Raw genomic sequence first — 72,089 nt, 5'->3', positions numbered from 1 at the left:
GACGGGGTGAGTGTACAGTATGACAGCAGAGAACGCGGCAGTGACGGGGTGAATACTGTATGACAGCAGAGAACGCGGCAGTGACGGGGTGAGTACAGTGTGACAGCAGAGAACGCGGCAGTGACGGGGTGAGTGTACAGTATGACAGCAGAGAACGCGGCAGTGACGGGGTGAATACTGTATGACAGCAGAGAACGCGGCAGTGACGGGGTGAGTGTACAGTATGACAGCAGAGAACGCGGCAGTGACGGGGTGAGTGTACAGTGACAGCAGAGAACGCGGCAGTGACTGGGTGAGTGTACAGTATGACAGCAGAGAACGCGGCAGTGACGGGGTGAGTGTACAGTATGACAGCAGAGAACGCGGCAGTGACGGGGTGAGTGTACAGTATGACAGCAGAGAGCGCGGCAGTGACGGGGCGAGTGCACAGTATGACAGCAGAGAACGCGGCAGTAACGGGGCGAGTACAGTGTGACAGCAGAGAACGCGGCAGTGACGGGGTGAGTGTACAGTATGACAGCAGAGAACGCGGCAGTGACGGGGTGAGTGTACAGTATGACAGCAGAGAACGCGGCAGTGACGGGGTGAGTGTACAGTGTGACAGCAGAGAACGCGGCAGTGACAGGGTGAGTGTACAGTATGACAGCAGAGAGCGCGGCAGTGACGGGGCGAGTGCACAGTATGACAGCAGAGAACGCGGCAGTAACGGGGCGAGTACAGTGTGACAGCAGAGAACGCGGCAGTGACGGGGTGAGTGAACAGTATGACAGCAGAGAGCGCGGCAGTGACGGGGCGAGTGTACAGTATGACAGCAGAGAACGCGGCAGTGACGGGGTGAGTGTACAGTATGACAGCAGAGAACGCGGCAGTGACGGGGTGAGTGTACAGTATGACAGCAGAGAATGCGGCAGTGACGGGGCGAGTGTACAGTATGACAGCAGAGAATGCGGCAGTGACGGGGCGAGTGTACAGTATGACAGCAGAGAACGCGGCAGTGACGCGGTGAGTATAATATGACAGCAGAGAACGCGGCAGTGACGGGGTGAGTGTACAGTATGACAGCAGAGAACGCGGCAGTGACGGGGTGAGTGTACAGTATGACAGCAGAGAACGCGGCAGTGACGGGGTGAGTACAGTATGACAGCAGAGAACGCGGCAGTGACGGGGCGAGTGTACAGTATGACAGCAGAGAACGCGGCAGTGACGGGGCGAGTGTACAGTATGACAGCAGAGAACGCGGCAGTGACAGGGTGAGTACAGTGTGACAGCAGAGAACGCGGCAGTGACGGGTTGAGTGTACAGTGTGACAGCAGAGAACGCGGCAGTGACGGGGTGAGTACAGTATGACAGCAGAGAACGCGGCAGTGACAGGGTGAGTACAGTGTGACAGCAGAGAACGCGGCAGTGACGGGGTGAGTGTACAGTATGACAGCAGAGAACGCGGCAGTGACGGGGTGAATACTGTATGACAGCAGAGAACGCGGCAGTGACGGGGTGAGTGTACAGTATGACAGCAGAGAACGCGGCAGTGACGGGGTGAGTGTACAGTATGACAGCAGAGAACGCGGCAGTGACGGGGTGAGTAACAGTGTGACAGCAGAGAACGCGGCAGTGACTGGGCGAGTGTACAGTATGACAGCAGAGAGCGCGGCAGTGACGGGGCGAGTGCACAGTGTGACAGCAGAGAACGCGGCAGTAACGGGTCGAGTACAGTGTGACAGCAGAGAACGCGGCAGTGACGGGGTGAGTGTACAGTATGACAGCAGAGAACGCGGCAGTGACGGGGTGAGTGTACAGTATGACAGCAGAGAACGCGGCAGTGACGGGGTGAGTGTACAGTGTGACAGCAGAGAACGCGGCAGTGACGGGGCGAGTGTACAGTATGACAGCAGAGAACGCGGCAGTGACGGGGCGAGTGTACAGTATGACAGTAGAGAACGCGGCAGTGACGGGGTGAGTACAGTGTGACAGCAGAGAACGCGGCAGTGACGGGGTGAGTGTACAGTATGACAGCAGAGAACGCGGCAGTGACGGGGTGAGTGTACAGTATGACAGCAGAGAGCGCGGCAGTGACGGGGCGAGTGCACAGTATGACAGCAGAGAACGCGGCAGTGACGGGGCGAGTAAAGTATGACAGCAGAGAGCGCGGCAGTGACGGGGTGAGTGTACAGTATGACAGCAGAGAGCGCGGCAGTGACTGGGTGAGTGTACAGTATGACATCAGAGAACGCGGCAGTGACAGGGTGAGTACAGTGTGACAGCAGAGAACGCGGCAGTGACGGGGTGAGTGTACAGTATGACAGCAGAGAACGCGGCAGTGACGGGGTGAATACTGTATGACAGCAGAGAACGCGGCAGTGACGGGGTGAGTACAGTATGACAGCAGAGAACGCGGCAGTGACGGGGTGAGTGTACAGTATGACAGCAGAGAACGCGGCAGTGACGGGGTGAGTGTACAGTATGACAGCAGAGAGCGCGGCAGTGACGGGGCGAGTGCACAGTATGACAGCAGAGAACGCGGCAGTAACGGGGCGAGTACAGTGTGACAGCAGAGAACGCGGCAGTGACGGGGTGAGTGTACAGTATGACAGCAGAGAACGCGGCAGTGACGGGGTGAGTGTACAGTATGACAGCAGAGAACGCGGCAGTGACGGGGTGAGTGTACAGTGTGACAGCAGAGAACGCGGCAGTGACAGGGTGAGTGTACAGTATGACAGCAGAGAGCGCGGCAGTGACGGGGCGAGTGCACAGTATGACAGCAGAGAACGCGGCAGTAACGGGGCGAGTACAGTGTGACAGCAGAGAACGCGGCAGTGACGGGGTGAGTGAACAGTATGACAGCAGAGAGCGCGGCAGTGACGGGGCGAGTGTACAGTATGACAGCAGAGAACGCGGCAGTGACGGGGTGAGTGTACAGTATGACAGCAGAGAACGCGGCAGTGACGGGGTGAGTGTACAGTATGACAGCAGAGAATGCGGCAGTGACGGGGCGAGTGTACAGTATGACAGCAGAGAATGCGGCAGTGACGGGGCGAGTGTACAGTATGACAGCAGAGAACGCGGCAGTGACGCGGTGAGTATAATATGACAGCAGAGAACGCGGCAGTGACGGGGTGAGTGTACAGTATGACAGCAGAGAACGCGGCAGTGACGGGGTGAGTGTACAGTATGACAGCAGAGAACGCGGCAGTGACGGGGTGAGTACAGTATGACAGCAGAGAACGCGGCAGTGACGGGGCGAGTGTACAGTATGACAGCAGAGAACGCGGCAGTGACGGGGCGAGTGTACAGTATGACAGCAGAGAACGCGGCAGTGACAGGGTGAGTACAGTGTGACAGCAGAGAACGCGGCAGTGACGGGTTGAGTGTACAGTGTGACAGCAGAGAACGCGGCAGTGACGGGGTGAGTACAGTATGACAGCAGAGAACGCAGCAGTGACAGGGTGAGTACAGTGTGACAGCAGAGAACGCGGCAGTGACGGGGTGAGTGTACAGTATGACAGCAGAGAACGCGGCAGTGACGGGGTGAATACTGTATGACAGCAGAGAACGCGGCAGTGACGGGGTGAGTGTACAGTATGACAGCAGAGAACGCGGCAGTGACGGGGTGAGTGTACAGTATGACAGCAGAGAACGCGGCAGTGACGGGGTGAGTACAGTGTGACAGCAGAGAACGCGGCAGTGACTGGGCGAGTGTACAGTATGACAGCAGAGAGCGCGGCAGTGACGGGGCGAGTGCACAGTATGACAGCAGAGAACGCGGCAGTAACGGGTCGAGTACAGTGTGACAGCAGAGAACGCGGCAGTAACGGGTCGAGTACAGTGTGACAGCAGAGAACGCGGCAGTGACGGGGTGAGTGTACAGTATGACAGCAGAGAACGCGGCAGTGACGGGGTGAGTGTACAGTATGACAGCAGAGAACGCGGCAGTGACGGGGTGAGTACAGTGTGACAGCAGAGAACGCGGCAGTGACGGGGTGAGTGTACAGTATGACAGCAGAGAACGCGGCAGTGACGGGGTGAGTGTACAGTATGACAGCAGAGAACGCGGCAGTGACTGGGTGAGTGTACAGTATGACAGCAGAGAACGCTGCAGTGACTGGGTGAGTGTACAGTATGACAGCAGAGAGCGCGGCAGTGACTGGGTGAGTGTACAGTATGACAGCAGAGAACGCGGCAGTGACGGGGTGAGTACAGTGTGACAGCAGAGAACGCGGCAGTGACGGGGAGAGTGTACAGTATGACAGCAGAGAACGCGGCAGTGACGGGGTGAGTGTACAGTATGACAGCAGAGAACGCGGCAGTGACGGGGTGAGTACAGTGTGACAGCAGAGAACGCGGCAGTGACTGGGTGAGTGTACAGTATGACAGCAGAGAACGCGGCAGTAACGGGTCGAGTACAGTGTGACAGCAGAGAACGCGGCAGTGACGGGGTGAGTGTACAGTATGACAGCAGAGAACGCGGCAGTGACGGGGTGAGTACAGTATGACAGCAGAGAACGCGGCAGTGACGGGGTGAGTGTACAGTATGACAGCAGAGAACGCGGCAGTGACGGGGTGAGTGTACAGTATGACAGCAGAGAACGCGGCAGTGACGGGGTGAGTGTACAGTATGACAGCAGAGAACGCGGCAGTGACAGGGTGAGTACAGTGTGACAGCAGAGAACGCGGCAGTGACGGGGTGAGTGTACAGTATGAGAGCAGAGAACGCGGCAGTGACGGGGTGAATACTGTATGACAGCAGAGAACGCGGCAGTGACGGGGTGAGTGTACAGTATGACAGCAGAGAACGCGGCAGTGACGGGGTGAGTGTACAGTATGACAGCAGAGAACGCGGCAGTGACGGGGTGAGTGTACAGTATGACAGCAGAGAGCGCGGCAGTGACGGGGCGAGTGCACAGTATGACAGCAGAGAACGCGGCAGTAACGGGGCGAGTACAGTGTGACAGCAGAGAACGCGGCAGTGACGGGGTGAGTGTACAGTATGACAGCAGAGAACGCGGCAGTGACGGGGTGAGTGTACAGTATGACAGCAGAGAACGCGGCAGTGACGGGGTGAGTACAGTGTGACAGCAGAGAACGCGGCAGTGACTGGGTGAGTGTACAGTATGACAGCAGAGAACGCGGCAGTAACGGGTCGAGTACAGTGTGACAGCAGAGAACGCGGCAGTGACTGGGTGAGTGTACAGTATGACAGCAGAGAACGCGGCAGTGACGGGGTGAGTACAGTGTGACAGCAGAGAACGCGGCAGTGACGGGGTGAGTGTACAGTATGACAGCAGAGAACGCGGCAGTGACGGGGTGAGTGTACAGTATGACAGCAGAGAGCGCGGCAGTGACGGGGCGAGTGCACAGTATGACAGCAGAGAACGCGGCAGTGACGGGGTGAGTACAGTGTGACAGCAGAGAACGCGGCAGTGACGGGGTGAGTGTACAGTATGACAGCAGAGAACGCGGCAGTGACGGGGTGAGTGTACAGTATGACAGCAGAGAACGCGGCAGTGACGGGGTGAGTGTACAGTATGACAGCAGAGAGCGCGGCAGTGACGGGGCGAGTGCACAGTATGACAGCAGAGAACGTGGCAGTAACGGGGCGAGTACAGTGTGACAGCAGAGAACGCGGCAGTGACGGGGTGAGTGTACAGTATGACAGCAGAGAGCGCGGCAGTGACGGGGCGAGTGTACAGTATGACAGCAGAGAACGCGGCAGTGACGGGGTGAGTGTACAGTGACAGCAGAGAACGCGGCAATGACGGGGCGAGTGTACAGTATGACAGCAGAGAACGCGGTAGTGACGGGGTGAGTGTACAGTATGACAGCAGAGAACGCGGCAGTGACGGGGTGAGTGTACAGTATGACAGCAGAGAGCGCGGCAGTGACGGGGCGAGTGCACAGTATGACAGCAGAGAACGTGGCAGTAACGGGGCGAGTACAGTGTGACAGCAGAGAACGCGGCAGTGACGGGGTGAGTGTACAGTATGACAGCAGAGAGCGCGGCAGTGACGGGGCGAGTGTACAGTATGACAGCAGAAAACGCGGCAGTGACGGGGTGAGTGTACAGTGACAGCAGAGAACGCGGCAGTGACGGGGCGAGTGTACAGTATGACAGCAGAGAACGCGGCAGTGACGGGGTGAGTGTACAGTATGACAGCAGAGAACGCGGCAGTGACAGGGTGAGTGTACAGTATGACAGCAGAGAACGCGGCAGTGACGGGGCGAGTGTACAGTATGACAGCAGAGAACGCGGCAGTGACAGGGTGAGTGTACAGTATGACAGCAGAGAGCGCGGCAGTGACGGGGTGAGTGTACAGTATGACAGCAGAGAACGCGGCAGTGACGGGGTGAGTGTACAGTATGACAGCAGAGAATGCGGCAGTGACGGGGCGAGTGTACAGTATGACAGCAGAGAACGCGGCAGTGACAGGGTGAGTGTACAGTATGACAGCAGAGAGCGCGGCAGTGACGGGGCGAGTGTACAGTATGACAGCAGAGAACGCGGCAGTGACTGGGTGAGTGTACAGTATGACAGCAGAGAACGCGGCAGTGACGGGGTGAGTGTACAGTATGACAGCAGAGAACGCGCCAGTGACGGGGTGAGTGTACAGTATGACAGCAGAGAACGCGGCAGTGACGGGGTGAGTGTACAGTATGACAGCAGAGAGCGCGGCAGTGACTGGGTGAGTGTACAGTATGACAGCAGAGAACGCGGCAGTGACGGTGAGTACAGTGTGACAGCAGAAAACGCGGCAGTGACGGGGTGTGTACAGTATGACGGCAGAGAACGCGGCAGTGACGGGGTGAGTGTACAGTATGACAGCAGAGAACGCGGCAGTGACTGGGTGAGTACAGTGTGACAGCAGAGAACGCGGCAGTGACGGGGTGAGTGTACAGTATGACAGCAGAGAACGCGGCAGTGACGGGGTGAGTGTACAGTATGACAGCAGAGAGCGCGGCAGTGACGGGGCGAGTGCACAGTATGACAGCAGAGAACGCGGCAGTAACGGGGCGAGTGTACAGTGTGACAGCAGAGAACGCGGCAGTGACGGGGTGAGTGTACAGTATGACAGCAGAGAACGCGGCAGTGACGGGGTGAGTACAGTATGACAGCAGAGAACGCGGCAGTGACGGGGCGAGTACAGTATGACAGCAGAGAACGCGGCAGTGACAGGGTGAGTACAGTATGACAGCAGAGAACGCGGCAGTGACGGGGTGAGTGTACAGTATGACAGCAGAGAACGCGGCAGTGACGGGGTGAGTGTACAGTATGACAGCAGAGAACGCGACAGTGACAGGGTGAGTACAGTATGACAGCAGAGAACGCGGCAGTGACGGGGCGAGTACAGTATGACAGCAGAGAACGCGGCAGTGACGGGGTGAGTGTACAGTATGACAGCAGAGAACGCGGCAGTGACAGGGTGAGTACAGTGTGACAGCAGAGAACGCGGCAGTGACGGGGTGAGTGTACAGTATGACAGCAGAGAACGCGGCAGTGACGGGGTGAATACTGTATGACAGCAGAGAACGCGGCAGTGACAGGGTGAGTGTACAGTATGACAGCAGAGAACGCGGCAGTGACGGGGTGAGTGTACAGTATGACAGCAGAGAACGCGGCAGTGACGGGGTGAGTACAGTATGACAGCAGAGAACGCGGCAGTGACGGGGTGAGTACAGTGTGACAGCAGAGAACGCGGCAGTGACTGGGTGAGTGTACAGTATGACAGCAGAGAACGCGGCAGTAACGGGTCGAGTACAGTGTGACAGCAGAGAACGCGGCAGTGACGGGGTGAGTGTACAGTATGACAGCAGAGAACGCGGCAGTGACGGGGTGAGTACAGTGTGACAGCAGAGAACGCGGCAGTGACGGGGTGAGTGTACAGTATGACAGCAGAGAACGCGGCAGTGACGGGGTGAGTGTACAGTATGACAGCAGAGAGCGCGGCAGTGACGGGGCGAGTGCACAGTATGACAGCAGAGAACGCGGCAGTGACGGGGTGAGTACAGTGTGACAGCAGAGAACGCGGCAGTGACGGGGTGAGTGTACAGTATGACAGCAGAGAACGCGGCAGTGACGGGGTGAGTGTACAGTATGACAGCAGAGAACGCGGCAGTGACGGGGTGAGTGTACAGTATGACAGCAGAGAGCGCGGCAGTGACGGGGCGAGTGCACAGTATGACAGCAGAGAACGTGGCAGTAACGGGGCGAGTACAGTGTGACAGCAGAGAACGCGGCAGTGACGGGGTGAGTGTACAGTATGACAGCAGAGAGCGCGGCAGTGACGGGGCGAGTGTACAGTATGACAGCAGAGAACGCGGCAGTGACGGGGTGAGTGTACAGTGACAGCAGAAAACGCGGCAGTGACGGGGCGAGTGTACAGTATGACAGCAGAGAACGCGGCAGTGACGGGGTGAGTGTACAGTATGACAGCAGAGAACGCGGCAGTGACGGGGCGAGTACAGTATGACAGCAGAGAACGCGGCAGTGACAGGGTGAGTACAGTATGACAGCAGAGAACGCGGCAGTGACGGGGTGAGTGTACAGTATGACAGCAGAGAACGCGGCAGTGACGGGGTGAGTGTACAGTATGACAGCAGAGAACGCGGCAGTGACGGGGTGAGTGTACAGTATGACAGCAGAGAACGCGGCAGTGACGGGGCGAGTGTACAGTATGACAGCAGAGAACGCGGCAGTGACGGGGTGAGTGTACAGTATGACAGCAGAGAGCGCGGCAGTGACGGGGCGAGTGCACAGTATGACAGCAGAGAACGCGGCAGTGACGGGGCGAGTACAGTATGACAGCAGAGAGCGCGGCAGTGACGGGGTGAGTGTACAGTATGACAGCAGAGAGCGCGGCAGTGACTGGGTGAGTGTACAGTATGACATCAGAGAATGCGGCAGTGACAGGGTGAGTACAGTGTGACAGCAGAGAACGCGGCAGTGACGGGGTGAGTGTACAGTATGACAGCAGAGAACGCGGCAGTAACGGGGCGAGTACAGTGTGACAGCAGAGAACGCGGCAGTGACGGGGTGAGTGTACAGTATGACAGCAGAGAACGCGGCAGTGACGGGGTGAGTGTACAGTGTGACAGCAGAGAACGCGGCAGTGACAGGGTGAGTGTACAGTATGGCGGCAGTGACGGGGCGAGTGCACAGTATGACAGCAGAGAACGCGGCAGTAACGGGGCGAGTACAGTGTGACAGCAGAGAACGCGGCAGTGACGGGGTGAGTGAACAGTATGACAGCAGAGAGCGCGGCAGTGACGGGGCGAGTGTACAGTATGACAGCAGAGAACGCGGCAGTGACGGGGTGAGTGTACAGTATGACAGCAGAGAACGCGGCAGTGACGGGGCGAGTGCACAGTATGACAGCAGAGAACGTGGAAGTAACGGGGCGAGTACAGTGTGACAGCAGAGAACGCGGCAGTGACGGGGTGAGTGTACAGTATGACAGCAGAGAGCGCGGCAGTGACGGGGCGAGTGTACAGTATGACAGCAGAGAACGCGGCAGTGACGGGGTGAGTGTACAGTGACAGCAGAGAACGCGGCAGTGACGGGGCGAGTGTACAGTATGACAGCAGAGAACGCGGCAGTGACGGGGTGAGTGTACAGTGACAGCAGAGAACGCGGCAGTGACGGGGCGAGTGTACAGTATGACAGCAGAGAACGCGGCAGTGACAGGGTGAGTGTACAGTATGACAGCAGAGAACGCGGCAGTGACGGGGTGAGTGTACAGTGTGACAGCAGAGAACGCGGCAGTGACGGGGTGAGTGTACAGTATGACAGCAGAGAACGCGGCAGTGACGGGGCGAGTACAGTATGACAGCAGAGAACGCGGCAGTGACAGGGTGAGTACAGTATGACAGCAGAGAACGCGGCAGTGACGGGGTGAGTGTACAGTATGACAGCAGAGAACGCGGCAGTGACGGGGTGAGTGTACAGTATGACAGCAGAGAACGCGGCAGTGACGGGGTGAGTGTACAGTATGACAGCAGAGAACGCGGCAGTGACGGGGCGAGTGTACAGTATGACAGCAGAGAACGCGGCAGTGACGGGGTGAGTGTACAGTATGACAGCAGAGAGCGCGGCAGTGACGGGGCGAGTGCACAGTATGACAGCAGAGAACGCGGCAGTGACGGGGCGAGTACAGTATGACAGCAGAGAACGCGGCAGTGACGGGGTGAGTGTACAGTATGACAGCAGAGAGCGCGGCAGTGACGGGGCGAGTGCACAGTATGACAGCAGAGAACGCGGCAGTAACGGGGCGAGTGTACAGTGTGACAGCAGAGAACGCGGCAGTGACGGGGTGAGTGTACAGTATGACAGCAGAGAACGCGGCAGTGACGGGGTGAGTACAGTATGACAGCAGAGAACGCGGCAGTGACGGGGCGAGTACAGTATGACAGCAGAGAACGCGGCAGTGACAGGGTGAGTACAGTATGACAGCAGAGAACGCGGCAGTGACGGGGTGAGTGTACAGTATGACAGCAGAGAACGCGGCAGTGACGGGGTGAGTGTACAGTATGACAGCAGAGAACGCGACAGTGACAGGGTGAGTACAGTATGACAGCAGAGAACGCGGCAGTGACGGGGCGAGTACAGTATGACAGCAGAGAACGCGGCAGTGACGGGGTGAGTGTACAGTATGACAGCAGAGAACGCGGCAGTGACAGGGTGAGTACAGTGTGACAGCAGAGAACGCGGCAGTGACGGGGTGAGTGTACAGTATGACAGCAGAGAACGCGGCAGTGACGGGGTGAATACTGTATGACAGCAGAGAACGCGGCAGTGACAGGGTGAGTGTACAGTATGACAGCAGAGAACGCGGCAGTGACGGGGTGAGTGTACAGTATGACAGCAGAGAACGCGGCAGTGACGGGGTGAGTACAGTATGACAGCAGAGAACGCGGCAGTGACAGGGTGAGTACAGTATGACAGCAGAGAGCGCGGCAGTGACGGGGCGAGTGCACAGTATGACAGCAGAGAACGCGGCAGTGACAGGGTGAGTGTACAGTATGACAGCAGAGAACGCGGCAGTGACGGGGTGAGTGTACAGTATGACAGCAGAGAACGCGGCAGTGACGGGGTGAGTACAGTATGACAGCAGAGAACGCGGCAGTGACAGGGTGAGTACAGTATGACAGCAGAGAGCGCGGCAGTGACGGGGCGAGTGCACAGTATGACAGCAGAGAACGCGGCAGTGACAGGGTGAGTACAGTATGACAGCAGAGAGCGCGGCAGTGACGGGGCGAGTGTACAGTATGACAGCAGAGAACGCGGCAGTGACGGGGTGAGTGTACAGTGACAGCAGAGAACGCGGCAGTGACGGGGCGAGTGTACAGTATGACAGCAGAGAACGCGGCAGTGACGGGGTGAGTGTACAGTATGACAGCAGAGAACGCGGCAGTGACGGGGCGAGTACAGTATGACAGCAGAGAACGCGGCAGTGACAGGGTGAGTACAGTATGACAGCAGAGAACGCGGCAGTGACGGGGTGAGTGTACAGTATGACAGCAGAGAACGCGGCAGTGACGGGGTGAGTGTACAGTATGACAGCAGAGAACGCGGCAGTGACGGGGTGAGTGTACAGTATGACAGCAGAGAACGCGGCAGTGACGGGGCGAGTGTACAGTATGACAGCAGAGAACGCGGCAGTGACGGGGTGAGTGTACAGTATGACAGCAGAGAGCGCGGCAGTGACGGGGCGAGTGCACAGTATGACAGCAGAGAACGCGGCAGTGACGGGGCGAGTACAGTATGACAGCAGAGAGCGCGGCAGTGACGGGGTGAGTGTACAGTATGACAGCAGAGAGCGCGGCAGTGACTGGGTGAGTGTACAGTATGACATCAGAGAATGCGGCAGTGACAGGGTGAGTACAGTGTGACAGCAGAGAACGCGGCAGTGACGGGGTGAGTGTACAGTATGACAGCAGAGAACGCGGCAGTAACGGGGCGAGTACAGTGTGACAGCAGAGAACGCGGCAGTGACGGGGTGAGTGTACAGTATGACAGCAGAGAACGCGGCAGTGACGGGGTGAGTGTACAGTGTGACAGCAGAGAACGCGGCAGTGACAGGGTGAGTGTACAGTATGACAGCAGAGAGCGCGGCAGTGACGGGGCGAGTGCACAGTATGACAGCAGAGAACGCGGCAGTAACGGGGCGAGTACAGTGTGACAGCAGAGAACGCGGCAGTGACGGGGTGAGTGAACAGTATGACAGCAGAGAGCGCGGCAGTGACGGGGCGAGTGTACAGTATGACAGCAGAGAACGCGGCAGTGACGGGGTGAGTGTACAGTATGACAGCAGAGAACGCGGCAGTGACGGGGTGAGTGTACAGTATGACAGCAGAGAATGCGGCAGTGACGGGGCGAGTGTACAGTATGACAGCAGAGAATGCGGCAGTGACGGGGCGAGTGTACAGTATGACAGCAGAGAACGCGGCAGTGACGCGGTGAGTATAATATGACAGCAGAGAACGCGGCAGTGACGGGGTGAGTGTACAGTATGACAGCAGAGAACGCGGCAGTGACGGGGTGAGTGTACAGTATGACAGCAGAGAACGCGGCAGTGACGGGGTGAGTACAGTATGACAGCAGAGAACGCGGCAGTGACGGGGCGAGTGTACAGTATGACAGCAGAGAACGCGGCAGTGACGGGGCGAGTGTACAGTATGACAGCAGAGAACGCGGCAGTGACAGGGTGAGTACAGTGTGACAGCAGAGAACGCGGCAGTGACGGGTTGAGTGTACAGTGTGACAGCAGAGAACGCGGCAGTGACGGGGTGAGTACAGTATGACAGCAGAGAACGCGGCAGTGACAGGGTGAGTACAGTGTGACAGCAGAGAACGCGGCAGTGACGGGGTGAGTGTACAGTATGACAGCAGAGAACGCGGCAGTGACGGGGTGAGTGTACAGTATGACAGCAGAGAACGCGGCAGTGACGGGGTGAGTGTACAGTATGACAGCAGAGAACGCGGCAGTGACGGGGTGAGTGTACAGTATGACAGCAGAGAACGCGGCAGTGACGGGGTGAGTGTACAGTATGACAGCAGAGAACGCGGCAGTGACGGGGTGAGTACAGTGTGACAGCAGAGAACGCGGCAGTGACTGGGCGAGTGTACAGTATGACAGCAGAGAGCGCGGCAGTGACGGGGCGAGTGCACAGTATGACAGCAGAGAACGCGGCAGTAACGGGTCGAGTACAGTGTGACAGCAGAGAACGCGGCAGTAACGGGTCGAGTACAGTGTGACAGCAGAGAACGCGGCAGTGACGAGGTGAGTGTACAGTATGACAGCAGAGAACGCGGCAGTGACGGGGTGAGTGTACAGTATGACAGCAGAGAACGCGGCAGTGACGGGGTGAGTACAGTGTGACAGCAGAGAACGCGGCAGTGACGGGGTGAGTGTACAGTATGACAGCAGAGAACGCGGCAGTGACGGGGTGAGTGTACAGTATGACAGCAGAGAACGCGGCAGTGACGGGGTGAGTACAGTGTGACAGCAGAGAACGCGGCAGTGACGGGGTGAGTGTACAGTATGACAGCAGAGAACGCGGCAGTGACGGGGTGAGTGTACAGTATGACAGCAGAGAACGCGGCAGTGACGGGGTGAGTACAGTGTGACAGCAGAGAACGCGGCAGTGACTGGGTGAGTGTACAGTATGACAGCAGAGAACGCGGCAGTAACGGGTCGAGTACAGTGTGACAGCAGAGAACGCGGCAGTGACGGGGTGAGTGTACAGTATGACAGCAGAGAACGCGGCAGTGACGGGGTGAGTACAGTATGACAGCAGAGAACGCGGCAGTGACGGGGTGAGTGTACAGTATGACAGCAGAGAACGCGGCAGTGATGGGGTGAGTGTACAGTATGACAGCAGAGAACGCGGCAGTGACGGGGTGAGTGTACAGTATGACAGCAGAGAACGCGGCAGTGACAGGGTGAGTACAGTGTGACAGCAGAGAACGCGGCAGTGACGGGTTGAGTGTACAGTGTGACAGCAGAGAACGCGGCAGTGACGGGGTGAGTACAGTATGACAGCAGAGAACGCGGCAGTGACAGGGTGAGTACAGTGTGACAGCAGAGAACGCGGCAGTGACGGGGTGAGTGTACAGTATGACAGCAGAGAACGCGGCAGTGACGGGGTGAATACTGTATGACAGCAGAGAACGCGGCAGTGACGGGGTGAGTGTACAGTATGACAGCAGAGAACGCGGCAGTGACGGGGTGAGTGTACAGTATGACAGCAGAGAACGCGGCAGTGACGGGGTGAGTGTACAGTATGACAGCAGAGAACGCGGCAGTGACGGGGTGAGTGTACAGTATGACAGCAGAGAGCGCGGCAGTGACGGGGCGAGTGCACAGTATGACAGCAGAGAACGCGGCAGTAACGGGGCGAGTACAGTGTGACAGCAGAGAACGCGGCAGTGACGGGGTGAGTGTACAGTATGACAGCAGAGAGCGCGGCAGTGACGGGGCGAGTGTACAGTATGACAGCAGAGAACGCGGCAGTGACGGGGCGAGTGTACAGTATGACAGCAGAGAACGCGGCAGTGACTGGGTGAGTGTACAGTATGACAGCAGAGAACGCGGCAGTGACGGGGCGAGTGTACAGTATGACAGCAGAGAACGCGGCAGTGACGGGGTGAGTGTACAGTATGACAGCAGAGAACGCGGCAGTGACGGGGCGAGTGTACAGTATGACAGCAGAGAACGCGGCAGTGACGGGGTGAGTGTACAGTATGACAGCAGAGAACGCGGCAGTGACGGGGTGAGTGTACAGTATGACAGCAGAGAACGCGGCAGTGACGGGGTGAGTGTACAGTATGACAGCAGAGAACGCGGCAGTGACGGGGTGAGTGTACAGTATGACAGCAGAGAACGCGGCAGTGACGGGGTGAGTGTACAGTATGACAGCAGAGAACGCGGCAGTGACAGGGTGAGTGTACAGTATGACAGCAGAGAACGCGGCAGTGACGGGGTGAGTACAGTATGACAGCAGAGAACGCGGCAGTGACGGGGTGAGTACAGTATGACAGCAGAGAACGCGGCAGTGACTGGGTGAGTGTACAGTATGACAGCAGAGAACGCGGCAGTGACGGGGCGAGTGTACAGTATGACAGCAGAGAGCGCGGCAGTGACGGGGCGAGTGTACAGTATGACAGCAGAGAACGCGGCAGTGACGGGGTGAATACTGTATGACAGCAGAGAACGCGGCAGTGACGGGGTGAGTGTACAGTATGACAGCAGAGAACGCGGCAGTGACGGGGTGAGTGTACAGTATGACAGCAGAGAACGCGGCAGTGACGGGGCGAGTGTACAGTATGACAGCAGAGAACGCGGCAGTGACGGGGTGAGTGCAGTATGACAGCAGAGAACGCGGCAGTGACGGGGCGAGTACAGTGTGACAGCAGAGAATGCGGCAGTGACGGGGTGAGTGTACAGTATGACAGCAGAGAACGCGGCAGTGACGGGGCGAGTGTACAGTATGACAGCAGAGAATGCGGCAGTGACGGGGCGAGTGTACAGTATGACAGCAGAGAACGCGGCAGTGACGGGGCGAGTGTACAGTATGACAGCAGAGAACGCGGCAGTGACGGGGTGAGTGTACAGTATGACAGCAGAGAACGCGGCAGTGACAGGGCGAGTACAGTATGACAGCAGAGAAAAAGGCAGTGACGGGGCGAGTGTACAGTATGACAGCAGAGAACGCGGCAGTGACGGGGTGAGTACAATATGACAGCAGAGAACGCTGCAGTGACGGGGCGAGTGTACAGTATGACAGAGAACGCGGCAGTGACGGAGCGAGTGTACAGTATGACAGCAGAAAACGCGGCAGTGACGGGGCGAGTACAGTATGACAGCAGAGAACGCGGCAGTGACAGGGCGAGTGTACAGTATGACAGCAGAGAACGCGGCAGTGACGGGGCGAGTGTACAGTATGACAGCAGAGAACGCGGCAGTGACGGTGAGTGTACAGTATGACAGCAGAGAACGCGGCAGTGACGGGGCGAGTGTACAGTATGACGGCAGTGACGGGGCGAGTGTACAGTGTGACAGCAGAGAACGCGGCAGTGAAGGGGTGAGTGTACAGTATGACAGCAGAGAACGCGGCAGTGACGGGGTGAGTGTACAGTATGACAGCAGAGAACGCGGCAGTGACAGGGTGAGTGTACAGTATGACAGCAGAAAACGCGGCAGTGACGGGGCGAGTACAGTATGACAGCAGAGAACGCGGCAGTGACAGGGCGAGTGTACAGTATGACAGCAGAGAACGCGGCAGTGACGGGGTGAGTGTACAGTATGACAGCAGAGAACGCGGCAGTGACGGGGTGAGTGTACAGTATGACAGCAGAGAACGCGGCAGTGACGGGGCGAGTGTACAGTATGACAGCAGAGAACGCGGCAGTGACGGGGTGAGTGTACAGTATGACAGCAGAGAACGCGGCAGTGACGGGACGAGTGTACAGTATGACAGCAGAGAACGCGGCAGTGACGGGGTGAGTGTACAGTATGACAGCAGAGAACGCGGCAGTGACGGGGTGAGTACAGTATGACAGCAGAGAACGCGGCAGTGACAGGGTGATTACAGTATGACAGCAGAGAACGTGGCAGTGACGGGGTGAGTGTACAGTGTGACAGCAGAGAACGCGGCAGTGACGGGGTGAGTACAGTATGACAGCAGAGAACGCGGCAGTGACGGGGTGAGTACAGTATGACAGCAGAGAACGCGGCAGTGACGGGGTGAGTGTACAGTATGACAGCAGAGAACGCGGCAGTGACGGGGTGAGTACAATATGACAGCAGAGAACGCGGCAGTGACGGGGTGAGTGTACAGTATGACAGCAGAGAACGCGGCAGTGACGGGGCGAGTGTACAGTATGACAGGAGAGAACGCGGCAGTGACGGGGCGAGTGTACAGTATGACAGCAGAGAACGCGGAAGTGACAGGGCGAGTACAGTATGACAGCAGAGAACGCGGCAGTGACGGGGTGAGTGTACAGTATGACGGCAGAGAACGCGGCAGTGACAGGATGAGTACAGTATGACAGCAGAGAACGCTGCAGTGACGGGGTGAGTGTACAGTATGACAGCAGAGAACGCGGCAGTGACGGGGCGAGTGTACAGTATGACGGCAGAGAACGCGGCAGTGACGGGGTGAGTACAATATGACAGCAGAGAACGCGGCAGTGACGGGGTGAGTGTACAGTATGACAGCAGAAAACGCGGCAGTGACGGGGTGAGTGTACAGTATGACAGCAGAGAACGCGGCAGTGACGGGGTGAGTACAGTGTGACAGCAGAGAACGCGGCAGTGACTGGGTGAGTGTACAGTATGACAGCAGAGAACGCGGCAGTGACGGGGCGAGTGTACAGTATGACAGGAGAGAACGCGGCAGTGACGGGGCGAGTGTACAGTATGACAGCAGAGAACGCGGCAGTGACAGGGCGAGTACAGTATGACAGCAGAGAACGCGGCAGTGACGGGGTGAGTGTACAGTATGACGGCAGAGAACGCGGCAGTGACAGGATGAGTACAGTATGACAGCAGAGAACGCTGCAGTGACGGGGTGAGTGTACAGTATGACAGCAGAGAACGCGGCAGTGACGGGGTGAGTACAGTATGACAGCAGAGAACGCGGCAGTGACGGGGCGAGTGTACAGTATGACGGCAGAGAACGCGGCAGTGACGGGGTGAGTACAATATGACAGCAGAGAACGCGGCAGTGACGGGGTGAGTGTACAGTATGACAGCAGAAAACGCGGCAGTGACGGGGTGAGTGTACAGTATGACAGCAGAGAACGCGGCAGTGACAGGGTGAGTGTACAGTATGACGGCAGAGAACGCGGCAGTGACGGGGTGAGTGTACAGTATGACCGCAGAGAACGCGGCAGTGACGGTGAGTGTACAGTATGACAGAGAACGCGGCAGTGACGGGGCGAGTACAGTGTGACAGCAGAGAACGCTGCAGTGACGGGGCGAGTGTACAGTATGACAGAGAACGCGGCAGTGACGGGGCGAGTGTACAGTATGACAGCAGAAAACGCGGCAGTGACGGGGCGAGTACAGTATGACAGCAGAGAACGCGGCAGTGACAGGGCGAGTGTACAGTATGACAGCAGAAAACGCGGCAGTGACGGGGCGAGTACAGTATGACAGCAGAGAACGCGGCAGTGACAGGGCGAGTGTACAGTATGACAGCAGAGAACGCGGCAGTGACTGGGTGAGTGTACAGTATGACAGCAGAGAACGCGGCAGTGACGGGGCGAGTGTACAGTATGACAGCAGAGAACGCGGCAGTGACAGGGTGAGTACAGTATGACAGCAGAGAACGCGGCAGTGACAGGGTGAGTGTACAGTATGACAGCAGAGAACGCGGCAGTGACGGGGTGAGTGTACAGTATGACAGCAGAAAACGCGGCAGTGACGGGGCGAGTGTACAGTATGACAGCAGAGAACGCGGCAATGACGGGGCGAGTGTACAGTATGACAGCAGAGAACGCGGCAGTGACAGGGTGAGTACAGTATGACAGCAGAGAACGCGGCAGTGACGGGGTGAGTGTACAGTATGACAGCAGAGAACGCGGCAGTGACGGGGCGAGTGCACAGTATGACAGCAGAGAACGCGGCAGTGACGGGGCGAGTGTACAGTATGACGGCAGTGACGGGGCGAGTGTACAGTATGACAGAGAACGCGGCAGTGACGGAGCGAGTGTACAGTATGACAGCAGAGCACGCGGCAGTGACGGGGTGAGTGTACAGTATGACAGCAGAGAACGCGGCAGTGACGGGGTGAGTGTACAGTATGACAGCAGAGAACGCGGCAGTGACGGGGCGAGTGTACAGTATGACAGCAGAGAACGCGGCAGTGACAGGGTGAGTGTACAGTATGACAGCAGAGAACGCGGCAGTGACGGTGAGTGTACAGTATGACAGCAGAGAATGCGGCAGTGACGGGGTGAGTGCAGTATGACAGCAGAGAACGCGGCAGTGACGGGGCGAGTACTGTATGACAGCAGAGAACGCGGCAGTGACGGGGTGAGTGTACAGTATGACAGCAGAGAATGCGGCAGTGACGGGGCGAGTGTACAGTATGACAGCAGAAAACGCGGCAGTGACGGGGCGAGTACAGTATGACAGCAGAGAACGCGGCAGTGACAGGGCGAGTGTACAGTATGACAGCAGAGAACGCGGCAGTGACTGGGTGAGTGTACAGTATGACAGCAGAGAACGCGGCAGTGACGGGGCGAGTGTACAGTATGACAGCAGAGAACGCGGCAGTGACAGGGTGAGTACAGTATGACAGCAGAGAACGCGGCAGTGACAGGGTGAGTGTACAGTATGACAGCAGAGAACGCGGCAGTGACGGGGTGAGTGTACAGTATGACAGCAGAAAACGCGGCAGTGACGGGGCGAGTGTACAGTATGACAGCAGAGAACGCGGCAATGACGGGGCGAGTGTACAGTATGACAGCAGAGAACGCGGCAGTGACAGGGTGAGTACAGTATGACAGCAGAGAACGCGGCAGTGACGGGGCGAGTACAGTGTGACAGCAGAGAACGCGGCAGTGACGGGGCGAGTGTACAGTATGACAGCAGAGAACGCGGCAGTGACGGGGCGAGTGTACAGTATGACGGCAGTGACGGGGCGAGTGTACAGTATGACAGAGAACGCGGCAGTGACGGAGCGAGTGTACAGTATGACAGCAGAGCACGCGGCAGTGACGGGGTGAGTGTACAGTATGACAGCAGAGAACGCGGCAGTGACGGGGTGAGTGTACAGTATGACAGCAGAGAACGCGGCAGTGACGGGGCGAGTGTACAGTATGACAGCAGAGAACGCGGCAGTGACAGGGTGAGTGTACAGTATGACAGCAGAGAACGCGGCAGTGACGGTGAGTGTACAGTATGACAGCAGAGAATGCGGCAGTGACGGGGTGAGTGCAGTATGACAGCAGAGAACGCGGCAGTGACGGGGCGAGTACTGTATGACAGCAGAGAACGCGGCAGTGACGGGGTGAGTGTACAGTATGACAGCAGAGAATGCGGCAGTGACGGGGCGAGTGTACAGTATGACAGCAGAGAATGCGGCAGTGACGGGGCGAGTGTACAGTATGACAGCAGAGAACGCGGCAGTGACGCGGTGAGTATAATATGACAGCAGAGAACGCGGCAGTGACGGGGTGAGTGTACAGTATGACAGCAGAGAACGCGGCAGTGACAGGGTGAGTACAGTATGACAGCAGAGAACGCGGCAGTGACGGGGTGAGTGTACAGTATGACAGCAGAGAACGCGGCAGTGACGGGGTGAGTGTACAGTATGACAGCAGAGAACGCGGCAGTGACGGGGTGAGTGTACAGTATGACAGCAGAGAACGCGGCAGTGACGGGGCGAGTGTACAGTATGACAGCAGAGAACGCGGCAGTGACGGGGTGAGTACAGTATGACAGCAGAGAACGCGGCAGTGACGGGGTGAGTGTACAGTATGACAGCAGAGCACGAGGCAGTGACAGGGTGAGTACAGTATGACAGCAGAGAACGCGGCAGTGACGGGGTGAGTGTACAGTATGACAGCAGAGAACGCGGCAGTGACGGGGTGAGTGTACAGTATGACAGCAGAGAACGCGGCAGTGACGGGGTGAGTACAGTATGACAGCAGAGAACGCGGCAGTGACGGGGTGAGTGTACAGTATGACAGCAGAGAACGCGGCAGTGACGGGGCGAGTACAGTATGACAGCAGAGAACGTGGCAGTGACGGGGCGAGTGTACAGTATGACAGCAGAGAACGCGGCAGTGACGGGGTGAGTACAATATGACAGCAGAGAACGCGGCAGTGACTGGGTGAGTGTACAGTATGACAGCAGAGAACGCGGCAGTGACGGGGTGAGTACAGTATGACAGCAGAGAACGCGGCAGTGGCGGGGTGAGTACAGTATGACAGCAGAGAACGCGGCAGTGACGGGGCGAGTGTACAGTATGACAGCAGAGAACGCGGCAGTGACGGGGTGAGTGTACTGTATGACAGCAGAGAACGCGGCAGTGACGGGTTGAGTGTACAGTATGACAGCAGAGAACGCGGCAGTGACGGGGTGAGTGTACAGTATGACAGCAGAGAACGCGGCAGTGACGGGGTGAGTGTACAGTATGACAGCAGAGAACGCGGCAGTGACGGGGTGAGTGTACAGTATGACAGCAGAGAACGCGGCAGTGACGGGGTGAGTGTACAGTGTGACAGCAGAGAACGCGGCAGTGACGGGGTGAGTGTACAGTATGACAGCAGAGAACGCGGCAGTGACGGGGCGAGTGTACAGTGTGACAGCAGAGAACGCGGCAGTGACGGGGTGAGTGTACAGTATGACAGCAGAGAACGCGGCAGTGACGGGGTGAGTACAATATGACAGCAGAGAACGCGGCAGTGACGGGGTGAGTACAGTATGACAGCAGAGAACGCGGCAGTGACTGGGTGAGTGTACAGTATGACAGCAGAGAACGCGGCAGTGACTGGGTGAGTACAGTGTGACAGCAGAGAACGCGGCAGTGACGGGGTGAGTACAGTATGACAGCAGAGAACGCGGCAGTGACGGGGTGAGTACAGTATGACAGCAGAGAACGCGGCAGTGATGGGGTGAGTGTACAGTATGACAGCAGAGAACGCGGCAGTGACGGGGTGAGTGTACAGTATGACAGCAGAGAACGCGGCAGTAACGGGTCGAGTACAGTGTGACAGCAGAGAACGCGGCAGTGACGGGGTGAGTGTACAGTATGACAGCAGAGAACGCGGCAGTGACAGGGTGAGTGTACAGTATGACAGCAGAGAACGCGGCAGTGACGGGGTGAGTACAGTGTGACAGCAGAGAACGCGGCAGTGACGGGGTGAGTACAGTATGACAGCAGAGAACGCGGCAGTAACGGGTCGAGTACAGTGTGACAGCAGAGAACGCGGCAGTGACGGGGCGAGTGTACAGTATGACAGCAGAGAACGCGGCAGTGACGGGGTGAGTACAGTATGACGGCAGAGAACGCGGCAGTGACGGGGTGAGTGTACAGTATGACAGCAGAGAACGTGGCAGTGACGGGGTGAGTGTACAGTATGACAGCAGAGAACGCGGCAGTGACGGGGTGAGTACAGTATGACAGCAGAGAACGCGGCAGTGACGGGGTGAGTGTACAGTATGACAGCAGAGAACGCGGCAGTGACGGGGCGAGTACAGTATGACAGCAGAGAACGTGGCAGTGACGGGGCGAGTGTACAGTATGACAGCAGAGAACGCGGCAGTGACGGGGTGAGTACAATATGACAGCAGAGAACGCGGCAGTGACTGGGTGAGTGTACAGTATGACAGCAGAGAACGCGGCAGTGACGGGGTGAGTGTACTGTATGACAGCAGAGAACGCGGAAGTGACGGGGTGAGTGTACAGTATGACAGCAGAGAACGCGGCAGTGACGGGGTGAGTGTACAGTATGACAGCAGAGAACGCGGCAGTGACGGGGTGAGTGTACAGTATGACAGCAGAGAACGCGGCAGTGACGGGGTGAGTGTACAGTGTGACAGCAGAGAACGCGGCAGTGACGGGGTGAGTGTACAGTATGACAGCAGAGAACGCGGCAGTGACGGGGCGAGTGTACAGTGTGACAGCAGAGAACGCGGCAGTGACGGGGTGAGTGTACAGTATGACAGCAGAGAACGCGGCAGTGACGGGGTGAGTGTACAGTATGACAGCAGAGAACGCGGCAGTGACAGGGTGAGTGTACAGTATGACAGCAGAGAACGTGGCAGTGACGGGGTGAGTACAGTATGACAGCAGAGAACGCGGCAGTGACGGGGTGAGTACAGTATGACAGCAGAGAACGCGGCAGTGACTGGGTGAGTGTACAGTATGACAGCAGAGAACGCGGCAGTGACTGGGTGAGTGTACAGTATGACAGCAGAGAACGCGGCAGTGACGGGGTGAGTGTACAGTGTGACAGCAGAGAACGCGGCAGTGACGGGGTGAGTGTACAGTATGACAGCAGAGAACGCGGCAGTGACGGGGTGAGTGTACAGTATGACAGCAGAGAACGTGGCAGTGACGGGGTGAGTACAGTATGACAGCAGAGAACGCGGCAGTGACGGGGTGAGTGTACAGTATGACAGCAGAGAACGCGGCAGTGACGGGGTGAGTACAGTATGACAGCAGAGAACGCGGCAGTGACGGGGTGAGTGTACAGTATGACAGCAGAGAACGTGGCAGTGACGGGGTGAGTACAGTGTGACAGCAGAGAACGCGGCAGTGACGGGGTGAGTGTACAGTATGACAGCAGAGAACGCGGCAGTGACTGGGTGAGTGTACAGTATGACAGCAGAGAACGCGGCAGTGACTGGGTGAGTGTACAGTATGACAGCAGAGAACGCGGCAGTGACGGGGTGAGTGTACAGTATGACAGCAGAGAACGCGGCAGTGACGGGGTGAGTGTACAGTATGACAGCAGAGAACGTGGCAGTGACGGGGTGAGTACAGTATGACAGCAGAGAACGCGGCAGTGACGGGGTGAGTGTACAGTATGACAGCAGAGAACGCGGCAGTGACGGGGTGAGTACAGTATGACAGCAGAGAACGCGGCAGTGACGGGGTGAGTGTACAGTATGACAGCAGAGAACGTGGCAGTGACGGGGTGAGTACAGTATGACAGCAGAGAACGCGGCAGTGCTGTTGTACATTTCAGCTTTAATTACAGGAAACAGGCGCCATATTGTAATGTATTTACATGTGATCTTAGGTCTGGAATATTCGGCGTTCTTTACATTTAGACTGCGCTGCCGCCAGAACCTTACGATCTTTCTTGCGGTTAAATCTCCTGACGAAGCTCCTTCCACTTGTCACCAGCCCATCTCCAGCTCTTAACCGGCCGCTGATAACTCGCTGTACGGAAGAGGGGAACTCCATCATCTTGTGGTAGATCTGCCCCATTATAATGTAGCGGCCCCCTAGAGACAGGAAGGAGGGATTAGTGTGATACTGACAGCCGAGCTGTGTATCTAATCCTGTCATGTGTGATACTGGCTGCTGTATCTAATCCTGTCATGTGTGATACTGGCTGCTGTATCTAATCCTGTCATGTGTGATACTGGCTGCTGTATCTCATCCTGTCATGTGTGATACTGGCTGCTGTATGTCATCCTGTCATGTGTTATACTGGCTGCTGTATCTAATCCTGTCATGTGTGATACTGGCTGCTGTATCTAATCCTGCCATGTGTGATACTGGCTGCTGTATCTAATCCTGTCATGTGTGATACTGGCTGCTGTATCTCATCCTGTCATGTGTGATACTGGCTGCTGTATCTCATCCTGTCATGTGTGATACTGGCTGCTGTATCTAATCCTGTCATGTGTGATACTGGCTGCTGTATCTCATCCTGTCATGTGTGATACTGGCTGCTGTATCTAATCCTGTCATGTGTTATACTGGCTGCTGTATCTCATCCTGTCATGTGTGATACTGGCTGCTGTATCTAATCCTGTCATGTGTGATACTGGCTGCTGTATGTCATCCTGTCATGTGTGATACTGGCTGCTGTATCTCATCCTGTCATGTGTGATACTGGCTGCTGTATCTCATCTCATCATGTGTGATACTGGCTGCTGTATCTCATCCTGTCATGTGTGATACTGGCTGCTGTATCTAATCCTGTCATGTGTGATACTGGCTGCTGTATCTCATCCTGTCATGTGTGATACTGGCTGCTGTATCTCATCCTGTCATGTGTGATACTGGCTGCTGTATGTCATCCTGTCATGTGTGATACTGGCTGCTGTATCTCATCCTGTCATGTGTGATACTGGCTGCTGTATCTCATCTCATCATGTGTGATACTGGCTGCTGTATCTCATCCTGTCATGTGTGATACTGGCTGCTGTATCTCATCCTGTCATGTGTGATACTGGCTGCTGTATCTAATCCTGTCGTGTGATACTGGCTGCTGTATCTCATCTTATCATGTGTGATACTGGCTGATGTATGTCATCTTATCATGTGTGATACTGGCTGCTGTATCTCATCCTGTCATGTGTGATACTGGCTGCTGTATCTCATCTTATCATGTGTGATACTGGCTGCTGTATCTCATCCTGTCATGTGTGATACTGGCTGCTGTATCTCATCCTGTCATGTGTGATACTGGCTGCTGTATCTCATCTTATCATGTGTGATACTGGCTACTGTATCTAATCCTGTCATGTGTGATACTGGCTGCTGTATCTCATCCTGTCATGTGTGATACTGGCTGCTGTATCTAATCCTGTCATGTGTGATACTGGCTACTGTATGTCATCCTGTCATGTGTGATACTGGCTGCTGCATCTCATCCTGTCATGTGTGATACTGGCTGCTGTATCTCATCTCATCATGTGTGATACTGGCTGCTGTATCTCATCCTGTCATGTGTGATACTGGCTGCTGTATCTCATCTCATCATGTGTGATACTGGCTGCTGTATCTCATCCTGTCATGTGTGATACTGGCTGCTGTATCTAATCCTGTCGTGTGATACTGGCTGCTGTATCTATTCCTGTCATGTGTGATACTGGCTGCTGTATCTCATCCTGTCATGTGTGATACTGGCTGCTGTATCTCATCCTGTCATGTGTGATACTGGCTGATGTAGCTCATCCTGTCATGTGTGATACTGGCTGCTGTATCTAATCCTGTCATGTGTGATACAGGCTGCTGTATCTAATCCTGTCGTGAGATACTGGCTGCTGTATCTCATCCTGTCATGTGTGATACTGGCTGCTGTATCTCATCCTGTCATGTGTGATACTGGCTGCTGTATGTCATCCTGTCATGTGTGATACTGGCTGCTGTATCTAATCCTGTCATGTGTGATACTGGCTGCTGTATCTCATCCTGTCATGTGTGATACTGGCTGCTGTATCTAATCCTGTCATGTGTGATACTGGCTGCTGTATGTCATCCTGTCATGTGTGATACTGGCTGCTGTATCTAATCCTGTAATGTGTGATACTGGCTGCTGTATCTCATCCTGTCATGTGTTATACTGGCTGCTGTATCTATTCCTGTCATGTGTGATACTGGCTGCTGTATCTAATCCTGTCATGTGTGATACTGGCTGCTGTATCTAATCCTGTCATGTGTGATACTGGCTGCTGTATCTATTCCTGTCATGTGTGATACTGGCTGTTGTATCTCATCCTGTCATGTGTGATACTGGCTGCTGTATCTAATCCTGTCATGTGTTATACTGGCTGCTGTATCTAATCCTGTCATGTGTGATACTGGCTGCTGTATGTCATCCTGTCATGTGTGATACTGGCTGCTGTATCTATTCCTGTCATGTGTGATACTGGCTGTTGTATCTCATCCTGTCATGTGTGATACTGGCTGCTGTATCTAATCCTGTCATGTGTGATACTGGCTGCTGTATCTAATCCTGTCATGTGTGATACTGGCTGCTGTATCTCATCCTGTCATGTGTGATACTGGCTGCTGTATCTAATCCTGTCATGTGTGATACTGGCTGCTGTATGTCATCCTGTCATGTGTTATACTGGCTGCTGTATCTAATCCTGTAATGTGTGATACTGGCTGCTGTATCTCATCCTGTCATGTGTTATACTGGCTGCTGTATCTATTCCTGTCATGTGTGATACTGGCTGCTGTATCTAATCCTGTCATGTGTGATACTGGCTGCTGTATCTAATCCTGTCATGTGTGATACTGGCTGCTGTATCTCATCCTGTCATGTGTGATACTGGCTGCTGTATCTATTCCTGTCATGTGTGATACTGGCTGTTGTATCTCATCCTGTCATGTGTGATACTGGCTGCTGTATCTAATCCTGTCATGTGTTATACTGGCTGCTGTATCTAATCCTGTCATGTGTGATACTGGCTGCTGTATGTCATCCTGTCATGTGTGATACTGGCTGCTGTATGTCATCCTGTCATGTGTGATACTGGCTGCTGTATCTCATCCTGTCATGTGTGATACTGGCTGCTGTATCTAATCCTGTCATGTGTGATACTGGCTGCTGTATGTCATCCTGTCATGTGTGATACTGGCTGCTGTATCTAATCCTGTCATGTGTGATACAGGCTGCTGTATGTCATCCTGTCATGTGTTATACTGGCTGCTGTATCTAATCCTGTCATGTGTGATACTGGCTGCTGTATCTCATTTTATCATGTGTAATACTGGCTGCTGTATCTCATCCTGTCATGTGAGATACTGGCTGCTGTATCTCATCCTGTCATGTGTGATACTGGCTGCTGTATCTAATCCTGTCGTGTGATACTGGCTGCTGTATCTATTCCTGTCATGTGTGATACTGGCTGCTGTATCTAATCCTGTCATGTGTGATACTGGCTGCTGTATCTCATCCTGTCATGTGTGATACTGGCTGCTGTATCTCATCTTATCATGTGTGATACTGGCTGATGTATCTCATCCTGTCATGTGTAATACTGGCTGCTGTATCTCATCTTATCATGTGTGATACTGGCTGCTGTATCTCATCCTGTCATGTGTGATACTGGCTGCTGTATCTCATCCTGTCATGTGTGATACTGGCTGCTGTATCTAATCCTGTCGTGTGATACTGGCTGCTGTATCTATTCCTGTCATGTGTGATACTGGCTGCTGTATCTAATCCTGTCATGTGTGATACTGGCTGCTGTATCTCATCCTGTCATGTGTGATACTGGCTGCTGTATCTCATCTTATCATGTGTGATACTGGCTGATGTATCTCATCTTATCATGTGTGATACTGGCTGCTGTATCTCATCCTGTCATGTGTGATACTGGCTGCTGTATGTCATCCTGTCATGTGTGATACTGGCTGCTGTATGTCATCCTGTCATGTGTGATACTGGCTGCTGTATCTCATCTTATCATGTGTGATACTGGCTGCTGTATCTAATCCTGTCATGTGTGATACTGGCTGCTGTATGTCATCCTGTCATGTGTGATACTGGCTGCTGTATGTCATCCTGTCATGTGTGATACTGGCTGCTGTATGTCATCCTGTCATGTGTGATACACTCTGGGATGTATTAGGGGTGGGTGGGGGTCTCTCACCCAGTTTGAGGTGCAGGCAGGGCTTGGCACAGTGCGGGTTGTCCACCAGTAGGATGGTGACGGTGAAGAAGAAGCCGTCGGGGGTGATGTAGAGACGGTTCATCTTGTATAATCCTCCGCTGTCCACCAGGACGGTCAGGAGCCGGATCCCAGCGCTGAGAGTGTCCACGTCATGGATGATTCCGTTCACCGCTGCGGGGGAGAAGATGGGGGTGATTATAGATCCTCCGGGTAATAACCGTATCACCCGATAACACACACCCTGCGCTCTGAGTGTGCGCCATGTTTATCGGCAGCAATGTTACAATGTATCTATTATAATGTTTGTATCTATTTGTCGTTCTGTTTGTGGAGAATCTGCCACAACGTTGCGATGGAGAAGTATTTTTCCTGATCAGGGGGAGGGGCAGAGCTATCGACCAATCAGCTACTTACCGAAGTCGCTGTGACAGTAGGCTTCCCTCTCGTCCCTCTCTTTGTGACATTCCCTCAGACAAGTTCTGTCCTTACTGTTGTCAGGTTCTAGATGGAAAACAGAGCATCAGACAGGAGGAGTGTGATGCAGTGCAGCTCCAGGAGATGAGTTGCAATACCAGACACAACCTATGGACAGGTGTGGCGCCATTTCTGTAATAAAGCAGCCATGTTTTCTAACTTGGACCAGTCCTTTAATCATTGTAACTTTCTAATAAACTTGGAGTTTAAATTCTTTACTATTTAAAAGATTTCTGCTTGCAGTCAGTGAATGAGAACATTCTTATTTACATGTAAAGGCTGAAAACCATAACAGACTAATACTTCTCACAGCTGAAGGTTCGTTACAATCTCATCCAGTCCAGACAATCCTCTGTGAGGTAAACACAACAGCAGGAGCACACATTTTCTTCCTGCCCTGATAAGTTTGCTACAATGTATCAGTGCAGATAAAATGTATCGATCTGTTTAGTGCACAGAGAAAAATTGTAACAAACCCTCAGTGGTATGAGCAGGACTAGGTCAGCAAACGTTTTCCGCCTCTGAATGGAAACAATTCACTGACCGCAAGCAGAGGTTTTGCTATTGGTGAGAAATGAATCCTCTATATTAGAACGTTTCATTCTTCACATCTGGACACATGGGGGTCCCCCCGCCCCTCGGTCCCTGCTCGTACCTTTCCTGAAGACATAGAGGTGGTGGAGAAGACCCGCCGGGTGCCGGTTGGCGGTCCAGGCTGCTTTGCTGGTGTTATGGGCTGGCTCGATGGTTTGGTCCGGACTCTTTTTCCCGGGTCGGTTGCTCTGGTGGTCCGGGACCCCTTTGGAGTGAATAGGTGACACTAGGATGGGGTCGGGCTGGTCCCGGTCCTGTTTTGCTGCGGGCCGCCCGCTCACGTCATTTGCTGGCAGTCTGTTGCTGAGATGGACGTCAGTCTTCCTCAGTCCGGTGTTATTGTCCAGCGCCGTCTTCGTCGTCTTCTTCTCATCGCCCGGTTTAGAGAGACGAGACGGGGAGACCTGGGAGCGGGGAGGGTCCGCTGTCTCTCCTGGGGGGCTCAGGGTCGAATTGTCCAAAACATCTGTGGAAAACGAAACAAACAACAACACCGATACATATTATCTGCATGTAGTCATAGGTATACTCCAGTCACATCTAGAGCTGCAAGAAATGATATTTTATTCTCCAATCACATAACAAGACGTATTAAAAATCAATGTTTCTGTAACTGGACAGGCGAGAGTTAACATGCTTGTGCTCTCTGTTACCAGGCGGAGGCTGCAGTCATTGTGCCCAGGAATCCGTCTATTGTGTCCGGGTGTTTGGGAAGAGCGGGCGAGAGGAGGGCGAGAGGAGGGCGACGGTTATAAATCACCGTCCTCTACATTCACTGACACACAGCGGAGAAATACCCGCAACCGGGTCACACCGCAGCACATTACACCCCAGGGTTACTACAGGCTGAAATCCAGGTATATAAGGCCTGCAGAACATCACCCACTCTACCTCCTGACAGTGATATATCCTGCAGATTATTACACCCCTGACCTCTCTACAGATCTGCAGAACATTTCTCCTCCACCTCCTGACAGATACATAGTGATATATCCTGCAGATTATTACACCACTGACCTCTCTACAGATCTGCAGAACATTGCTCCTCTACCTCCTGACAGATACATAGTGATATATCCTGCAGATTATTACACCACTGACCTCTCTACAGATCTGCAGAACATTGCTCCTCTACCTCCTGACAGATACATAGTGATATATCCTGCAGATTATTACACCACTGACCTCTCTACAGATCTGCAGAACATTGCTCCTCCACCTCCTGACAGATACATAGTGATATATCCTGCAGATTATTACACCACTGACCTCTCTACAGATCTGCAGAACATTGCTCCTCTACCTCCTGACAGATACATAGTGATATATCCTGCAGATTATTGCACCACTGACCTCTACAGATCTGCAGAACATTGCTCCTCTACCTCCTGACAGTGATATATCCTGCAGATTATTACACCCCTGACCTCTCTACAGATCTGCAGAACATCGCTCCTCCACCTCCTGACAGGTACATAGTGATATATCCTGCAGATTATTACACCACTGACCTCTCTCCAGAGATCTGCAGAACATTGCTCCTCCTCCTCCTGACAGATACATAGTGATATATCCTGCAGATTATTACACCACTGTCCTCTCTACAGATCTGCAGAACATCGCTCCTCTACCTCCTGACAGATACATAGTGATATATCCTGCAGATTATTACACCACTGACCTCTCTAGAGATCTGCAGAACATTGCTCCTCTACCTCCTGACAGACACATAGTGATATATCCTGCAGATTATTACACCACTGACCTCTACAGATCTGCAGAACATTGCTCCTCTACCTCCTGACAGATACATAGTGATATATCCTGCAGATTATTACACCACTGACCTCTCTACAGATCTGCAGAACATCGCTCCTCTACCTCCTGACAGACACATAGTGATATATCCTGCAGATTATTACACCACTGTCCTCTCTACAGATCTGCAGAACATTGCTCCTCCACCTCCTGACAGATACATAGTGATATATCCTGCAGATTATTACACCACTGACCTCTCTACAGATCTGCAGAACATCGCTCCTCCACCTCCTGACAGGTACATAGTGATATATCCTGCAGATTATTACACCACTGACCTCTCTACATATCTGCAGAACATTGCTCCTCCACCTCCTGACAGATACATAGTGATATATCCTGCAGATTATTACACCACTGACCTCTCTACAGATCTGCAGAACATCGCTCCTCTACCTCCTGACAGATACATAGTGATATATCCTGCAGATTATTGCACCACTGACCTCTCTACAGATCTGCAGAACATTGCTCCTCTACCTCCTGACAGATACATAGTGATATATCCTGCAGATTATTACACCAGTGACCTCTCTACAGATCTGCAGAACATTGCTCCTCCACCTCCTGACAGATACATAGTGATATATCCTGCAGATTATTACACCACTGACCTCTCTACAGATCTGCAGAACATTGCTCCTCTACCTCCTGACAGATACATAGTGATATATCCTGCAGATTATTACACCACTGACCTCTCTACAGATCTGCAGAACATTGCTCCTCCACCTCCTGATACATAGTGATATATCCTGCAGATTATTACACCACTGACCTCTCTACAGATCTGCAGAACATTGCTCCTCTACCTCCTGACAGATACATAGTGATATATCCTGCAGATTATTACACCACTGACCTCTCTACAGATCTGCAGAACATTGCTCCTCTACCTACTGACAGATACATAGTGATATATCCTGCAGATTATTACACCACTGACCTCTCTACAGATCTGCAGAACATTGCTCCTCTACCTCCTGACAGATACATAGTGATATATCCTGCAGATTATTACACCACTGACCTCTCTACAGATCTGCAGAACATTGCTCCTCTACCTACTGACAGATACATAGTGATATATCCTGCAGATTATTACACCACTGACCTCTCTACAGATCTGCAGAACATTGCTCCTCCACCTCCTGACAGATACATAGTGATATATCCTGCAGATTATTACACCACTGACCTCTCTACAGATCTGCAGAACATCGCTCCTCCACCTCCTGACAGATACATAGTGATATATCCTTCAGATTATTACACCACTGACCTCTCTACAGATCTGCAGAACATTGCTCCTCTACCTCCTGACAGATACATAGTGATATATCCTGCAGATTATTACACCACTGACCTCTCTACAGATCTGCAGAACATTGCACCTCTACCTCCTGACAGATACATAGTGATATATCCTGCAGATTATTACACCACTGACCTCTCTAGAGATCTGCAGAACATTGCTCCTCTACCTCCTGACAGATACACAGTGATATATCCTGCAGATTATTACACCACTGACCTCTCTCCAGATCTGCAGAACATCGCTCCTCTACCTCCTGACAGATACATAGTGATATATCCTGCAGATTATTACATCACTGACCTCTCTACAGACCTGCAGACCATTGCTCCTCTACCTCCTGACAGATACATAGTGATATATCCTGCAGATTATTACACCACTGACCTCTCTACAGATCTGCAGAACATTGCTCCTCCTCCTGACAGATACATAGTGATATATCCTGCAGATTATTACACCACTGACCTCTCTACAGATCTGCAGAACATTGCTCCTCTACCTCCTGACAGATACATAGTGATATATCCTGCAGATTATTACACCACTGACCTCTCTCCAGATCTGCAGAACATCGCTCCTCTACCTCCTGACAGATACATAGTGATATATCCTGCAGATTATTACATCACTGACCTCTCTACAGACCTGCAGACCATTGCTCCTCTACCTCCTGACAGATACATAGTGATATATCCTGCAGATGATTACACCACTGACCTCTCTAGAGATCTGCAGAACATTGCTCCTCTACCTCCTGACAGATACATAGTGATATATCCTGCAGATTATTACACCACTGACCTCTCCACAGATCTGCAGAACATCGCTCCTCTACCTCCTGACAGATACATAGTGATATATCCTGCAGATTATTACACCACTGACCTCTCTACAGATCTGCAGAACATCGCTCCTCTACCTCCTGACAGATACATAGTGATATATCCTGCAGATTATTACACCACTGACCTCTCTACAGATCTGCAGAACATTGCTCCTCTACCTCCTGACAGATACATAGTGATATATCCTGCAGATTATTACACCACTGACCTCTCTACAGATCTGCAGAACATCGCTCCTCTACCTCCTGACAGATACATAGTGATATATCCTGCAGATTATTACACCACTGACCTCTACAGATCTGCAGAACATTGCTCCTCTACCTCCTGACAGATACATAGTGATATATCCTGCAGATTATTACACCACTGACCTCTCTACAGATCTGCAGAACATCGCTCCTCTACCTCCTGACAGATACATAGTGATATATCCTGCAGATTATTACACCACTGTCCTCTCTACAGATCTGCAGAACATTGCTCCTCTACCTCCTGACAGATACATAGTGATATATCCTGCAGATTATTACACCACTGACCTCTCTACAGATCTGCAGAACATCGCTCCTCTACCTCCTGACAGATACATAGTGATATATCCTGCAGATTATTACATCACTGACCTCTCTACAGATCTGCAGAACATTGCTCCTCTACCTCCTGACAGGTACATAGTGATATATCCTGCAGATTATTACACCACTGACCTCTCTACAGATCTGCAGAACATCGCTCCTCTACCTCCTGACAGTTACATAGTGATATATCCTGCAGATTATTACACCACTGACCTCTCTACAGATCTGCAGAACATTGCTCCTCTACCTCCTGACAGATACATAGTGATATATCCTGCAGATTATTACATCACTGACCTCTCTACAGATCTGCAGAACATTGCTCCTCTACCTCCTGACAGATACATAGTGATATATCCTGCAGATTATTACACCACTGACCTCTCTACAGATCTGCAGAACATTGCTCCTCTACCTCCTGACAGATACATAGTGATATATCCTGCAGATTATTACATCACTGACCTCTCTACAGATCTGCAGAACATTGCTCCTCTACCTCCTGACAGATACATAGTGATATATCCTGCAGATTATTACACCACTGACCTCTCTACAGATCTGCAGAACATTGCTCCTCCACCTCCTGACAGATACATAGTGATATATCCTGCAGATTATTACACCACTGACCTCTCTACAGATCTGCAGAACATTGCTCCTCTACCTCCTGACAGATACATAGTGATATATACTGCAGATTATTACACCACTGACCTCTCTACAGATCTGCAGAGCATTGCTCCTCTACCTCCTGACAGATACATAGTGATATATTCTGCAGATTATTACACCACTGACCTCTCTACAGATCTGCAGAACATTGCTCCTCCTCCTGACATATACATAGTGATATATCCTGCAGATTATTACACCACTGACCTCTGTACAGATCTGCAGAACATTGCTCCTCTACCTCCTGACAGATACATAGTGATATATCCTGCAGATTATTACACCACTGACCTCTATACAGATCTGCAGAACATTGCTCCTCTACCTCCTGACAGATACATAGTGATATATCCTGCAGATTATTACACCACTGACCTCTATACAGATCGGCAGAACATTGCTCCTCCACCTCCTGACAGATACATAGTGATATATCCTGCAGATTATTACACCCCTGACCTCTCTACAGATCTGCAGAACATTGCTCCTCTACCTCCTGACAGATACATAGTGATATATCCTGCAGATTATTACACCACTGACCTCTCTACAGATCTGCAGAACATTGCTCCTCCACCTCCTGACAGATACATAGTGATATATCCTGCAGATTATTACACCACTGACCTCTCTACAGATCTGCAGAACATTGCTCCTCTACCTCCTGACAGATACATAGTGATATATCCTGCAGATTATTACACCACTGACCTCTCTACAGATCTGCAGAACATTGCTCCTCCACCTCCTGACAGATACATAGTGATATATCCTGCAGATTATTACACCACTGACCTCTCTACAGATCTGCAGAACATCGCTCCTCCACCTCCTGACAGATACATAGTGATATATCCTGCAGATTATTACACCACTGACCTCTCTACAGATCTGCAGAACATTGCTCCTCTACCTCCTGACAGATACATAGTGATATATCCTGCAGATTATTACACCACTGACCTCTACAGATCTGCAGAACATTGCTCCTCTACCTCCTGACAGATACATAGTGATATATCCTGCAGATTATTACACCACTGACCTCTCTACAGATCTGCAGAACATCGCTCCTCTACCTCCTGACAGATACATAGTGATATATCCTGCAGATTATTACACCACTGACCTCTCTACAGATCTGCAGAACATCGCTCCTCTACCTCCTGACAGATACACAGTGATATATCCTGCAGATTATTACACCACTGTCCTCTCTACTGATCTGCAGAACATCGCTCCTCTACCTCCTGACAGATACATAGTGATATACCCTGCAGATTATTACACCACTGACCTCTCTACAGATCTGCAGAACATCGCTCCTCTACCTCCTGACAGATACATAGTGATATATCCTGCAGATTATTACACCACTGACCTCTCTACAGATCTGCAGAACATTGCTCCTCCTCCTGACAGATACATAGTGATATATCCTGCAGATTATTACACCACTGACCTCTCTCCAGATCTGCAGAACATCGCTCCTCTACCTCCTGACAGATACATAGTGATATATCCTGCAGATTATTACACCACTGACCTCTCTACAGATCTGCAGAACATTGCTCCTCTACCTCCTGACAGATACATAGTGATATATCCTGCAGATTATTACACCACTGACCTCTCTACAGATCTGCAGAACATTGCTCCTCTACCTCCTGACAGGTACATAGTGATATATCCTGCAGATTATTACACCACTGACCTCTCTACAGATCTGCAGAACATTGCTCCTCTACCTCCTGACAGATACATAGTGATATATCCTGCAGATTATTACACCACTGACCTCTCTACAGATCTGCAGAACATCGCTCCTCCACCTCCTGACAGGTACATAGTGATATATCCTGCAGATTATTACACCACAGACCTCTCTACAGATCTGCAGAACATTGCTCCTCCACCTCCTGACAGATACATAGTGATATATCCTGCAGATTATTACACCAGTGACCTCTCTACAGATCTGCAGAACATTGCTCCTCTACCCCCTGACAGATACATAGTGATATATCCTGCAGATTATTACACCACTGACCTCTCTACAGATCTGCAGAACATCGCTCCTCTACCTCCTGACAGATACATAGTGATATATCCTGCAGATTATTACACCACTGACCTCTCTACAGATCTGCAGAACATCGCTCCTCTACCTACTGACAGATACATAGTGATATATCCTGCAGATTATTACACCACTGACCTCTCTACAGATCTGCAGAACATTGCTCCTCTACCTCCTGACAGATACATAGTGATATATCCTGCAGATTATTACACCACTGACCTCTCTACAGATCTGCAGAACATTGCTCCTCTACCTCCTGACAGATACATAGTGATATATCCTGCAGATTATTACACCACTGACCTCTCTACAGATCTGCAGAACATCGCTCCTCCACCTCCTGACAGGTACATAGTGATATATCCTGCAGATTATTACACCACTGACCTCTCTACAGATCTGCAGAACATTGCTCCTCTACCTCCTGACAGATACATAGTGATATATCCTGCAGATTATTACACCACTGACCTCTCTACAGATCTGCAGAACATCGCTCCTCTACCTCCTGACAGATACATAGTGATATATCCTGCAGATTATTACACCAGTGACCTCTCTACAGATCTGCAGAACATTGCTCCTCTACCTCCTGACAGATACATAGTGATATATCCTGCAGATTATTACACCAGTGACCTCTCTACAGATCTGCAGAACATTGCTCCTCTACCTCCTGACAGATACATAGTGATATATCCTGCAGATTATTACACCACTGACCTCTCTACAGATCTGCAGAACATCGCTCCTCTACCTCCTGACAGATACATAGTGATATATCCTGCAGATTATTACACCACTGACCTCTCTACAGATCTGCAGAACATCGCTCCTCCACCTCCTGACAGATACATAGTGATATATCCTGCAGATTATTACACCACTGACCTCTCTACAGATCTGCAGAACATCGCTCCTCTACCTCCTGACAGATACATAGTGATATATCCTGCAGATTATTACACCACTGACCTCTCTACAGATCTGCAGAACATCGCTCCTCTACCTCCTGACAGATACATAGTGATATATCCTGCAGATTATTACACCACTGACCTCTCTACAGATCTGCAGAACATCGCTCCTCTACCTCCTGACAGATACATAGTGATATATCCTGCAGATTATTACACCACTGACCTCTCTACAGATCTGCAGAACATTGCTCCTCCACCTCCTGACAGATACATAGTGATATATCCTGCAGATTATTACACCACTGACCTCTCTACAGATCTGCAGAACATTGCTCCTCTACCTCCTGACAGATACATAGTGATATACCCTGCAGATTATTACACCACTGACCTCTCTACAGATCTGCAGAACATTGCTCCTCTACCTCCTGACAGATACATAGTGATATATCCTGCAGATTATTACACCACTGACCTCTCTACAGATCTGCAGAACATTGCTCCTCTACCTCCTGACAGATACATAGTGATATATCCTGCAGATTATTACACCACTGACCTCTCTACAGATCTGCAGAACATTGCTCCTCTACCTCCTGACAGATACATAGTGATATATCCTGCAGATTATTACACCACTGACCTCTCTACAGATCTGCAGAACATCGCTCCTCTACCTCCTGACAGATACATAGTGATATATCCTGCAGATTATTACACCACTGACCTCTCTACAGATCTGCAGAACATTGCTCCTCCACCTCCTGACAGATACATAGTGATATATCCTGCAGATTATTACACCAATGACCTCTCTAGAGATCTGCAGAACATTGCTCCTCCACCTCCTGACAGGTACATAGTGATACATCCTGCAGATTATTACACCCCTGACCCCTCTACAGATCTGCAGAACATTGCTCCTCTACCTCCTGACAGATACATAGTGATATATCCTGCAGATTATTACACCACTGACCTCTCTACAGATCTGCAGAACATTGCTCCTCTACCTCCTGACAGATACATAGTGATATATCCTGCAGATTATTACACCACTGACCTCTCTACAGATCTGCAGAACATCGCTCCTCTACCTCCTGACAGATACATAGTGATATATGCTGCAGATTATTACATCACTGACCTCTCTACAGATCTGCAGAACATTGCTCCTACACCTCCTGACAGATACATAGTGATATATCCTGCAGATTATTACACCACTGACCTCTCTACAGATCTGCAGAACATTGCTCCTCTACCTCCTGACAGATACATAGTGATATATCCTGCAGATTATTACACCACTGACCTCTCTACAGATCTGCAGAGCATTGCTCCTCTACCTCCTGACAGATACATAGTGATATATCCTGCAGATTATTACACCACTGTCCTCTCTACAGATCTGCAGAACATCGCTCCTCTACCTCCTGACAGGTACATAGTGATATATCCTGCAGATTATTACACCACTGACCTCTCTACAGATCTGCAGAACATTGCTCCTCTACCTCCTGACAGATACATAATGATATATCCTGCAGATTATTACACCACTGACCTCTCTACAGATCTGCAGAACATTGCTCCTCTACCTCCTGACAGAGACATAGTGATATATCCTGCAGATGATTACACCACTGACCTCTCTAGAGATCTGCAGAACATTGCTCCTCTACCTCCTGACAGATACATAGTGATATATCCTGCAGATTATTACACCACTGACCTCTCCACAGATCTGCAGAACATCGCTCCTCTACCTCCTGACAGATACATAGTGATATATCCTGCAGATTATTACACCACTGACTTCTCTACAGATCTGCAGAACATCGCTCCTCTACCTCCTGACAGATACATAGTGATATATCCTGCAGATTATTACACCACTGACCTCTCTACAGATCTGCAGAACATTGCTCCTCCACCTCCTGACGGATACATAGTGATACATCCTGCAGATTATTACACCACTGACCTCTCTACAGATCTGCAGAACATTGCTCCTCTACCTCCTGACAGATACATAGTGATATATCCTGCAGATTATTACACCACTGACCTCTCTACAGATCTGCAGAACATTGCTCCTCTACCTCCTGACAGATACATAGTGATATATCCTGCAGATTATTACACCACTGACCTCTCTACAGATCTGCAGAACATCGCTCCTCTACCTCCTGACAGATACATAGTGATATATCCTGCAGATTATTACACCACTGACCTCTCTACAGATCTGCAGAACATTGCTCCTCCTCCTCCTGACATATACATAGTGATATATCCTGCAGATTATTACACCACTGACCTCTCTACAGATCTGCAGAACATCGCTCCTCTACCTCCTGACAGATACATAGTGATATATCCTGCAGATTATTACACCACTGACCTCTCTACAGATCTGCAGAACATCGCTCCTCTACCTCCTGACAGATACATAGTGATATATCCTGCAGATTATTACACCACTGACCTCTACAGATCTGCAGAACATTGCTCCTCTACCTCCTGACAGATACATAGTGATATATCCTGCAGATTATTACACCACTGACCTCTCTACAGATCTGCAGAACATCGCTCCTCTACCTCCTGACAGATACATAGTGATATATCCTGCAGATTATTACACCACTGACCTCTGTAGAGATCTGCAGAACATCGCTCCTCCACCTCCTGACAGATACATAGTGATATATCCTGCAGATTATTACACCACTGACCTCTCTACAGATCTGCAGAACATCGCTCCTCTACCTCCTGACAGATACATAGTGATATATCCTGCAGATTATTACACCACTGACCTCTCTACAGATCTGCAGAACATTGCTCCTCTACCTCCTGACAGATACATAGTGATATATCCTGCAGATTATTACATCACTGACCTCTCTACAGATCTGCAGAACATTGCTCCTCTACCTCCTGACAGGTACATAGTGATATATCCTGCAGATTATTACACCACTGACCTCTCTACAGATCTGCAGAACATCGCTCCTCTACCTCCTGACAGTTACATAGTGATATATCCTGCAGATTATTACACCACTGACCTCTCTACAGATCTGCAGAACATCGCTCCTCTACCTCCTGACAGATACATAGTGATATATCCTGCAGATTATTACACCACTGACCTCTCTACAGATCTGCAGAACATTGCTCCTCCACCTCCTGACAGATACATAGTGATATATCCTGCAGATTATTACACCACTGACCTCTCTACAGATCTGCAGAACATTGCTCCTCTACCTCCTGACAGATACATAGTGATATATTCTGCAGATTATTACACCACTGACCTCTCTACAGATCTGCAGAACATTGCTCCTCTACCTCCTGACAGATACATAGTGATATATCCTGCAGATTATTACACCACTGACCTCTCTACAGATCTGCAGAACATTGCTCCTCTACCTCCTGACAGATACATAGTGATATATCCTGCAGATTATTACACCACTGACCTCTCTACAGATCTGCAGAACATTGCTCCTCTACCTCCTGACAGATACATAGTGATATATCCTGCAGATTATTACACCACTGACCTCTCTACAGATCTGCAGAACATTGCTCCTCTACCTCCTGACAGATACATAGTGATATATCCTGCAGATTATTACACCACTGACCTCTCTACAGATCTGCAGAACATCGCTCCTCTACCTCCTGACAGATACATAGTGATATATCCTGCAGATTATTACACCACTGACCTCTCTACAGATCTGCAGAACATTGCTCCTCTACCTCCTGACAGATACATAGTGATATATCCTGCAGATTATTACACCACTGACCTCTCTACAGATCTGCAGAACATTGCTCCTCTACCTCCTGACAGATACATAGTGATATATCCTGCAGATTATTACACCACTGACCTCTCTACAGATCTGCAGAACATTGCTCCTCCACCTCCTGACAGATACATAGTGATATATCCTGCAGATTATTACACCACTGACCTCTCTACAGATCTGCAGAACATCGCTCCTCCACCTCCTGACAGATACATAGTGATATATCCTGCAGACTATTACACCACTGACCTCTCTACAGATCTGCAGAACATCGCTCCTCTACCTCCTGACAGGTACATAGTGATATATCCTGCAGATTATTACACCACTGACCTCTCTACAGATCTGCAGAACATCGCTCCTCTACCTCCTGACAGATACATAGTGATATATCCTGCAGATTATTACAGCACTGACCTCTCTACAGATCTGCAGAACATCGCTCCTCTACCTCCTGACAGATACATAGTGATATATCCTGCAGATTATTACACCACTGACCTCTCTACAGATCTGCAGAACATTGCTCCTCTACCTCCTGACAGATACATAGTGATATATGCTGCAGATTATTACACCACTGACCTCTCTACAGATCTGCAGAACATTGCTCCTCTACCTCCTGACAGATACATAGTGATATATTCTGCAGATTATTACACCACTGACCTCTCTACAGATCTGCAGAACATTGCTCCTCTACCTCCTGACAGATACATAGTGATATATCCTGCAGATTATTACACCACTGACCTCTCTACAGATCTGCAGAACATCGCTCCTCTACCTCCTGACAGATACATAGTGATATATCCTGCAGATTATTACACCACTGACCTCTCTACAGATCTGCAGAACATCGCTCCTCTACCTCCTGACAGATACATAGTGATATATCCTGCAGATTATTACACCACTGACCTCTCTACAGATCTGCAGAACATCGCTCCTCTACCTCCTGACAGATACATAGTGATATATCCTGCAGATTATTACACCACTGACCTCTCTACAGATCTGCAGAACATTGCTCCTCTACCTCCTGACAGATACATAGTGATATATCCTGCAGATTATTACACCACTGACCTCTCTACAGATCTGCAGAACATTGCTCCTCTACCCCCTGACAGATACATAGTGATATATCCTGCAGATTATTACACCACTGACCTCTCTACAGATCTGCAGAACATCGCTCCTCTACCTCCTGACAGATACATAGTGATATATCCTGCAGATTATTACACCACTGACCTCTCTACAGATCTGCAGAACATCGCTCCTCTACCTCCTGACAGATACATAGTGATATATCCTGCAGAGTATTACACCACTGACCGCTCTACAGATCTGCAGAACATTGCTCCTCCACCTCCTGACAGGTACATAGTGATATATCCTGCAGATTATTACACCACTGACCTCTCTACAGATCTGCAGAACATCGCTCCTCTACCTCCTGACAGATACATAGTGATATATCCTGCAGATTATTACACCACTGACCTCTCTACAGATCTGCAGAACATTGCTCCTCCACCTCCTGACAGATACATAGTGATATATCCTGCAGATTATTACACCACTGACCTCTCTACAGATCTGCAGAACATTGCTCCTCTACCTCCTGACAGATACATAGTGATATATCCTGCAGATTATTACACCACTGACCTCTCTACAGATCTGCAGAACATCGCTCCTCCACCTCCTGACAGATACATAGTGATATATCCTGCAGATTATTACACCACTGACCTCTCTACAGATCTGCAGAACATCGCTCCTCTACCTCCTGACAGATACATAGTGATATATCCTGCAGATTATTACACCACTGACCTCTCTACAGATCTGCAGAGCATTGCTCCCTTTCACATTCTCGTCCCGGCTGTATTGTTTACACTTTGTGATCAGTCAGTTTCGTTAGTGCAGCGTCACGCGTTGCGCAGGAGGAGGCGGCCTCAGCAGGATGCGATCACAGGGGTTGCACTGGGCCCCGTACTATCCCGATCCTGCACGTACATCTCTATACGGAGATTCTGATAATCCGGCAGTTATCTGCGAGTTTATCTGATAAATTACAGTAGACTCTGGTTGGCAGGACTTGCTGGTACTTATAGTCCTACAACCTACTGATCGGAAGCGAAACCCTGCGACATTGTGCGTCTCGCTGTGCGTCTTGTAGCGCCGCGTCACTGTGGACTCACTTTACTGTATTAGGGAAGTGTGTGACGGGCGACTGTCTAATAGAACATAATATTGGGGAGTCGCTGGTCAGACGCCTCCCTAATATTCAGTCGTGTTCAGGGGTTTTCTTCATTGTCCAGCACAGGAGGCTCTACAGATAAATCTATGAGATAAGCGGCGCTCACCTTTGCGTGCATCGGTGACTGTGGCGGCGATGATGACGAGGATGAGAGCGTGTCCAGCCCCTGATAGCATTCTAGTAGAGATGAGCTGCAGAGCCTCGCGTCCTCTGCCTCCTTTCTGCCGCATGCTAATGAGGGGCGTCCATGGGGGGAGGCAGCAGAGCAGGACAGAAGCGCAACAATTCCTGACGTCCTTTAATGACCCACAAACCCATTCAGCCGGCGCCCCGCGACTCCTTCATTCTGCAGTTACACTCGCCAGTCCCTGGGAACGCCACCGTACATTTACATGTTAATGGGATCAGTCTCTGCGGCTCCTTTAAGAACTCCCGGCCGCTCCACAAGGATCTCCGCAGAAAGACTGACAGTCAAATTCCTTTAATCCGGCACCTAATAATACGCCAATTCCCAAACTGACAGAAAGCATAACCTGTGCTGCGAAAGAGAAGAAAAAAATATATGGCAATGAGATCTGTGCAATCCGATTGTACAATTAAATTGTGATCTTTATTTATTTCTGCTGGTATTGAGTTACTTAGTGGTTGAATTATTGGGGGACGCTAAAAAACAGGGTGTTGTGATAAGGGGCTGGGGCCTGTTTTATTATGCGGACGTTGTGAGACCCTCACACAGCCGGTGTCAGTATACACTGACCAAATAAGCGGTAAATCTGTGACTCCCCCTCTACAGAGGGTTATTTGTTATACATCAGATTATGATTGGTTGCAGATTTTCATTGAGCTTGAACGATCGTATGGTCAGAAATGATGTGAAATCTGCCCTCCCCCTCCTTATATCCCACAACAAAGTGGTCGCATGTTCACCTGGCGATGAGCTCCCAACAGTGACACCTACTGGACACGTGGGGAATATGTTCTGTGCAGCTCTGCCGCCATCTAGTGGACGATTAACTGAACAGCAAAAATATTTCCGAAGAATCAATCAATAATTGTTGTAATTAGTAATTTACAGAACTCTAGAATAATGTTAGATGGGAGGTTAAGGGTAAATTCTCTTGGGGTAACCTGTCACAAAGCGTCAGCTGAGGGTCATTTCTTGGGGTAACCTGTCACATACCGTCAGCTGAGGGTCATTTCTTGGGGTAACCTGTCACATACCGTCAGCTGAGGGTCATTTCTTGGGGTAACCTGTCACATACCGGCAGCTGGGGGTCATTTCTTGGGTTAACCTGTCACATACCGGCAGCTGAGGGTCATTTCTTGGGGTAACCTGTCACATAGCAGCTGGGGGTCATTTCTTGGGGTAACCTGTCACATAGCGGCAGCTGGGGGTCATTTCTTGGGGTAACCTGTCACATAGCGGCAGCTGAGGGTCATTTCTTGGGGTAACCTGTCACATACCGGCAGCTGGGGGTCATTTCTTGGGGTAACCTGTCACATAGCGGCAGCTGGGGGTCATTTCTTGGGGTAACCTGTCACATACCGGCAGCTGGGGGTCATTTCTTGGGGTAACCTGTCACATAGCGGCAGCTGGGGGTCATTTATTGGGGTAACCTGTCACATAGCGGCAGCTGAGGGTCATTTCTTGGGGTAACCTGTCACATAGCGGCAGCTGGGGGTTATTTCTTGGGGTAACCTGTCACATACCGGCAGCTGAGGGTCATTTCTTGGGGTAACCTGTCACATACCGGCAGCTTGGGGTCATTTCTTGGGGTAACCTGTCACATAGCGGCAGCTGGGGGTCATTTATTGGGGTAACCTGTCACATAGCGGCAGCTGGGGGTCATTTCTTGGGGTAACCTGTCACATACCGGCAGCTGGGGGTCATTTATTGGGGTAACCTGTCACATAGCGGCAGCTGGGGGTCATTTCTTGGGGTAACCTGTCACATAGCGGCAGCTGAGGGTAATTTCTTGGGGTAACCTGTCACATAGCGGCAGCTGGGGGTCATTTCTTGGGGTAACCTGTCACATACCGGCAGCTGGGGGTCATTTCTTGGGGTAACCTGTCACATACCGGCAGCTGAGGGTCATTTCTTGGGGTAACCTGTCACATACCGGCAGCTGGGGTCATTTCTTGGGGTAACCTGTCACATAGCGGCAGCTGGGGTCATTTCTTGGGGTAACCTGTCACATAGCGGCAGCTGAGGGTCATTTCTTGGGGTAACCTGTCACATACCGGCAGCTGGGGTCATTTCTTGGGGTAACCTGTCACATAGCGGCAGCTGGGGGTCATTTCTTGGGGTAAAATGTCACATAGCGGCAGCTGGGGGTCATTTCTTGGGGTAACCTGTCACATAGCGGCAGCTGGGGGTCATTTCTTGGGGTAACCTGTCACATAGCGGCAGCTGAGGGTCATTTCTTGGGGTATCCTGTCACATAGCGGCAGCTGGGGGTCATTTCTTGGGGTAACCTGTCACATAGCGGCAGCTGAGGGTCATTTCTTGGGGTAACCTGTCACATAGCGGCAGCTGAGGGTCATTTCTTGGGGTAACCTGTCACATACCGGCAGCTGAGGGTCATTTCTTGGGGTAACCTGTCACATACCGGCAGCTGGGGGTCATTTCTTGGGGTAACCTGTCACATAGCGGCAGCTGAGGGTCATTTCTTGGGGTAACCCGTCACATAGCGGCAGCTGAGGGTCATTTCTTGGGGTAACCTGTCACATAGCAGCAGCTGAGGGTCATTTCTTGGGGTAACCCGTCACATAGCGGCAGCTGAGGGTCATTTCTTGGGGTAACCTGTCACATAGCGGCAGCTGAGGGTCATTTCTTGGGGTAACCTGTCACATAGCGGCAGCTGGGGGTCATTTCTTGGGGTAACCTGTCACATAGCGGCAGCTGAGGGTCATTTCTTGGGGTAACCCGTCACATAGCGGCAGCTGGGGTCATTTCTTGGGGTAACCCGTCACATAGCAGCAGCTGAGGGTCATTTCTTGGGGTAACCCGTCACATAGCGGCAGCTGGGGTCATTTCTTGGGGTAACCTGTCACATACCGGCAGCTGGGGGTTATTTCTTGGGGTAACCTGTCACATAGCGGCAGCTGAGGGTCATTTCTTGGGGTAACCCGTCACATAGCGGCAGCTGGGGGTCATTTCTTGGGGTAACCTGTCACATAGCAGCTGGGGGTCATTTCTTGGGGTAACCTGTCACATAGCGGCAGCTGAGGGTCATTTCTTGGGGTAACCTGTCACATAGCGGCAGCTGGGGGTCATTTCTTGGGGTAACCTGTCACATAGCGGCAGCTGAGGGTCATTTCTTGGGGTAACCTGTCACATAGCGGCAGCTGGGGGTCATTTCTTGGGGTAACCTGTCACATAGCGGCAGCTGAGGGTCATTTCTTGGGGTAACCTGTCACATAGCGGCAGCTGGGGGTAATTTCTTGGGGTAACCTGTCACATAGCGGCAGCTGAGGGTCATTTCTTGGGGTAACCTGTCACATAGCGGCAGCTGGGGGTCATTTCTTGGGGTAACCTGTCACATAGCGGCAGCTGAGGGTCATTTCTTGGGGTAACCTGTCACATAGCGGCAGCTGAGGGTCACATTCTTGGGGTAACCTGTCACATAGCGGCAGCTGAGGGTCACATTCTTGGGGTATCCCGTCACATAGCGGCAGCTGAGGGTCACATTCTTGGGGTAACCTGTCACATAGCGGCAGCTGGGGGTCATTTCTTGGGGTAACCTGTCACATAGCGGCAGCTGGGGGTCATTTCTTGGGGTAACCTGTCACATAGCGGCAGCTGAGGGTCATTTCTTGGGGTAACCTGTCACATACCGGCAGCTGAGGGTCATTTCTTGGGGTAACCTGTCACATAGCGGCAGCTGGGGGTCATTTCTTGGGGTAACCTGTCACATACCGGCAGCTGGGGGTCATTTCTTGGGGTAAAATGTCACATAGCGGCAGCTGGGGGTCATTTCTTGGGGTAACCTGTCACATAGCGGCAGCTGGGGGTCACTTCTTGGGGTAACCTGTCACATACCGGCAGCTGAGGGTCATTTCTTGGGGTAACCTGTCACATAGCGGCAGCTGAGGGTCATTTCTTGGGGTAACCTGTCACATACCGGCAGCTGGGGGTCATTTCTTGGGGTAACCTGTCACATAGCGGCAGCTGGGGGTCATTTCTTGGGGTAACCTGTCAAATAGCGGCAGCTGAGGGTCATTTCTTGGGGTAACCTGTCACATAGCGGCAGCTGATTGTCATTTCTTGGGGTAACCTGTCACATAGCGGCAGCTGGGGGTCATTTCTTGGGGTAACCTGTCACATAGCGGCAGCTGAGGGTCATTTATTGGGGTAACCTGTCACATAGCGGCAGCTGGGGGTCATTTCTTGGGGTAACATGTCACATACCGGCAGCTGGGGGTCATTTCTTGGGGTAACCCGTCACATAGCGGCAGCTGAGGGTCATTTCTTGGGGTAACCTGTCACATACCGGCAGCTGAGGGTCACTTCTTGGGGTAACCTGTCACATACCGGCAGCTGAGGGTCATTTCTTGGGGTAACCTGTCACATAGCGGCAGCTGGGGGTCATTTCTTGGGGTAACCTGTCACATAGCGGCAGCTGGGGGTCACTTCTTGGGGTAACCTGTCACATACCGGCAGCTGAGGGTCATTTCTTGGGGTAACCTGTCACATAGCGGCAGCTGAGGGTCATTTCTTGGGGTATCCCGTCACATAGCGGCAGCTGAGGGTCATTTCTTGGGGTAACCTGTCACAGCGGCAGCTGGGGGTCATTTCTTGGGGTAACCTGTCACATACCGGCAGCTGGGGGTCATTTCTTGGGGTAACCTGTCACATAGCGGCAGCTGAGGGTCATTTCTTGGGGTAACCTGTCACATACCGGCAGCTGGGGGTAATTTCTTGGGGTAACCTGTCACATAGCGGCAGCTGAGGGTCATTTCTTGGGGTAACCTGTCACATAGCGGCAGCTGAGGGTCATTTCTTGGGGTAACCTGTCACATAGCGGCAGCTGGGGGTCATTTCTTGGGGTAACCTGTCACATAGCGGCAGCTGGGGGTCACTTCTTGGGGTAACCTGTCACATACCGGCAGCTGAGGGTCATTTCTTGGGGTAACCTGTCACATAGCGGCAGCTGAGGGTCATTTCTTGGGGTATCCCGTCACATAGCGGCAGCTGAGGGTCATTTCTTGGGGTAACCTGTCACAGCGGCAGCTGGGGGTCATTTCTTGGGGTAACCTGTCACATACCGGCAGCTGGGGGTCATTTCTTGGGGTAACCTGTCAAATAGCGGCAGCTGAGGGTCATTTCTTGGGGTAACCTGTCACATACCGGCAGCTGGGGGTAATTTCTTGGGGTAACCTGTCACATAGCGGCAGCTGAGGGTCATTTCTTGGGGTAACCTGTCACATAGCGGCAGCTGAGGGTCATTTCTTGGGGTAACCTGTCACATAGCGGCAGCTGGGGGTCATTTCTTGGGGTAACCTGTCACATACCGGCAAGTGAATGGTTAATCAGTTTCCCGCCAGGACGCTCTGGTAAAACTGCTGCTGAGGGGCGGAGGGGTCTCATGAAATGTGAGAGGTCTCGGCGCACACACTACAGGCGGCGGGAGATGTGAGGGGCGGAGGGGTCTCGTGAAATGTGAGAGGTCTCGGCGCACACACTACAGGCGGATGTGAGGGGCGGAGGGGTCTCGTGAAATGTGAGGGGTCTCGGCGCACAGAGTACAGCGGCGGGATATGAACGGGTCGAAGCGCACACACTACGGCCGGGAGACGCGTTTCCTTCCGCCGGATTAATTTATCACTTTATCCTGTGATTCAAAACGTGATCCCGGAGCGACCCAGATGGGACTCGAACCCACAATCCCCAGCTCCGGAGGCTGATGCCTTATCCATTAGGCCACTGGGTCACCACTCGTCTGCCAGCCTCACATACGTTCCTTACGTCTGACGACAGCGACTAGGGCCGAGGCCCCGCCCTTCCGGGTCACTTCAGCCAATCAGAGGCAAAGAATTCCAAGCGAAAGCTACAGATTCAAGACGAGGCTCCATGTTGTTTAGTCTCGACTTGTCACCTCTCTGCAATGGTCGCAGTGTGATATATCGCGATATAATACTGAACCTGTGCCTCATGTGATAAAACACGATATAATACTGAACCTATGCCTCGTGAGAAAACAGATATAATACTGAAGCTGTGCCTCATATGTGATATAACACGATATAATACAGAGAATGCTCCTCATATGTGATATAACACGATATAATACAGAGAATGCTCCTCATATGTGATATATCAGGATATAATACAGAGAATGCTCCTCATATGTGATATATCACGATATAATACAGAGAATGCTCCTCATATGTGATATATCACGATATAATACAGAGAATGCTCCTCATATGTGATATATCACGATATAATACAGAGAATGCTCCTCATATGTGATATAACACGATATAATACAGAGAATGCTCCTCATATGTGATATATCACGATATAATACAGAGAATGCTCCTCATATGTGATATAACACGATATAATACAGAGAATGCTCCTCATATGTGATATAACACGATATAATACAGAGAATGCTCCTCATATGTGATATAACACGATATAATACAGAGAATGCTCCTCATATGTGATATATCACGATATAATACAGAGAATGCTCCTCATATGTGATATAACACGATATAATACAGAGAATGCTCCTCATATGTGATATATCACGATATAATACAGAGAACGCTCCTCATATGTGATATAACACGATATAATACAGAGAATGCTCATATGTGATATAACACGATATAATACAGAGAATGCTCCTCATATGTGATATAACACGATATAATACAGAGAATGCTCCTCATATGTGATATATCACGATATAATACAGAGAATGCTCCTCATATGTGATATAACACGATATAATACAGAGAATGCTCCTCATATGTGATATATCACGATATAATACAGAGAATGCTCCTCATATGTGATATATCACGATATAATACAGAGAATGCTCCTCATATGTGATATAACACGATATAATACAGAGAATGCTCCTCATATGTGATATAACACGATATAATACAGAGAATGCTCCTCATATGTGATATATCACGATATAATACAGAGAATGCTCCTCATATGTGATATAACACGATATAATACAGAGAATGCTCCTCATATGTGATATATCACGATATAATACAGAGAATGCTCCTCATATGTGATATAACACGATATAATACAGAGAATGCTCCTCATATGTGATATATCACGATATAATACAGAGAATGCTCCTCATATGTGATATAACACGATATAATACAGAGAATGCTCCTCATATGTGATATAACACGATATAATACAGAGAATGCTCCTCATATGTGATATAACACGATATAATACAGAGAATGCGTCTCATATGTGATATATCACGATATAATACAGAGAATGCTCCTCATATGTGATATAACACGATATAATACAGAGAATGCTCCTCATATGTGATATAACACGATATAATACAGAGAATGCTCCTCATATGTGATATATCACGATATAATACAGAGAATGCTCCTCATGTGATATAACACGATATAATACAGAGAATGCTCCTCATATGTGATATATCACGATATAATACAGAGAATGCTCCTCATATGTGATATAACACCATATAATACAGAGAATGCGTCTCATATGTGATATATCACGATATAATACAGAGAATGCATCTCATATGTGATATATCACGATATAATACAGAGAATGCTCCTCATATGTGATATAACACGATATAATACAGAGAATGCGTCTCATATGTGATATATCACGATATAATACAGAGAATGTGCCTCATATGTGATATAACACGATATAATACAGAGAATGCTCCTCATATGTGATATAACACGATATAATACAGAGAATGCGTCTCATATGTGATATATCACGATATAATACAGAGAATGTGCCTCATATGTGATATAACACGATATAATACAGAGAATGCTCCTCATATGTGATATAACACGATATAATACAGAGAATGCGTCTCATATGTGATATATCACGATATAATACAGAGAACGCTCCTCATATGGGATATAACACGATATAATATAGAGAATGCTCCTCATATGTGATATAACACGATATAATACAGAGAATGCTCCTCATATGTGATATATCACGATATAATACAGAGAATGTGCCTCATATGTGATATATCACGATATAATACAGAGAATGCTCCTCATATGTGATATATCACGATATAATACAGAGAATGCTCCTCATATGTGATATAACACGATATAATACAGAGAACGCTCCTCATATGTGATATAACACGATATAATACAGAGAACGCTCCTCATATGTGATATAACACGATATAATACAGAGAATGCTCCTCATATGTGATATAACACGATATAATACAGAGAATGCTCCTCATATGTGATATAACACGATATAATACAGAGAATGCTCCTCATATGTGATATATCACGATATAATACAGAGAATGCTCCTCATATGTGATATAACACGATATAATACAGAGAATGCTCCTCATATGTGATATAACACGATATAATACAGAGAATGCTCCTCATATGTGATATATCACGATATAATATAGAGAATGCTCCTCATATGTGATATAACACGATATAATACAGAGAATGCTCCTCATATGTGATATAACACGATATAATATAGAGAATGCTCCTCATATGTGATATAACACGATATAATACAGAGAACGCTCCTCATATGTGATATAACACGATATAATACAGAGAACGCTCCTCATATGTGATATAACACGATATAATACAGAGAATGCTCCTCATATGTGATATAACACGATATAATACAGAGAATGCTCCTCATATGTGATATATCACGATATAATACAGAGAATGCTCCTCATATGTGATATAACACGATATAATACAGAGAACGCTCCTCATATGTGATATAACACGATATAATACAGAGAACGCTCCTCATATGTGATATAACACGATATAATACAGAGAATGCTCCTCATATGTGATATAACACGATATAATACAGAGAATGCTCCTCATATGTGATATAACACGATATAATACAGAGAATGCTCCTCATATGTGATATATCACGATATAATACAGAGAATGCTCCTCATATGTGATATATCACGATATAATACAGAGAATGCTCCTCATATGTGATATATCACGATATAATACAGAGAATGCTCCTCATATGTGATATATCACGATATAATACAGAGAATGCGCCTAATATGTGATATAACGCGATATAATACAGAGAATGCTCCTCATATGTGATATAACGCGATATAATACAGAGAATGCTCCTCATATGTGATATAACACAATATAATACAGAGAATGCTCCTCATATGTGATATATCACGATATAATACAGAGAACGCTCCTCATATGTGATATAACACGATATAATACAGAGAATGCTCCTCATATGTGATATATCACGATATAATACAGAGAATGCTCCTCATATGTGATATAACACGATATAATACAGAGAATGCTCCTCATATGTGATATATCACGATATAATACAGAGAATGCTCCTCATATGTGATATAACACGATATAATACAGAGAATGCTCCTCATATGTGATATAACACGATATAATACAGAGAATGCTCCTCATATGTGATATATCACGATATAATACAGAGAATGCTCCTCATATGTGATATAACACGATATAATACAGAGAACACTCCACATATGTGATATAACACGATATAATATAGAGAACGCTCCTCATATGTGATATAACACGATATAATACAGAGAATGCTCCTCATATGTGATATAACACGATATAATACAGAGAACGCTCCTCATATGTGATATATCACGATATAATACAGAGAATGCTCCTCATGTGATATAACACGATATAATACAGAGAATGCTCCTCATATGTGATATAACACGATATAATACAGAGAATGCTCCTCATATGTGATATAACACGATATAATACAGAGAATACTCCTCATATGTGATATAACACGATATAATACAGAGAATGCTCCTCATATGTGATATAACACGATATAATACAGAGAACGCTCCTCATATGTGATATAACACGATATAATACAGAGAATGCTCCTCATATGTGATATAACACGATATAATACAGAGAATGCTCCTCATATGTGATATATCACGATATAATACAGAGAATGTGCCTCATATGTGATATAACACGATATAATACAGAGAATGCTCCTCATATGTGATATAACACGATATAATACAGAGAATGCTCCTCATATGTGATATAACACGATATAATACAGAGAATGCTCCTCATATGTGATATAACACGATATAATACAGAGAATGCTCCTCATATGTGATATAACACGATATAATACAGAGAATGCTCCTCATATGTGATATATCACGATATAATACAGAGAATGCTCCTCATATGTGATATAACACGATATAATACAGAGAATGCTCCTCATATGTGATATAACACGATATAATATAGAGAATGCTCCTCATATGTGATATAACACGATATAATACAGAGAACGCTCCTCATATGTGATAAAACACGATATAATACAGAGAATGCTCCTCATATGTGATATAACACGATATAATACAGAGAATGCTCCTCATATGTGATATATCACGATATAATACAGAGAATGCTCCTCATATGTGATATAACACGATATAATACAGAGAATGCACCTCATATGTGATATAACACGATATAATACAGAGAATGCTCCTCATATGTGATATAACGCGATATAATACAGAGAATGCTCCTCATATGTGATATAACACGATATAATACAGAGAATGCTCCTCATATGTGATATAACACGATATAATACAGAGAACGCTCCTCATATGTGATATATCACGATATAATACAGAGAATGCTCCTCATATGTGATATATCACGATATAATACAGAGAATGCGTCTCATATGTGATATAACACGATATAATACAGAGAATGCTCCTCATATGTGATATAACACGATATAATACAGAGAATGCTCCTCATATGTGATATATCACGATATAATATAGAGAATGCTCCTCATATGTGATATAACACGATATAATACAGAGAATGCTCCTCATATGTGATATATCACGATATAATACAGAGAACGCTCCTCATATGTGATATAACACGATATAATACAGAGAATGCTCCTCATATGTGATATAACACGATATAATACAGAGAATGCTCCTCATATGTGATATATCACGATATAATACAGAGAATGCTCCTCATATGTGATATATCACGATATAATACAGAGAATGTGCCTCATATGTGATATAACACGATATAATACAGAGAACGCTCCTCATATGTGATATAACACGATATAATACAGAAAATGCTCCTCATATGTGATATATCACGATATAATACAGAGAATGTGCCTCATATGTGATATAACACGATATAATACAGAGAACGCTCCTCATATGTGATATAACACGATATAATACAGAGAATGCTCCTCATATGTGATATAACACGATATAATACAGAGAATGCTCCTCATATGTGATATATCACGATATAATACAGAGAATGCTCCTCATATGTGATATATCACGATATAATACAGAGAATGTGCCTCATATGTGATATAACACGATATAATACAGAGAACGCTCCTCATATGTGATATAACACGATATAATACAGAGAATGCTCCTCATATGTGATATATCACGATATAATACAGAGAATGCTCCTCATATGTGATATAACACGATATAATACAGAGAATGCTCCTCATATGTGATATAACACGATATAATACAGAGAATGCTCCTCATATGTGATATAACACGATATAATACAGAGAATGCTCCTCATATGTGATATATCGCGATATAATACAGAGAATGCGCCTCTGACAATCTGGTTGTATGACAATCAGACTGATAGATGGAGCTGGCAATCTGGTTGTATGACAATCAGACTGATACATGGAGCTGGCAATCTGGTTGTATGATAGTAACACTGATACATGAAGCTGACAATCTAGTTGTGTCATAACGATGCCGATACATGGAGCTGCCAATTTGGTTGTATGACGATCCAACTCTGAAACATGGAGCTGACCATCTGGTTGTATAACGATCAGACTCTTGATACATGGAGCTGACAATCTGGTTGTATGACAATCAGACTGATAGATGGAGCTTGGAATCTGGTTGTATGACGATCAGACCCTGATACATGGAGCTGACAATCTGGTTGTATGAAGATCATACTTTGGTACATGGAGCTGACAATCTGGTGGTATGCTGATTAGTCGCTGACGTGCTGAGTATATATAGGTATATATTCTGTAGCCCCCCTTGTGTTGGGTGGGGGGGCTGTCACTCGCCTCTTTGACTGACAGTTGCATTTCTTCGTGAACGGCAATTTCAGCCGGGACACACAGGGTTAATCTCGCGGGACTGGAGCCGGCTTCTTTTGAACGCACCAATAAGAGCGCTGCTGATCCACGAACTGACCAATCAACGCTCAGCTCCGCCGGACATTTAAACTCCGTCTGCCGGCCCCACGTTACAGTCCGGATTGGGGAAGAGAGGTGAGAGCACGTGTTCTGCTTGGCGGAGGGCAGAGGGCCCCCTGGCGTGTGTGCCGGTGGGGAGCGGGGCCCCTGGCGTGTGTGCCGGTGGGGAGCGGGGCCCCTGTCGTGTGTGCCGGAGGGGAGCGGGGCCCCTGGCGTGTGTGCCGGTGGGGAGCGGGTCTCTCCCCTCTCCTTGTAGTTTCTGGGGGGCTCCTGTGTACGGGACTATCTTTGGGGTGGGGAGCGGTGCCCCTGGCGTGTGTGCCGGTGGGGAGCGGGTCTCTCCCCTCTCCTTGTAGTTTCTGGGGGGCTCCTGTGTACGGGACTATCTTTGGGGTGGGGAGCGGTGCCCCTGGCGTGTGTGCCGGAGGGGAGCGGTGCCCCTGGCGTGTGTGCCGGTGGGGAGCGGGTCTCTCCCCTCTCCTTGTAGTTTCTGGGGGGCTCCTGTGTACGGGACTATCTTTGGGGTGGGGAGCGGTGCCCCTGGCGTGTGTGCCGGAGGGGAGCGGTGCCCCTGGCGTGTGTGCCGGTGGGGAGCGGGTCTCTCCCCTCTCCTTGTAGTTTCTGGGGGGCTCCTGTGTACGGGACTATCTTTGGGGTGGGGAGCGGTGCCCCTGGCGTGTGTGCCGGAGGGGAGCGGTGCCCCTGGCGTGTGTGCCGGTGGGGAGCGGGTCTCTCCCCTCTCCTTGTAGTTTCTGGGGGGCTCCTGTGTACGGGACTATCTTTGGGGTGGGGAGCGGTGCCCCTGGCGTGTGTGCCGGTGGGGAGCGGGGCCCCTGGCGTGTGTGCCGGAGGGGAGCGGGGCCCCTGGCGTGTGTGCCGGTGGGGAGCGGGTCTCTCCCCTCTCCTTCTAGTTTCTGGGGGGCTCCTGTGTACGGGACTATCTTTGGGGTGGGGAGCGGGCCCCCTGGCGTGTGTTCCGGAGGGGAGCGGGGCCCCTGGCGTGTGTGCCGGTGGGGAGCGGGTCTCTCCCCTCTCCTTGTAGTTTCTGGGGGGCTCCTGTGTACGGGACTATCTTTGGGGTGGGGAGCGGTGCCCCTGGCGTGTGTGCCGGAGGGGAGCGGTGCCCCTGGCGTGTGTGCCGGTGGGGAGCGGGTCTCTCCCCTCTCCTTGTAGTTTCTGGGGGGCTCCTGTGTACGGGACTATCTTTGGGGTGGGGAGCGGTGCCCCTGGCGTGTGTGCCGGAGGGGAGCGGTGCCCCTGGCGTGTGTGCCGGTGGGGAGCGGGTCTCTCCCCTCTCCTTGTAGTTTCTGGGGGGCTCCTGTGTACGGGACTATCTTTGGGGTGGGGAGCGGTGCCCCTGGCGTGTGTGCCGGTGGGGAGCGGGGCCCCTGGCGTGTGTGCCGGAGGGGAGCGGGGCCCCTGGCGTGTGTGCCGGTGGGGAGCGGGTCTCTCCCCTCTCCTTCTAGTTTCTGGGGGGCTCCTGTGTACGGGACTATCTTTGGGGTGGGGAGCGGGCCCCCTGGCGTGTGTTCCGGAGGGGAGCGGGGCCCCTGGCGTGTGTTCCGGTGGGGAGCGGGTCTCGGTGAGGGCCGTGTAGAGGTCTCTACCCCCTCCTTGTAGTTTCTGGGGGCTCCTGTATACGGGACTATCTTTGGGGTGGGGGCTCCTGTATACGGGACTATCTTTGGGGTGGGGGCTCCGCTGTACAATCTGCAGCTCTTTCCTCTGGGCGGTTATTCTGGGACTTGTGGTTCCCCCTCAGCTGCTTATAAACAGATTTCTGCTCCTGCTATTAACCCTTCAGCTCTCTGCTGACAGAACAGCAGATCTGGGGGTCTCATGTCAGTCTATTGCCCCTGTCTTAGGTTATGGGGGGCCTTGTGTGACTTGGTTGGAGGGTACCTCAGGTTTGTGTTGAGATGTTGGGGGGGGGGCAGGACTGGTTGAGGTGCAGGTCTGTCTGGAGATATTTTGTGGGGCCCCCTTGAGTTGAAGATCGGGTGGGCTCTGTTGCTCCCTTGGCGGTTCTGGGTATGATTGGGGGGGGGGGGGTGTTATTTCTTGGGGTCCCCTGTGACCCGTTTGGTTTGACAATTGGGTTTCCAGTCCTGGGGTCTTCACTGTGCATTGTGGGGGTGTCAGACCATCCGCCCCCCTCTCCTTCCATGGTGCTGTGTACCCTGCACGAGGCTGCTGATTGTTTTCCGGGTCGCTCTCCGCTGCTTTGTTATGGGGGAGGGGTCTGCAGGACGGGGTGACATCATTGTTTGGCCGGGGTGCTGCGTACTTCATCCACATACAACCCGGCTATTCACTACTAAGGCCAAGCTTCCACTCTCTAAATACATGTGTTCACTTCCTGCTTGCTGTCAGTGGATAGAAGTTTCTTATCAGCTCTCCTGACCTTGTCCTGCTCACACAGCTGGTTGCTTGTTACAATGTATCAGTCTAGACCTTTCTAAATAAGGATGAATCCTGCAGTGAATAGTTGGAGCAGATTGGTCTGATTGCTGTCGGTGAATGTGAACTTTCAGACGTAGAACTAGAGGTTAATAACCCGTCCCTGACCTTAGTCACAGCTGAGGGTTTGTTACAGTTGTATCCACTCTAGACCGCCCAGACTCCAGACTTATACATTGTAGCACCGCAGTGACATATTGGGTCTAAGTTTCTGGCTGTAAACAGGAATGTGTCTATTCACTGACAGCAAGTGGAGACTTTGATTGAGACCGATTAGAATGTAGCAGTTTTATTTAACCCTCGTCTCTCTGGACAGGTGGATATTTCTGGTTTCCCGTAATCTGACGCTGTGATCATGTCTAACAATGAGAACGCCGCCGCTGCCGCCCGCATCAACCGCTTCAAGAACAAGGGCAAGGACTCCACGGTGAGTGGCGCTGCCGGGGGAGGGGTGGAGGTCGGAGGTGCTCCGGGGTAGCCTGACTGTTCTCCTCTCTCCAGGAGATGAGACGGAGGAGGGTGGAGGTGAACGTGGAGCTCCGCAAGGCCAAGAAGGACGACCAGTTACTGAAGAGGAGGAACGTCAGCTCCTTCCCGGACGAGCCGCTGTCCCCGCTGCAGGAGAAGAACCAGAACGGGCAGGTGAGAGGTCACGGGGGAGGAGCGCGGCTGTCCAACTACAGGCCCGGGCGGTCATACACGAATACAACCTGGCATCTATCAGGGCAGAGCCGCTCCTTAGTGTGGAGCTATGATGGCCTCCGGGTGGCGCTGTACGCACGACGTTACGCTTCCTTACACCTCCGTACATGCGACAGTTAATGGGGCGGACTGTTCTGTAACTTCCTAATAGACGTCATCAACTCAACCTTTCTTAAAATCTCTGCTTGCTATTAATGAATGGAGATGTTTTTTATTTTTTTTAATCTGGCCTCAGTCCTACACGCACAGCTGTGGGGTTGTTTCAATGGATCGGTGTAAATAACAGCTTGGAGGAGTAACTTAGATCTTCAAGTTAGAGAGGGATTGAAGCTTTTAGTTAAGACGACTGGCCCTTTAATAGATGTTTCGGGGTCCTCCGTTTATTGCACATTGGGGTCAGAACTTTTCGGAGTTGAGGGACATGCTCGGTCTGCGCTGTGGTGGATATTTGGGGTGACCTGCCTGGGCCGTGCTCACTCTACGCTGTGGTGGATATTTGGTGACCTGCCTGGGCCGTGCTCGCTCTACGCTGTGGTGGGTATTTGGGGTGACCTGCCTGGGCTGTGCTCGGTCTGTGGTGGATATTTGGGGTGACCTGCCTGGGCCGTGCTCACTCTACGCTGTGGATATTTGGGGTGACCTGCCTGGGCTGTGCTCGCTCTGCGCTGTGGTGGGTATTTGGGGTGACCTGCCTGGGCTGTGCTCGGTCTGTGGTGGATATTTGGGGTGACCTGCCTGGGCCGTGCTCACTCTACGCTGTGGTGGATATTTGGGGTGACCTGCCTGGGCTGTGCTCGCTCTACGCTTTGGTGGGTATTTGGGGTGACCTGCCTGGGCCGTGCTCACTCTACGCTGTGGTGGGTATTTGGGGTGACCTGCCTGGGCCGTGCTCGCTCTGTGGTGGGTATTTGGGGTGACCTGCCTGGGCCGTGCTCGCTCTGCGCTGTGGTGGATATTTGGGGTGACCTGCCTGGGCCATGCTCGGTCTGCGCTGGGGTGGGTATTTGGGGTGACCTGCCTGGGCTGTGCTCTGTCTGTGGTGGATATTTGGGGTGACCTGCCTGGGCCGTGCTCGCTCTGCGCTGTGTTGGATATTTGGGGTGACCTGCCTGGGCCATGCTCGGTCTGCGCTGGGGTGGGTATTTGGGGTGACCTGCCTGGGCTGTGCTCTGTCTGTGGTGGATATTTGGGGTGACCTGCCTGGGCTGTGCTCGGTCTGTGGTGGATATTTGGGGTGACCTGCCTGGGCTGTGCTCGCTCTGCGCTGTGTTGGATATTTGGGGTGACCTGCCTGGGCCGTGCTCGCTCTGCGCTGTGGTGGGTATTTGGGGTGACCTGCCTGGGCCGTGCTCGCTCTGCGCTGTGGTGGATATTTGGGGTGACCTGCCTGGGCTGTGCTCGGTCTGTGGTGGATATTTGGGGTGACTTGCCTGGGCCGTGCTCGCTCTGCGCTGTGGATATTTGGGGTGACCTGCCTGGGCCGTGCTCGCTCTACGCTTTGGTGGGTATTTGGGGTGACCTGCCTGTGCTGTGCTCGCTCTACGCTGTGGTGGATATTTGGGGTGACCTGCCTGGGCTGTGCTCGGTCTGTGGTGGGTATTTGGGGTGACCTGCCTGGGCCGTGCTCGCTCTGCGCTGTGGTGGATATTTGGGGTGACCTGCCTGGGCTGTGCTCGGTCTGTGGTGGATATTTGGGGTGACCTGCCTGGGCCGTGCTCGCTCTGCGCTGTGGTGGATATTTGGGGTGACCTGCCTGGGCTGTGCTCGGTCTGTGGTGGATATTTGGGGTGACCTGCCTGGGCCGTGCTCGCTCTGCGCTGTGGTGGATATTTGGGGTGACCTGCCTGGGCCATGCTCGGTCTGCGCTGTGGTGGGTATTTGGGGTGACCTGCCTGGGCTGTGCTCGGTCTGTGGTGGATATTTGGGGTGACCTGCCTGGGCTGTGCTCGGTCTGTGGTGGATATTTGGGGTGACCTGCCTGGGCCGTGCTCGCTCTGCGCTGTGTTGGATATTTGGGGTGACCTGCCTGGGCCGTGCTCGCTCTGCGCTGTGGTGGATATTTGGGGTGACCTGCCTGGGCCGTGCTCGCTCTGCGCTGGGGTGGGTATTTGGGGTGACCTGCCTGGGCCGTGCTCAGTCTGGTGGATATTTGGGGTGACCTGCCTGGGCTGTGCTCGCTCTGCGCTGTGGTGGGTATTTGGGGTGACCTGCCTGGGCCGTGCTCGCTCTGCGCTGTGGTGGATATTTGGGGTGACCTGCCTGGGCTGTGCTCGGTCTGTGGTGGATATTTGGGGTGACTTGCCTGGGCCGTGCTCGCTCTGCGCTGTGGATATTTGGGGTGACCTGCCTGGGCCGTGCTCGCTCTACGCTGTGGTGGATATTTGGGGTGACCTGCCTGTGCCGTGCTCGCTCTACGCTGTGGTGGGTATTTGGGGTGACCTGCCTGGGCCGTGCTCGCTCTACGCTTTGGTGGGTATTTGGGGTGACCTGCCTGTGCTGTGCTCGCTCTACGCTGTGGTGGATATTTGGGGTGACCTGCCTGGGCTGTGCTCGGTCTGTGGTGGGTATTTGGGGTGACCTGCCTGGGCCGTGCTCGCTCTGCGCTGTGGTGGATATTTGGGGTGACCTGCCTGGGCTGTGCTCGGTCTGTGGTGGATATTTGGGGTGACCTGCCTGGGCCGTGCTCGCTCTGCGCTGTGGTGGATATTTGGGGTGACCTGCCTGGGCCATGCTCGGTCTGCGCTGGGGTGGGTATTTGGGGTGACCTGCCTGGGCTGTGCTCGGTCTGTGGTGGATATTTGGGGTGACCTGCCTGGGCTGTGCTCGGTCTGTGGTGGATATTTGGGGTGACCTGCCTGGGCCGTGCTCGCTCTGCGCTGTGTTGGATATTTGGGGTGACCTGCCTGGGCCGTGCTCGCTCTGCGCTGTGGTGGATATTTGGGGTGACCTGCCTGGGCCGTGCTCGCTCTGCGCTGGGGTGGGTATTTGGGGTGACCTGCCTGGGCCGTGCTCAGTCTGGTGGATATTTGGGGTGACCTGCCTGGGCTGTGCTCGCTCTGCGCTGTGGTGGGTATTTGGGGTGACCTGCCTGGGCCGTACTCGCTCTGCGGTGGGTATTTGGGGTGACCTGCCTGGGCAGTGCTCAGTCTGGTGGATATTTGGGATGACCTGCCTGGGCTGTGCCCGGTCTGCGGTGGATATTTGGGGTAACCCGGTTTCTTCTTCTAGACCTCATCTCAGTGGAGTGTGGAGGAGATTGTCCGTGGCATGTCCGGTCCTGGCATCGAGCTCCAGCTGCAGGCTACACAAGCCGCTAGGTGAGTCCTGAGACGGGCGCTGCCCCTTTAATGCCGGTTTCTCGTCATGTCGGAGATGTGACTGTTCTCTGGTTTGCAGGAAGCTTCTGTCCAGGGAGCGGGAGCCGCCCATTGACCGCATCATCCAGGCCGGCCTCATCCCGCAGCTGGTAACCTTCCTGGGCCTCACTGACTGCAGCCCCATCCAGTTTGAGGCCTCGTGGGCGCTGACAAACATCGCGTCGGGCAACTCCGACCAGACAAAAGCCGTAGTGGACGGCGGCGCGGTACCGGCCTTCATCGCCCTGCTGGCTTCTCCTCATCCTCACATCAGTGAGCAGGCCGTATGGGCTCTGGGGAACATCGCAGGTGAGGTAACTCTACGTGTGGATCGTGGGGTGTCCTGTTACCTGCAGCGCCCCCGCAGGTGAGATGAAGCATTACACCGCCCGCCTAACGTTCGCTGCTTCCTCCCTCAGGTGATGGTTCAGCCTACAGAGACCTGGTTATTAAACATGGTGCCGTGGAGCCTCTGCTGGCGCTGCTCGCAGTGCCCGACCTGTCCGCTCTGCCGGTAAGTCTCATCTCTGTTTTGCGCTGCAGTCCTGCAGGGACCTGTCACTATATAACTCCTTACCTCCTCTTACAGACTGGCTACCTGCGTAACCTCACCTGGACCCTGTCCAACCTGTGCCGCAACAAGAACCCCGCTCCACCCCTGGACGCCGTGCAGCAGATTCTGCCCACGCTGCTCCGGCTGCTGCACCATGACGACCGCGAAGTCCTCGCCGACACCTGCTGGGCCATCTCCTACCTGACCGATGGTGCCAATGACCGTATCGACGTGGTGGTGCACACGGGGCTGGTCCCCAGGGTGGTGCAGCTGCTGGGGTGCAAGGAGCTGACTATCATAGTGAGTGCCAGAAATGAGGGGGGTGGTGGTCGGAGGATCAGTCATCTCCCCTGCCATTCTGGAGCATCTATTATAACTTGTGGTGGTCCTCTGTTCCTCCTAGAAATGTAAGAGTCCACTATCTGGGTGTCCTAATGCTTGATACAGAGCACTGATTGGACAGTTTAGTGACACACCCATTGACAAGAGGAATGTTAACACCAGTTGTTTGTTCATTTCTAGGAGGAATAACTGAGTAACACAATGTAGTTCTTAGAAAAGATACTCCAGATTTGTCAATTAGCTTTTTTTACCATTAAATGTCAGGAGAGGGGACAAATCTTACGGGGGAGGGGTCCGACCGCTGGGACCCCCTATTGATGTTGCAGCCAATCCTGCATTCTTTAAACCTTAGTGGCAGCTGTACCATTATTAAAGGGGTATCCCAGACCAAGGTCATCTGCAGTGGGGAATAGAAAGGGGGTTCACTACATATCCATGTGCTGACCCTCTCAATTGAGCATGCCCACTACAACTCCATTCAGTCTGTCAGTGGGTGCTGCGTTCAGTGCGGCTGTTAGACTACAACTCCCAGCATGCAGCATTATATTGACTTGAGGATGAACTGCCCCTTTAATGACTTAATCTTTCCCCCCAGACTCCATGTCTTAGGACAATCGGGAACATTGTGACTGGCACGGACGAGCAGACCCAGGTGGTCCTCGAGGCCGGGGCGCTGTCCGTTTTCCCTGAGCTCCTCATCCATCCCAAGAACAACATCCAGAAAGAATCTGCTTGGACCCTGTCCAATATCACCGCTGGGCGCCAGGACCAGATCCAGGAGGTGGTGAACCATGGGCTGGTCCCGTACCTCGTGGACATCCTTAGGAAGGTGGGTCAGGCCGAGTGTTACGTAAACGGCCGTCCACATAACTGTCCACGTCCGGACTCGATGGGGCGCCGTCTTGTGTGGAAGGACTCTTCCAGTGTCGCTGCATTGTTAACCTTCCACCACCATGAGACGCTTGCTTGATTTCCACACTGGAATCTGTATGCAGTGAGCTCCCCCTAGTGGCAGCTGAAGGGAGAGAATTGTCGTAAGTATTGCATAAGTAATCACACCCTGGCTCCTTCTGCTGCAGGGCGACTACAAGACCCAGAAGGAAGCGGTCTGGGCCGTCACCAACTACACCAGCGGCGGCACGATCGATCAGATCATCTACCTGGTGCAGTCCGGAGTGATCGAGCCGCTGTGTAACCTTCTGTCCGCCAAGGACAGTAAGACGGTGCTGGTCATCCTGGACGCCTTGAGCAATATCTTTGCGGTGAGTACGCTGTCCCCTCCCCCCCGTCGGTTACGCATGGCTCCCGTGGTCTGGTCATTAACGCTTCTCGTCACGCTTATCCTACAGGCTGCAGAGAAGCTGGTGGAGACGGAGAAGCTCTGCCTGATGGTGGAGGAGTGCGGGGGTCTGGACCGGATCGAGGCGCTTCAGTCACATGAGAACGAGCAGGTGTACAAGGCGTCCGCTGCCCTCATCGAGAAATACTTTGCCACGGAGGTGAGCGTTTCTTAAAGGGGACCTGCGCCTTATAATATCTGCACCCGGGACGACTTGGTCCTAGTCCAGAACGTGATCCATCACGTCAGAATGGGGTGTGATATCACAAAATGTCGGGAGAATGGGGTCACAATCTGGTTCTCTGTTCCCATGGGGGTTGGGCACCCTCTAGGGTGAGGGTTCTTGGATTTCCCAGTATGCTGTGCTCCAGCCATCTCAGTTAACCCTTTGTTTCCTTGCAGGAGGATGAGGAGGAATCTCTGGCCCCGGAAGCCACATCTGAGAGCTACAACTTCCAGCTCCCCGGCGGCACGCACACCACCTTCGACTTCTGAGCACTTCACCCCCTCGTCTCGTGGTTTTTTTATGTGACTCGGCACTTTCTTGGGCCCCTGTGACTCTGTACATACTGGGAATCTCCTGCGTCTCTATGTAAATAGTTTTATGTCTGTCCACCGCTCCTGTATATCTGGACCCCTCACCCACCTTTGTATCTCTTCCTCTTGCTGACCCCTCCCCACACTACTACCACCACAGTTTATTTGGTTCCATAGAGAATATTTTCTGTTCCAGCCTCTTATGCTGCCGGTTATTGCCCTGAAATTGGGCACTTGGTTTCCATTAACCCTCGAAGGGTCTTCCTTCTGGGAGGAGTGAGGTTAATGGGCGGTCCTAGTAAATGGGATCCTGACCCTGGAGGCGGAGCTCTTCAGGGTCGCTAATTATTATAAAATGTGATGTTAGTCCGCCAATAAAAGTGATTGATTAAAGGTTTTGGTACAAAGATTGTGTCTGATTCATGTTACCTGGAGGTCTGCAGATCATTATACCCTGACCTCTGCAGAACATTGCTCAGGATATGTACAGTGACTCCACCAGCAGAATAGTGAGTGCAGCTCTGGAGTATAATACAGGATATAACTCAGGATCAGTACAGGATAAGTAATGTATGTACACAGTGACTCCACCAGCAGAATAGTGAGTGCAGCTCTGGAGTATAATACATGATATAACTCAGGATCAGTACAGGATAAGTAATGTATATACACAGTGACTCCACCAGCAGAATAGTGAGTGCAGCTCTGGAGTATAATACAGGATATAACTCAGGATCACTGCAGGATAAGTAATGTAATGTATGTACACAGTGACTCCACCAGCAGAATAGTGAGTGCAGCTCTGGAGTGTAATACAGGATATAACTCAGGATCACTGCAGGATAAGTAATGTATGTACACAGTGACTCCACCAGCAGAATAGTGAGTGCAGCTCTGGAGTATAATACAGGATGTAACTCAGGATCAGTACAGGATAAGTAATGTAATGTATGTACAGAGACTCCACCAGCAGAATAGTGAGTGCAGCTCTGGAGTATAATACAAGATATAACTCAGGATCAGTACAGGATAAGTAATGTAATGTACACAGTGATTCCTCCAGCAGAATAGTGAGTGCAGCTCTGGAGTATAATATAGGATGTAACTCAGGATCAGTCCAGGATAAGTAATGTATGTACACAGTGACTCCACCAGCAGAATAGTGAGTGCAGCTCTGGAGTATAATACAGGATATAACTCAGGATCAGTACAGGATAAGTAATGTAATGTACACAGTGATTCCTCCAGCAGAATAGTGAGTGCAGCTCTGGAGTATAATATAGGATGTAACTCAGGATCAGTCCAGGATAAGTAATGTATGTACACAGTGACTCCACCAGCAGAATAGTGAGTGCAGCTCTGGAGTATAATACAGGATGTAACTCAGGATCAGTACAGGAGAAGTAATGTACACAGTGACTCCACCAGCAGAATAGTGAGTGCAGCTCTGGAGTATAATACAGGATGTAACTCAGGATCAGTACAGGATAAGTAATGTAATGTATATACACAGTGACTCCACCAGCAGAATAGTGAGTGCAGCTCTGGAGTATAATACAGGATGTAACTCAGGATCAGTACAGGATAAGTAATGTAATGTATGTACACAGTGACTCCACCAGCAGAATAGTGAGTGCAGCTCTGGAGTATAATACAGGATGTAACTCAGGATCAGTACAGGATAAGTAATGTAATGTATATACACAGTGACTCCACCAGCAGAATAGTGAGTGCAGCTCTGGAGTAAAATACAGAATAAGGGATATAGTTGCACTGTACATGTTCTGTCCCTTCTCCCCCTCCCTGTAGTACAGGACTGCACACGCACACACACGTGTACGTACGTTCCTTCATGGGCCAATCATGAGAATCATCAGAAAAGCGCTCGTTCATTGGCGGATCATATCGCTCATGTAGGTATATATATGGTTGTCAGCCGCACAAGTTGGAGAGTAATCGGACGTGCTGCTGACATGATAGAAATCTATGGGGACGAGTGGTCGGTGTACCTAGCGCTTGTCCCCATACGTAGCTCCTTGTGAGCGCTGATTAAAAAGCTGTCCTCGATCGGTGCTTGTTTACTCGGATCCTTTGGCTCGGCGCGTCACATTTTACATAAACGCTGCAGAGGAGCCCGTGTCTTATGCGGTAAATGTCACGTTCAGTGTTTCATCTATAAACTCCTGCAACCCTATGGACATCTTTTTAGATTAAACATTAAGGACCTTTGCTGCCGTTTACACAAAATGTAGTGTGCACAGAGCCTCATCTCTTGGTCACCAGAGGGAGTGTGTTTCACATGCTGGGCGGCAGACAATTATAGCTCTTCCTTACACACTAGAGGGATGTGCAGGCAGCTGTAAATCTAGGGAATGCATGAGAGGGGAATTGTCCTTTTACATGAGTCCACCCACAGCCAGTCCCAGCAAAATAAAGTCAGCACTGGGCAACATTGTGAAAAATTACTAGTGTTACTACTCACCATTTAAAAGTTCTCTGCTTGCTTTCAGTGACTGGGAACACTGTAGAGGCTAAGCATTTGTCCTTGGTCCTGCACAGCTGGGGTTTTGTATTCATAGCGGGGGCTTCGGAGTGGGGAGCCGCTGTATTACACCCCAAAACTTTTTTAGGGTTGTAATTGGTGTGTGCAGCCACCAGAGGGCGCTCCAGTAATGTCATTGGTTTGTATGGGTTTATAATGGGGGCGTGCTCTGGGATATTATGTAAATGAGTTGATTGCTGCGAGCAGTAGAACGTACAGCGGTGCGGTGCGGCAGCAATACACGGTTACATGGAGCGGTGCCAAGAATTGTCTTTGGCGCGGTCCCATAGGAGGGAATGGGGACTGCACAAATCACAAGGGGTGATTCTGGTCACGTGACATCGCGCGATCTCGCTCACATCACCATCCAGTGGCGTCACCTCATTTGGCAAATGAAAGTTTATACGTATGAGGGTCACCTGCTGACACCCATTTCCAGGAACGCGACCTGTGCGACTTTACATACATTGCGCCATTAATGGGGTTTGTCGTGAAGAGCTGGCGGCAGACGGACGTCTGGGAAGTGAAAGAATCACTAAAAATATTCTCTGTGGGGATTTCAGGGCGGCCGGCGAGGATTGCGCAATTGTCCTGACAGCTGCTCACAAGTCCCGGGCTGCTCCGTCTATAACGTGTTATATATATATATATATATATATATAATGTCTCCTCCTCCTGCAGCGGGGTATACAGCACTGGCAGCCACTTATAGCGCTGAGCCTCCTGCTTCATGAATAGAATTCTAGGAGGGCAGTGAGGACTGACACCCACAGAGAACATAATAGAAGAGGGCAGGGAACGTAACTGCACAGCGATGGATCTGACATTCAGGATCTGTGGAAAGCTGGGTGACAATAGAACAGATGTGGGTGATATGCTGGCCTCAGAACCCGCCCAAGATGTGATGCAGATGAGTCTCATCCCATTATGATATTACACCCAAATCTTAACTCGCCCATAATCCCATCTATTCTACACCCCAGAACCCTTCGTACGCCCCTTGTGCCTCCAAATTCATCTCTATAGAAGATAATTTTTCCTAAACACCCAGATTTCACTTGTACACCCTAATTTCTCCCCCTATACCTGTCTGATCTCTCGTTATCACCCATACACCCCGCCACATCTTCTCTACACCCCATTCTCCGCCATACACCCGTCTATCTCTCGTACGCCCAATTCTCCCTACCTCATCAGACAGAACTCCTTTATGCCCCACTCTCACCCATATTTCTACCAGCAGCTCCTGTACACCCCAATCTCCCCGATAAGCCGGGGTGTGACCCTTTGTCCTATCTTCATTCATCTGCATCTCTTCTGTGCCACCCTGTGCCCCCAACACCCAGTTGTCACCCCCTGTACACCCTATATACCCTCACTGTGCCCCCAACACCCAGCTGTCAACCCCTGTACACCCTATATACACTCATTGTGCCCCTAACACCGAGCTGACACCCCCTGTACAACCTATATACCCTCACTGTGCCCCCAACACCCAGCTGTCACCCCCTGTATACCCTCACTGTGCTCCCAACACCCAGCTGACACCCCCCGTACACCCTATATACTCTCACTGTGCCCCCAACTGTCACCCCCTGTATACCCTCACTGTGCCCCCAACACCCAGCTGACACCCCCTGTACACCCTATATACCCTCACTGTGCCCCCAACACCCAGCTGTCACCCCCTGTACACCTTATATACCCTCGCTGTGCCCCCAACACCCAGCTGACACCCCCTGTACACCCTATATACCCTCACTGTGCCCCCAACACCCAGCTGTCTTCCCCTGTATACCCTCACTGTGCTCCCAACACCCAGCTGACACCCCCTGTACACCCTATATACTCTCACTGTGCCCCCAACTGTCACCCCCTGTATACCCTCACTGTGCCCCCAACACCCAGCTGACACCCCCTGTACACCCTATATACCCTCACTGTGCCCCCAACACCCAGCTGTCACCCCCTGTACACCTTATATACCCTCGCTGTGCCCCCAACACCCAGCTGACACCCCCTGTACACCCTATATACCCTCACTGTGCCCCTAACACCGAGCTGACACCCCCTGTACAACCTATATACCCTCACTGTGCCCGCAACACCCAGCTGTCACCCCCTGTATACCCTCACTGTGCTCCCAACACCCAGCTGACACCCCATATACTCTCACTGTGCCCCCAACTGTCACCCCCTGTATACCCTCACTGTGCCCCCAACACCCAGCTGACACCCCCTGTACACCCTATATACCCTCACTGTGCCCCCAACACCAGGCTGTCACCCCCTGTACACCTTATATACCCTCGCTGTGCCCCCAACACCCAGCTGACACCCCCTGTACACCCTATATACTCTCACTGTGCCCCCAACTGTCACCCCCTGTATACCCTCACTGTGCCCCCAACACCCAGCTGACACCCCCTGTACACCCTATATACCCTCACTGTGCCCCCAACACCCAGCTGTCACCCCCTGTACACCTTATATACCCTCGCTGTGCCCCCAACACCCAGCTGACACCCCCTGTACACCCTATATACCCTTGCCCCCAACACCCAGCTGTCACCCCCTGTATACCCTCACTGTGCCCCCAACACCCAGCTGACACCCCCTGTACACCCTATATACCCTCACTGTGCACCCAACACCCAGCTCTCACCCCCTGTATACCCTCACTGTGCTCCCAACACCCAGCTGTCACCCCCTGTATACCCTCACTGTGCCCCCAACACCCAGCTGACACCCCATATACCCTCACTGTGCCCCCAACACCCAGCTGTCACCCCCTGTATACCCTCACTGTGCTCCCAACACCCAGCTGACACCCCCTGTACACCCTATATACCCTCACTGTGCCCCCAACACCCAGCTGTCACCCCCTGTATACCCTCACTGTGCCCCCAACACCCAGCTGACACCCCCTGTACACCCTCACTGTGCCCCCAACACCCAGCTCTCACCCCCTGTATACCCTCACTGTGCTCCCAACACCCAGCTGTCACCCCCTGTATAACCTCACTGTGCCCCCAACACCCAGCTGACACCCCCTGTACACCCTATATACCCTCACTGTGCCCCCAACACCCAGCTGTCACCCCCTGTATACCCTCACTGTGCTCCCAACACCCAGCTGACACCCCCTGTACACCCTATATACCCTCACTGTGCCCCCAACACCCAGCTGTCACCCCCTGTACACCCGGTGATATGGCTGATTCTACCAGAACATCCATCTATGTGCGCCCCAATCTTCTTTCTACACCCCTGTGTGTCTCACCTGAACACCCTGCTATGTGGGAACCCCAAACACCTCCTTCCCTGTATCACCCACATGTCCTCACTACTCCCCATACACTAATCTGTGCGCCCCAAAACTCACCGTCACCGGTCCATCTATGTAATCCATACACCCCATATATCTGTGTGCCCCATCACACTAATTTCTCCATGTACACAGTAATTTCCCTTACACCCCGTTCTCTCCCTTGCCCTCACACACCCCACCTTCTCCCGTCTATGCTCCCCTCTCATCCGCGTGCGCGCGTCCTTCATTGGTTTCACGTCCGTTTAAAACTGATCGGTGTGTCCGCTGTGACGTCCGTGTGGTTTCCGTTGTCACTCCGCGTCCGTTCCGTTTTAGACGGTCTGTTAAATTCTATCTTGTGTGCTGAATGCTGGGAACTTTGGCGCGCCCTGCTGTGCTGAGCAACGTATATGTGAAAAACGGACGGCACATGGATGACGGAACCGTCAAAACAACGGAAGACATGAATGGGTCAGGGTGCGATCAGTTAAAAAAAACGATCTCACCCTGAAGAAAATAACGGAAGTGGGCATGAGGCCTTACACCCCAATGTTATGTCTCCCACACACCCGTCTATGTCCCCCCCACACCCCACATACACCCGTCTATGTCCCCCCACATACACCCGTCTATGTCCCCCCACATACACCCGTCTATGTCCCCCCCCACACCGGTCTATGTCCCCTCACACCCCACATACACCCGTCTATGTCCCCCCCACACCGGTCTATGTCCCCCTCACACCCCACATACACCCGTCTATGTCCCCCATTCTCCCTCCTTACACCCACATGTATGTCCTG

General features: G+C 51.2%; 2 protein-coding genes and 1 non-coding gene across 5 annotated transcripts; 1 reads left to right on the top strand and 2 right to left on the bottom strand.

Annotated features, from left to right (window-relative positions):
* Positions 1-23,668: 23,668 nt before the first annotated feature.
* On the bottom strand, positions 23,669-49,402 carry C13H17orf58 (chromosome 13 C17orf58 homolog). Of its 2 annotated transcripts, none has more exons than XM_075846900.1 (6): positions 49,029-49,402; positions 43,621-44,052; positions 29,225-29,629; positions 28,510-28,596; positions 28,075-28,266; positions 23,669-23,961 (listed from the first exon to the last, which is right to left on the bottom strand). In XM_075846900.1, exons 2-6 carry the CDS (start codon positions 43,742-43,744, stop codon positions 23,750-23,752), a joined length of 1,020 nt encoding a protein of 339 aa, XP_075703015.1. In that variant the 5' UTR covers positions 43,745-44,052; positions 49,029-49,402; the 3' UTR covers positions 23,669-23,749. The 2 variants fall into 2 exon arrangements, with proteins under 2 accessions (XP_075703015.1, XP_075703016.1); XM_075846901.1 differs by having other exon boundaries at positions 43,621-44,047.
* On the bottom strand, positions 49,375-49,447 carry TRNAR-CCG (transfer RNA arginine (anticodon CCG)). Its single transcript has one exon. It is a non-coding gene; the product is annotated as a tRNA-Arg (tRNA).
* A 6,684-nt stretch (positions 49,448-56,131) lies between these two features.
* KPNA2 (karyopherin subunit alpha 2) lies at positions 56,132-65,841 on the top strand. Of its 2 annotated transcripts, none has more exons than XM_075846190.1 (11): positions 56,132-56,220; positions 58,922-59,032; positions 59,107-59,247; positions 62,536-62,624; positions 62,704-62,972; positions 63,083-63,177; positions 63,253-63,516; positions 64,154-64,387; positions 64,638-64,820; positions 64,908-65,057; positions 65,300-65,841. In XM_075846190.1, exons 2-11 carry the CDS (start codon positions 58,961-58,963, stop codon positions 65,390-65,392), a joined length of 1,590 nt encoding a protein of 529 aa, XP_075702305.1. In that variant the 5' UTR covers positions 56,132-56,220; positions 58,922-58,960; the 3' UTR covers positions 65,393-65,841. The 2 variants fall into 2 exon arrangements, with proteins under 2 accessions (XP_075702305.1, XP_075702306.1); XM_075846191.1 differs by lacking the exon at positions 56,132-56,220 and adding an exon at positions 57,555-57,579.
* Positions 65,842-72,089: the final 6,248 nt, after the last annotated feature.

This window comes from Rhinoderma darwinii, chromosome 13 (assembly GCF_050947455.1).
Source record: "Rhinoderma darwinii isolate aRhiDar2 chromosome 13, aRhiDar2.hap1, whole genome shotgun sequence".
Classification (NCBI taxonomy): Eukaryota; Metazoa; Chordata; class Amphibia; order Anura; family Rhinodermatidae; genus Rhinoderma; species Rhinoderma darwinii.
Note: the sequence above shows the minus strand (reverse complement) of the source record. Positions and strands in the feature narration are given on the sequence as shown.

What these genes read in the sequence shown, in the direction of transcription:
- C13H17orf58 (XM_075846900.1), bottom strand. Translation starts at nt 43,744, where the DNA reads ATGCGGCAGAAAGGAGGCAGAGGACGCGAGGCTCTGCAGCTCATCTCT. An exon ending in CCTCTATGTCTTCAGGAAAG is followed by an intron (nt 28,597 to 29,224) that starts GTACGAGCAGGG and finishes TTTTCCATCTAG; the next exon opens with AACCTGACAACAGTAAGGAC. An exon ending in CTGCCTGCACCTCAAACTGG is followed by an intron (nt 23,962 to 28,074) that starts GTGAGAGACCCC and finishes TCCTGTCTCTAG; the next exon opens with GGGGCCGCTACATTATAATG.
- KPNA2 (XM_075846190.1), top strand. Translation starts at nt 58,961, where the DNA reads ATGTCTAACAATGAGAACGCCGCCGCTGCCGCCCGCATCAACCGCTTC. An exon ending in CAGGCTACACAAGCCGCTAG is followed by an intron (nt 62,625 to 62,703) that starts GTGAGTCCTGAG and finishes TCTGGTTTGCAG; the next exon opens with GAAGCTTCTGTCCAGGGAGC. An exon ending in AGAAATACTTTGCCACGGAG is followed by an intron (nt 65,058 to 65,299) that starts GTGAGCGTTTCT and finishes GTTTCCTTGCAG; the next exon opens with GAGGATGAGGAGGAATCTCT.